This window comes from Zalophus californianus, chromosome X (genome assembly GCF_009762305.2).
Source record: "Zalophus californianus isolate mZalCal1 chromosome X, mZalCal1.pri.v2, whole genome shotgun sequence".
Taxonomy (NCBI): Eukaryota; Metazoa; Chordata; class Mammalia; order Carnivora; family Otariidae; genus Zalophus; species Zalophus californianus.
The window spans coordinates 106,485,761-106,557,849 of NC_045612.1; the positions used below are offsets into that span (position 1 = coordinate 106,485,761).

Consider the following 72,089-nt stretch of genomic DNA (forward strand, 5'->3'; position numbering starts at 1 on the left):
TGAAAATTTTATACTGAGTACATGCCATATATGTATTCAATAAAAGGTATAAATAAAAACAGTCACATGACAACCTATTACTAATTGTTTTTGAAAGATATACACTATCTCTTTTTGTAAGTAGTATAAGTTAGGCTTATAGACAGATTTGGAAGAGTTAAAAAGGAAAAAATACTATGAAAATGTAAAAAAAAGATACATGAAGAAAATAATTTAACTGTGAACCACTTAAAAGAAGGTGAGCTCTGGTTAATGAGGTTATTAAACTGTGGGTCATAAGTAAAATTATCACAAAGAATGCTCTTTTTTATTGTTCCACTTGGATTAAATGTCAGATGTATTGCAAATTTTATCTTATTTACTGGTGTCTCTGTTACCATATCAGAAAAATATGGCAAAAATGCTCAGGATTATAACTAGTTTTATCTGATAAATGTACAGTAAAAGCCTTAAAATATAACATTAGCATGCAGGGTATTTGTGCCATTTGCTATGTGTAAAAAATTTATTAAGAATTGATATTAAGGGGCGCCTGGGTGGCTCAGTTGGTTAAGTGGCTGCCTTTGGCTCAGGTCATGATCCCAGGGCCCTGGGATCGAGCCCTGCATCGGGCTCCCTGCTCCGCGGGGGGCCTGCTTCTCCCTCTCCCACTTCCCCTGCTTGTGTTCCCTCTCTCGCTGTGTCTCTCTCTGTCAAATAAATAAATAAAATCTTAAAAAAAAGAAGAATTGATACTAGGAAAATATATTTATGTTTAACTGAATGGAATCTAACAAATCTAATATATTCTCTAAGCAATCCTAATTGTCTACAGATTGCTTTTAGTCTGTAAGCACAATTACGTTCTTGAATAAAGTTGTTTTCATTTCTCCCTTTTTAGTCCTTTTTTTCCTTTTATATGTTTATACAAAAAACAATTTTTCTGGTTTTGGGGTTTTTTTTGTTTTTGTTTTTGTTTTTTTTTCTGTATTATTGCCCTGGCTAAGACCTCTGTAGAATGTTCGCTAGAACTGGTGATAGAAGGCATCCTTTTCTCAGCCCTCATCTCAAGGGGAAAATTCTCAATATTTCAGTGCTAATCATGATATTCCTTAGCTCTCCAAGTTACCATTCTTAATCATAAGTGAATGGTAAATTTTGTCAAATCTTTTCTCTATCATGGTAAGACATGATTTTGTTCCTTTGTTTTGTTAAAGTTAGTTGATTTCCAAATGTTGAATCTATAATAATTCATTGTTGGCTTAAACCCAAATTGTTGATGTTGTATTAGGTATTTGATGTATTTTAGCATTCTGTTTGTCAGAAAAAAAGATTTTTTGTTGTTTGTTGTAGGGGATATAAACCTATGAACCTCCTTCTTTATAATATCCTTAATAGTTTTATGTAAAGTTTATACAGCTCCCCCAAAAAAATTTTTTTAAAGATTTTATTTATTTGTCAGAGAGAGAGAGTGAGCAGGCAGGGGGAATGGCAGGCAGAGGGAGAAGTAGGCCACCCACAGAGCAAGAAGCCCGATGCGGCACTTGATCTCTGGACCCTGGGATCATGACTTGAGCCAAAGTCATACACTTAACCAACTGAGCCACCCAGGTGTCCCACCCACAAAAAATTTTTGGAGAGTTCATACAAAATTTTAGTTCTTTCTCAATTGTTTGGGAAAGTTCATGCTCGGGGTACCAGGCATGGAAATCAGTTGTAGATAGTTTTGTTAGACAAAATTTACATGATGATATAGGATTATTGATATTTCCTAAGATTTTTAGATATATGTTTATTTCTCTTTGACTTTTGCCATTTGTATAATTTCAAATGTATTAGAAGGAATTTCCTTATAACATTATGTGTATGTTTTCAGGATCTGTAGTATTGTACTTTCTACATTCTTGGTATGATAATATGAACCTACTTTTTTTCTTGATCTGTCTTCCCATGAATTTACCATTTTTTAACCATTTTACAAACAATGAAAACCAACTTTTGAATTTATTGATAGTCTCTGTAATTTTGTTCAGTTTATTTCCCTAATCTTAATATTATCACTTCATTTCTATTATTTTTGCTGCTGAATTACTGTTTCTTTTTCATTTTCTTGAGCTAAATTACCAGCTCTTAAATTTTCCAGATTTCCACTCTTGAATTTAATGCTCTATAGTTTCTTTTAGACACATCTTTTCATACATCCTACACATTTTATAACAGCTTCACTGAGATTGAATTGACTTAAAATAACCTGTACAACATTAAAATTAACAATGTAAGTTTGGAAATATATATACATCTATGAAGTCATCACCACAGTCAGTAAAATGTGAATGTCCATCCAATGTGTCCACGTTTCCTTCTGCTTCTTTGTATTTCCTCCCTCTTAGTCCTGCTCAAGACCTCTCCTCTTTGCCATAAAATAAACTTTCTTATAAATGTCTTTATGTGGACATATAATTTCATTTTTCTTGGATAAGCTTCAAAGAATGGAATGACTGGATCATATGGTTGATGTGTCTTTAAGTTACTTTAGAAAGTATCAAAGTGGTTTGCAACTTGTTTAAACCATTGTCTAACCACCCAGCAGTATGTGAGACTTGCAGTTGCTCTATACCCTTGCCAACACATGCAGTGGTCACTATTTTTTTTAATGACCCCATTCTGCTCTTGATAATATAGTAATTGTATTTACTTATTTAAAGTATAATTAATATATAGTGTTATAGTAGTTTCAGGTGTAATTATGATTCAACAATTCTATACATTATTAAGTGTTCATCAAGATAGATATATTCTTAGTCCCCTTCTCCCTTAAACCACCTTCTCTCTCTGGCAACTACCAGTTTATTCTCTGTATTTCAGAGTCTTTATTGCTGTTGTTGTCTGTCTTTCTTTATTTTGTTTCTTAAATTCCACATATGAGTAAAATCACATGGTATTTGATTTCCTTTAACTGACTTATTTTACTTAGTAGTATACCCTCTAGGTTGATCCATGTTGTTGCAAATGGCAAGGTTTCATTCTTTTTTATGGCTGAGTAATATTCCTCTTTTTGGTGTGTGTGTGTGTGTGTGTGTGTGTGTGTGTGTGTGTGTGTGTGTGTGTGTGTTTATCCATCTATGGATGGACATTTGGGTTGCTTCCATATCTTGGCTATTATAAATAATGCTGCGAGAAATAGAGGGGTGCATATATATTTTTAAATTAGTGTTTTCATATTCTTTAAATACTCAATAGTGGAATTACTGAATCATATAATTCTATTTTTAATTTTTTGAGGAACCTGCACAGTTTCCCACAGTGGCTACACCAGTTTGCATTCCCACCAACAGTGCATGAGGGTACCTTTTTCTCTGCATCCACACCAACACTTTTTACATCCTATATTTTTTATTTTAGCCATTCTGACAGGTATAAAGTGACATCTCATTGTGGTTTTGATTTGCATTTCCCTGATGATGAGTGATGTTTAGCATCGTTTCATGTGTGTGTTGGCCATCTATATATCTTCTTTGGAAAAATGTCAAGTCACGTCTTCTGCCCACTTTTAATTGCATTATTTGTTTGTTTGTTGATGTTGAGTTGTATAAGTTCTTTATATATTTTGGATATTAATGTCTGATCAGATACATCATTTACAAATATCTTCTCCCATTCAATAGATTGTTTTTTTGTTTTGTTGATGGTTTCCTTCGCTGTACAGAAGTTTTTTATTTTGATATACTTTCAGTAGTTTAATTTTGCTTTTCTTTCCCCTACCTGAGGACACATACCTAGAAAACTGTTGTTAACATTTAACATAGAAATGATGTCGTAGAAATTACTGCCTATGTTTTCTTCTAGTTTTATGGTTTCAGGTCTCACATTTAGGTCTTTAATCCATTTTGAGTTTATTTTTGTGTATGGTGTAAGAAAATGGTTCAGTTTCATTCTTTTTCATGAAGCTGTCCAGTTTTCCCAGCATCATTTGTTGAAGAGATTGTCTTTTCCCCATTGTACATTCTTACCTTCTTTTCATAGATTGATTGACCATATAAGCATGGGTTTATTTCTGGGCTCTCTATTCTGTTCCTTAATCTACGTGTCTGCTTTTGTGCCATACCATGTTGTTTTGATTACTATAGCTTTGTAGTATCTGGGATTGTGATACATCCGGTTTTGTTCTTTTTCAAGCTTGCTTTGGCTATTTGGGGTCTTTTGTGGCCATATAATTTTTAGGATTATTCATTCTAGCTCCGTGAAAAATGTTGTTGGTGTTTTGATAGGGATTGCATTGACTCTGTACATTGGTTTGGGTAGTATGGACATTTAACAATATTGATTCTTCCAAATAGTTGTTGTTTTTAATTGTAGCTCTTCTAATAGGTATGCAGTGATGTGTCAGTGTCACTCTAAATTGCATAGGTGTAACCAAGTCACTGTTCTTTTTTTTTCCCAAGCATCCTAGCAAATGGTGATAATTGATCACATTTCCATTCATATTTTGCTTATATGGTTCTTCTGTATTGCGAGCTAGATTTTCTGTATGAAATACTGTGGAGATAATTGGAGGCCAGGGAGCATTTAAAAAATTTTTTTTGTCATTAGCATGGGACTGTTAGTATGGGAGTAGTTCATCTCATAACTATCAAGGATTGAGAAGCTGGGTCACAGGTTTTGTCAGTTTGGTCTGTCCAGTTCATATTGACATTTAGGTATAGTCCTTCAGGAATGTCGAATGAAGTCCTGGTATGTTTTTCATAGATCCCCTCCTCCTTGGTGTACCCTGAGGTCCAGTTTGTTTCTCCTAGGTTGCTGAGACGGCTAGAAGCCCCAATCAGTTGCTTAGCTTCTCAGCTCGAGCTTTCTGCTTAGTATCTCTGCTTCTCAGTCATCTGCTGTGAATCAGTAAAAGCCTGGAGGGAAAAGGGGTACCAAATTTGGGTCTTACCACCTGGGATTCTCTTCTAATTGAGGTCCTGTCTCTTCAAATACTTGTTTCCTTGGGTTTGTGGTGCTTTCAAACACATATTTTTTTTAAGATTTTATTTATTTATTTGACAGAGAGAGACACAGTGAGAGAGGGAACACAAGCAGGGGGAGTGGGAGAGGGAAAAGCAGGCTTCCCACTGAGCAGGGAGCCCAGTGCGGGGCTCGATCCCAGGATCCTGGGATCATGACCAGAGCTGAAGGCAGACGCTTAATGACTGAGCCACTCAGGCGCCCCTCAAACACATATTTTTAATATGCCTCCAGCTTTCCTAATTTTTGGCAGCAGCACGGTTGGGCTGTAAAGTCTGGACTGCTATTTGTAAAAAAATATTTTTCTGCAAACATTACCTTTAAAAAATATTTTTTAGTTTTTAGCCGTTTTTTTTTTGCTATAGCCAATTAATCTAAGCTATATATCAATTTATTTAAGGCAAATGATCTTCCTAAGAAGTACATCTTTTTTCTTTACATTTTACTGAATTTATTTTAATTACATATTCATTGATTGAAATAAATCTTTCTTCAGTTCACAGAACGTGCCAAGTACTGGGCCAGGTAATGTGGATACTTTATTGATGGAAAGTGGGAAAAATTTGAGTAAATAGCAGCATATTATTATAGATAATCTCAGTGGTCATTGATGATCCAGCCATAATACCAGATTATTATCTTATGTCTTTTTTTTTTTTTTTTTTTGACAGAGGGACCAGTGCGACAGGGCTACTGTTTTATTTTATTTTATTTTATTTTTAAAGATTTTACCTATGCACTTGACAGAGAGAGAGAGGGAGAGAGCACAAGCCTGGGGAACCACAGGCGGAGGGAGAGGGAGAAGCAGACTCCTTGCAGAACAGGGAGCCCCATGCAGGGCTTGATCCCAGGACCTGGAGATCATGACCTGAGCCAAAGGCAGATGCTTAACCGACTGAGCCACCCAGGCATCCCTACTTATATCTTCTTACCATTTTTAATTATCACTCTAGGGATTGGCATATGAATCTTTATCTTATCTTAGTCTCCTAGGATTTATGATAGCACCACCCCATGTAAATATAATCTCACAACATTACATTTCCATTTAAGACCCTTTGCTTTGTGTCTCATCATATATTTTACATATTCACTACTGTTTACCACTTTTTGTTTGTGGAGTCAGACATATTTCAAAAATAAAGAAAAGTTGTCTTTTATATTTATTTATGTGCATATTTTCCCTCTCTGGTCTTTATTCCTCCTAGAGTTCTTAATTTCCATGAGGTATCTTTTCCTTTAGTCTAAAGAACTTGTAGTATTACTTGTATTATAGGTGGTCCAGCAACAAATGGCCTCAAGTTTGCGTGGATGTGTCTTACTTCATCGTCAGTTAGGAAGAATAATTTTGAGGGATATATGATTCTAGGTTGACAGCTTTGTTTTTTCTTTCAACTTTGGAAAGATACTGCTCCATATTCTGTGGATTCTTTTGAGAAGGCAGACATCATTTAAGTCATCAATCTCAAGCAGGAAATTCATCTGTATTCTTCTGGAAATGTTAATTTTTTTAAAAAATCTTTGGATCACAGCAGTTTGAGTATGATGTATGCCCATGAATAACTGTTCCTGCTTAACCTGCTTTGGTTCCATTGATCTTGGATCTGTAATTTGACATACTTCTAAAAATTTGGGAAGTTTTGCCCGCTTTTTTATAAAACATTTTTTTCTTCTGATCCATTTTGGTTCCTCTTCACATTAGGTGTCAATGAAACATTTGTTTGATGATTGAATACTATCTCACAGGTTGCTGTAGGTCACTCTACTCTGGCTAGGCCAGAGCCCTTCCCCCAACCCCAACACCAGTCTTTGGGCACTGCCTGGTATCTCTGTTCTTCTCTTAGCCTCACATCCACTGTCTGCTAGACCTTGATGTGTCTTTTGCACATGCACAGTCTAACCCTTGACTAAAGACCTGTTGTGGACTCCCACACAGACTTCCACCCTGGTCCTGTATACAACTCCTTTATCTGCAGTACTATAACCAGCTGCATTAGCAGCCCTGTTTCCAGTCTCTGTCTTGTCAGCTCAGCAACACTTCCACATTGGCCTGGTCTCAAACTTCCTGCCAAAGGAGAGTTTGCCCCATGCAAAGGGCCTGGGCAGACGAGGCTCTCTCCCTGACAATACCTTGTTTTGGTGAGGAACTCTCGTATATTGCTTGTGGGAGAGGAAATTGCATCAACAACTCTGGCAAAGTTTTGGCAGGTTCTTTAAAGCTGAACATACCTATACAGTATGATGTAGTGATTCTACTCTGTCTTATGTATATGTGTGCCTAAAGGCATTTAGAAACTCTAATTCCTAATTGCCCTCAACTGGAAACAATCTCAAAGTCTACCATCTCTAAAAATGGGTAAAAACTGCTGCATCATACAATATAATATACACCAGTGAATATGAACAAACTTCTGCATATGGATAAGTCCAGTAAACATATTGTTGAGCAAAGGAATCCAGACACCCCCCCTCCCCCGAAAATCATATTTTTTAAACTATTTAGGAATTTCTAAAACAGCTCTTTTGTCATGAGTTGAATTGTGAAATCAGATATGTAAATGGTAGACTTTATACCAAATTTTAATTATTCAAAGGTTAGAGGCAAACATTCCGCCAAAACGCACAATATTTGTGGGAGCAAGAAAGCATCAAACAGAGCCCCTAGTAGTGCTCCCTTTCTTGCACATCAGGATATGTTTTAGTTTCACAATTAAAGATGAGTTGTGATGTTGAGTAATGTTTGTAAAAATATTATTTACCAAAGGGAGTCGTTTAGTGTTTTGACTCATTTCATCTTATACTGTTAATTACACAGCCTCTGTTAATAACACTACTTGCCATTCTCCAGATTCCTAACCTCCAAGGTAATTTACAGTAAACAACCTAGACAGATAAGGAATACCCTGGTAAAACAATAGCATCTATTAACATGTTTAGGAGTTACTATCAATGTCATTAGCACATTTACTAGGAGCTTATTTACTCTTATCAGATATTATACGCAGGAAATAGTTACAGGCCTGCTCTTACTCCTTTCCTTCAGGACAGGCAACATGAGCCTAAGATATTAGGAGTCAGGGAACTGGTTACTTGGGGAAAAGGGAAGGCATAATGATGGGAGGTGGAAAAAAGAATTTGCCTTTTTTATTCTTCTGGAAATCTGATGATGTTTTATTCTACACCTAAGTAGTGGTTTACACAGCTGTGTTCTCTTTGGCTAATTTCATGTCGCTGGTCAGTTGGTATTATGGCACTCTTCTCCATTTGTACCATGGTTTGAGAGACCTACAAATACAATAAATATAGCCTCAATAAGCAGGCAAATGATCAACACCAAATTTTTGAGGGGTGAGTGCATATGGAGGTGTGCTCACACCTATGTTTTCCTAGGAGGAGGCAGAATGATAGAATTGGGGAAGTGCCTATATGGGGTTCCAAAGGCATTAGATCTGTTTTCTTTCAGGTGGTTATAATTCGTCTCCTTTATTAATAATTTTTATATTTCAAATATATGTCAAATATATAGTTTTCTAATAAAATATTTCAAAAATTTCTAAAGATTTTTTTCAATTAAAATTATTTCCTATATGGGAAGTAAAGCATACCTACTTTGGCTGACAATAGAAGCAAAATGAAATAAAATAATTAAAAGGTTGACTAAATGTCATGAAAGCCAAAAAAAAATCCAAGTTAGAAAATTTATATTAAAATAACCAAAAAGATCTGAATAAACTATACACAAATTAAAATAATATAAGCATATTCCTAAGGAAAATTCCAAATGAAATGTCCTGATAATTGATGATCTGAATCTAGTATTGACCAAGATGAAAAATTATATGAGAACTGGCAAGTTCTTTTGATAAAGTAAATTAACACCTGTGTTGTATCAAAATATTTAATTTTTGGGGCACCTGGGTGGCTCAGTTGGTTGAGCGACTGCCTTTAGCTCAGGTCATGATCCTGGAGTCCCAGAATTGAATCCCACATCGGGCTCCCTGCTCAGCAGGGAGTCTGCTTCTCCCTCTGACCCTCTTCCCTCTCGTGCTATCTCTCCTCTCTCTCTCAAATAAATAAATAAAATCTTTAAAAAAATATTTAATTTTTACAGTAATACACAGTAACATTCAGTTCTGGGAAAGCATTTTATATCTATAATAATTTATATAGCCTTATTAAAGAACATTAAATTTAAAAATTTAAAATATAGTACTTTTTAAAAATTTCTGGTACTAGATTTTGTGAAGAGTATAAAATGGTACTGGATTTTTGGAAAGCTGATTAGCATTTTGTACCAAAATTTTGAGTTATATATCCTTTACACAATAATTCTACTCCTAGGACTATATATCTCCTGAGGGAAGTGCAGAAAAGTATTTGGTACCAAAAAAAGGGAACAGACCAATTTTTAAATAAATTATGATGTATCCATACAATAACTACAGTTCAACTTTTGCAGTTAATCAGATATGTCTGTATATGTTTCCATAAAACATCTCCAAGACATATTGCTAAGGGAAAAAAGTGCATTGTACTTTAATTTCACTTGTGTGCACCAATATATAAATGTGTATGTTATACACATATATATGTGTATGTTAATGTATGGTTATGTGTGTATCTGTTCATCTACAGACTTTGCTAATCGTGGTTATTTCTGAGAAGGAATAAGTATCTGCAGTTTTTCAGTATTTTACACTGAGCACGCTCTGTGTAAAATAAAAGAAAAAACATAGAGGTGTCTGGCTGACTCAGTAGAGCATGTGATTCTTGAACTTGGGGTCGTGAGTTCAAGCCCTACATTGGGCATAGAGCTTACTTAAAAAAAACAACGTAGAATGTAATATCACTAATGCTTATCTTGGAAGATCTACTCCCTGCTTTTTCTTTTTATAAGTAATACAGAACAAAATAAGATGTTATACCTAAAGAGAGTACAATTAGAAAAGAGATTACAAAGGAAAGAAATGATAAGAAAATATATAAATAAGCTATGTGGAAAAAATAATTTATTTGTGAACCACTTAAAAGCTGATTTTCTCTTTAGTCAGTGAGATCATTAAGTGAGGCATCATAAATAAAACTGTCACTTGGAATAATTTTTTATTCCACTAGGAGAGGATTAAATGCCATGTGTATTATGAGGTTTATCTTATATTAAGGGTTTCTGTTCCCATGACAGCAGGAAAAATGACAATAATGGTCAGGGTTCTAGTGACTCTTAGATGTTATGTGGTAAGTATATAAAAGAAAGTATTAAAAGTATAATGTTGTCCTGTTGAGTTGTTGTGCCATCTCTTGCAATGTGTATAAAAACCTTATGAAGGATTGTTATTCTCAGAAAACTGAATTTATGTTTTAACTGCATGATAGGATCATGGCCAAGTGCGGAGAACCACTTAGGTGCTATCGAAATCACTGGATAATTCAACATGTTTTGAAAGGGAAGACTATAATGTATAAGAACAACCAGTTCCCAGAAATAATTTCTTAAAGCACAATTCTTGGTTTGTATGTGATTAAGTATCATAGGAATTGAAAAAATAATTAGTTCTGACTCAAACCAAAATAGAGTCCAGTTCTAGCATATATTCAAATTTGAGGAAATTATTCTGATGGTTTTGAATTTGCCTACTTCCCATTTAAAGGTAGGCACGCTTGTTAATAAATGGCCATTTTTATGGAAACTCATCTTAAACGAATAGCATAGTGTAACAGTCAAGACAAGGTTACAAGAGGGGGACTCCTAGATTCAGTTGTGCCATTGTCTCTCCGTGAACTTGAGAAAATCACTCTGACCTTAGTGTCTTTTTTCTTAAACAAGGGAAGCAAAATTTGTTAATTGCTTAAAATCTATAGGATCTATATACCCAAGTACATGGCACAAACGTGAACATAACTTATCTACAGTATTTCACAGTGATGATAACATTTAAATGTTCAGCAAATTACACATCTCATCTTCTATATGAGCATGCCATTTTAAGTAATCATTAAAGTGCAGAATCTCCCCATGGTTTGAAAGACTCACACAGAATACTAGGCTACAGAAAATCCAATAGTTAGGTTATCAGATACCCAAACACTCATAAATTATAGAATCATATGAACTCAGATTTTAACCTCTAAAGTGTAGCTGTCACAGGCCATCAACCTATCTTTAATTACCCAGTAGAATATCTTCACCAGGGTACTCTTACAGCTTCTACTTGAACTTTAGGGGCAGGAAGCCACAATTTTCAGAACTGTTCTTACCATTCAACAGTAGGTTTTTCCTTCTTTCTGTTTAACTGGAATCTAACTTTGCATTCATTCTCCCTATTAGCCCATTTTTTAATTTATGCCTTTACAGAACATGCTGAATTATTGGAAATGCTGGGACTTGACTTGGTTCACACTGAATGGGCATTGCATGTGCTTCAAAGTGGAAAAGTTGATCACCTGAAAAAAATGAAACTTCTGTTAATAAACTTTGGATACCATTCCATTTGTTCGTATCTTCATTAATTCCTATCAATAATGTTTGATAGTGTGCTATGTAAAGAGGTTGCACAAATTTCATTGAAATTTTACTTAGGAGTTTGATAATCTTTGGGGTTGTAAATGGTATTTATAATGGATTTAGTCTTCTAGTTATTTGTTCCTGGCATTTGGAATGACAATTATAATTGATTTTTTGGTTAATCATGTGTTTAGCAATCTCGCTAGATTCACTTATTAATTCTAATATATCATATGTAGATTGATGTTAGTCTAGAAATACAGTCATCCATTATGAATAATGGCAGTTCCATTTCTTCCTTTCCCATCCTTATGTCTTTTTGTCTTTTTTTATAAAAAATGTTTTATTGCAGTATAATTGACATACAACTGTTATATTAGTTTCAGGTGTACAACGTAAGTGATTCAACCTTTTTTTTTCATTTTCATATATTATTGCCCTACATAAATATTAAATTGAAATGGTGTTAGGAATCCTTCTCTCATTCCTGATCTCAGGGTAAGATTTAAATATTTCAGCACTTATTATGATATTAACTACAGTTTATGAATTTTTAACAATCCTAAGTGGGTGATAAGTTATGTCTCTTTTTTTTTTGTATCTGTTAAAATAATCACACTATTTTGTTCTTTGTTTTATTGAAGTGATTTGATTTCAAAGTGTTAATTCAACATGAATTTATTCTTGGATAAAACCCAATTTGTTCATGGTGTATCAGACTTGATTCACTTTGTTAAACATACTTTTCTTTTTTTTTTTGCATTTAGTCATCAGAGATAAAAGCCTTTGATTTTCCTTTTTAGGTGATATTCTTCTCAGTTTGTTGTGAAGTTTTTATGGCATTCTTGAAACATTTAGAGGGGTTGCCTACTATTTGTGTTCTCTGTAATGTCTTGTGTAATACTGGTGTCATTTCTTTCTCAATTGTAGAAGAAAATTCACTAATTCAATCACCAGAGCATGGGACTCACTTACAGAAGATTTGTCATTATAGGTTCAATTTATTTAATAAACACAGGACGATGCAGATTTCCCAAGTCTTATTTTTTGTTAAGTTGGGCTTTACATTTCATATGTAGTAACATAAAAATTTATTTAGCATAAAATCACTTATAGTTTGTCTATTTCCAGGTTCTGTAATGATGGCATTTCTCATTTAAGTAATGTGTTTCTTCTGTTCCTGAAGAATGAATCCTTTAATCATAATGAAATGTCCCTCTTTATCTCTCCCTTTTTTCCCGGAAGTCTAGTTTCTTTAGCATTAATTTACCCGTCTCACTTTTCTTATGCTTAATTCTGCATGGTATATCATTTTCTATGTTATGACTCTGAACAATACAGTATCTTTCAATTTAAATTGCTTTTCATATAAACAGCATATATTTGGGAACTGCTTTTTTTCTAGCCTGAAAATTTTTACATTTTAGTTGAAATGTTTAACTTGAAAAAAATTAATGTTTTTGTTAATATAGATTGATTTATAATTGTCCATCTTGTCCTTCATTTTCTGTTTTCCCCATCTCTTTTTATTTCTGTCTTCTTTTTGTGCCTCCTTTTGTTTGTTGAATACTTTTTGTTATTCAATTTAAATGCTTCTTTTGGATTTTTACCTGGGGCAATTTAAAAACATGCCTACATATTTTTTGACATTCTCTTGCTTCAAAAAATGGGGTTTATGGCCCCTCCCAGGATTCTGGGCCAACTTTAGTGATTCTCTTGTAACCAATAAAATGCCGTGGTTTGCTGCTACATAAATTGCTAATTTCAATCAACTGCCATTACCAACTGTCAACAGCGGAGGGCGCCCTATTGGCTCTCCGGTCCTGGCTCTTCATACCGTGGTTCTGTTTTCACTACGTGCTGAGCAGCATAAGTACAGTTTTCAAGCAGTAAATTGTCTCAGGTTTGTTTATGTGGCCGTGTCTTATTTAACTCTTAGTTTGGAAGGATAATTTTGGTAGATATAGAATTCTGGGTTGACAGTTGTAATTTTTCTTTCAGCATTAGAAAGATTCTTATTTTTCTCCTGTTCTCGATGGATTCTGCTGAGAAGGCAGCCATCTTTTAAATCATCTTTGTGGGGTAGGTAATGTATCTTTATTTCTCAGATGTTTTTAATTGTTCACTTCAGTGATATGCTTATATTTCATATAGATAGTATTCTAGCATAGAATTCAATAATAAAATATTTCAGAATTGCAGTACATATATGGTCAATCCAAACTATTCTGCTCTAAGTAAAAATAAAAATTTATTTGATTTCCAATTACAACAAAATGTAGCAAAGCAAAGGAAAATCTCCCATAGGAAAAAAAAAGATACTTAATTTTTATTTCTTATTGAATATGTATCATATATAAAGTAAAATAATATAAGCACATTCTAAGTATCAAAATTGTTTTTATAATTGCTCATCTGTGGCTAATGTTGATAGGCATATACGAGAAGAAATTAAAATCCTTTATAAAGAGTAATAAAGTAACACTTGTATTACCTAAGGCAAAATACTTGTTTTGGCAAATCATATCCTATAGCCGAAACTATCTATCTAAATACAGTACATGTAATACTATAAATATAGGAATACTAATTCAGTAAAGGCAATATATAGAATATAGGGGAAAGCAACAATAGTATATGCATATATATATAGCTTTAATATATAAAATTTTTGTTATTTCAAATAATTATAAAATGATAAACTAACAACAGTTTATACAAACAAGTGTAAATTGTCATTAAATATGCTTAATAATTATTGCAAATTAAATAGATAAGAAGATAGTCTTTATCTTAATGGCAGATTATCAAGGCATTACAAACTGGTAACGGACTTTTGAAAATTAATCTAGCAATTTTAGCAACTTCTTTTTTTTTAATATACTTTTTAAAATACTAATTTGCCTTTTAGGACTGTATCCAACACAGCTACTCACAATTGAGCATAAACATATGTTTACAAAATTGGCAAAGGAGCTATTTGTAAATAAATGTTCATTCCGTGGATATTCTGAAACTTTATAGCAAATCAGGTAACTCTTATTTATTACAGATGGTAACTCCATGACCAATTGCTAATAAAAAAGAAAGCAAATTATAATTGCAGGTGTGCACATGTATACAAATATATTCTTTATATAAATACATATTTATATGAATATCTGTTTTTATACACTGAGAAAATATGCATCTGCATTTTTTGAAAAGTCTGCACCAAGTGTACACTGAATTTACAAGTAGGAAAAGAAAATTTTAAAAATAGTCACATGATGGTATATCACTAGTGATTTTTTTTTAATGTCTGCTCTACATTTTTTTCCTTTATGGTAGTGTAGAATAGATCAGAAGTCATGCTGAAAACACATTAGAAACCAGAGAAATAAAAATGTAAAAAGCTTTGTGGAGAAAATAATTTAATTTAATTATGGTCCAGTTTGAGGAAGCTGACTCTAGTCAATGAGGTCGTTAAACTAGGGACCGTGGACAAAATTGTCACAAATAATGCTTTTATTGTTTCTCTTGGATTAAATGTCAAGCGTATAGTAAAGTTTATCTTGTATTTTGGGTTCTGCAATACCACGATATCAGAAAAGAAAATGACAACCGTATTCTGAGTTATAATGACTGAAAATTTATCTGAAAAAGTAAATAGAAAAAGCCTTAAAACTGTATCCTTGGGGCACTCAGTCGGTTAAGCATCTGCCTTGGGTTCAGGTCATGATCCCAGGATCGGGCTCCCTGCTTAGCGGGGAGCCTGCCTCTCCCTCTGCCAGCTGCTTCCCCTGCTTGTGCGCTCCCTCGCGCTCTCTCTCGCTCTCTCTCTCTGTGTCAAATAAATAAAGTCTTTTCAAAAAAAATGTGTCCTTGTCCTGTGGAGCTTTTGTGCCATTTCTTATGATGTATATGAAAAGTCTATCAGTTGCTGTTCTCAGAAAAATGTGTTCATGTTTAAGTCTTTTGTATCCATCAATTTGGTAAATTAACTTATTAATTCTAGTAAGTTCTAATTAATTCTAATAATTCTCATGCATGAGCTACAGGTTGCTTTTAGATAGTCTGGAAACATAATTATGTGACCTTTGAATAAAAGCGAGTTCATTTTGTTGTTTCTAAACTTGATGCCTTTTTTCTTCTTTTTCTTGTGTTATTGCCCTGACTAAATTTTCCCTAAAATGATCGACAGAAATGGTGATAATAGACATCCTTGTCTTCATTTTGATCTCAAGGAGTTTTTCAGTATTTTACTACTAATTATAGGTGCTGCAGTTTTAAAAATCGTAAGTAGGTGATTAATTATATCAAATAGTTTTTCTGTATCCTCTGACATAATGACATGATTTCGCTCTTTTGTTTGTCAAGGTTGTTTGATTTGAAATGTTAAATCAAGAATCCATTCTTATATTAAGCCCAATTTGTTCCTTGTGTACTATAGTTGAATTCTCTTTAGATTCTGTTTGTCAAACATAAGGTTTTAACTTTTTTAATGTTTCTCGTGAGGCATAAAACTTTGATTTTCTTTTCCTATAATGATCCTATTGGCTTGGTGTCAAGTTTATAGGGGTCTTATAAAGCATTTTGGCTAGAGGTTTTACTGTTTCTCTCTCGTGGAAGAGGTTGTTCATGATTGGTTATTGATTTTTCAATTATATGGCAAACATCAGGAATTGAGACATCAGGACATGGAATTCATTTGTAGGAAGATTTTTCTATACAGATGCAGTTTATTGAATAAGTATAGAATCCTTGAGATTTCCTATTTTGTTATTTTAAAAATTTCATCATTTTATGAATTTCAAATCTGTAGACGTATGTTTCCTTATAACATAATGTATATGTTTTTAGGATCCTAATGATGATCCTTTTTACCATCCTGCTATTGATAACATGTCTTCTTTATTCACTTAATTTTGGATTTCTCATTCATTTTTTTTATAACTGATATTAATTTTTCATGTTCAGAATTTTGGTTTAAATTCCTGCTTTGTTTTCTAATTTTATAAAGTGCATTTTCAAATCTTAAAGTTTCAGGATTTTATTTTTTGCATTAGTGCTCTGAACATTTTTTAGACCTGTATTTTGATGCATCCTCCACGATTTTTAACAATTCAGTTGAGGCTTAATTGATGTAAAATAAACTGCACAATTTAAAAGTAAACAGTGCATATTTTGATATGTGTGTTTGTGAAACCATTACCACAATCAAGATAGTGAGCTTATATTCATTCTTCTCTCTAGATTTCTTTGTGCACATTTGGACAGCCCCCTCCGAATCTTGCCTAAACACTCCGCACTTTCCCTGCAGTGGATATTCTCTTACAGGAATAGAATGACTGGATCATATGAGAGGTGTATTTAAAGGTTGTTTTAGAATACGTCGAAATGTTTTGCAACATGAATGTGCCGTTTACATCTTGACAACAGTGTGAGGGTTATAGTTGATTTACATTCTTGCCAACTCTTGTTATGGTCAGTGTTTTTAATCATAGCTCTTCTAATAGACGTACAGTGGCATCTCACCGTAGCTCCACATTGTATGGGTATGCAAAAAGGTGTCATTCTCCATAAATGGAAAAAATGGATCACAAGACTTATGGTAATCCTTTCCTTCCCATTTATGCTTTTGTATGTATGGCTATTCTTTATTGCATGCTGGATTTTCTATTTGAAATACCGCTAAAGTAACTGGAGGTTCTGAATGAATTTTCCTTCGTCTAGTGAGCATTTGTTTTTGCTTCTGAGAGACAGCGAATATGTGGGCAGTTCATGTTATGGCAGTCAGAGAATTCATTCTTCTGAAGCTGGATCTCAGGTTTTGTGAGAGGTTTTCTATGTTGGGTTCATATAGATATTTAGGGTAGATCTTCCCAGGGGGTGCCAAATGGACCCCTGGGTTGTCATTAAGAGCCTTTCTCCTTGGTGCACCTTCAGTTCCAGCCAGTTCCCTGAGCTGGTGAGACTGCTAGAAGCCCTACTCAGCTGTTTTGTCTCAACTCTAACTTTCTGCTTAGCATCTTGGCTTCTTGATCACCCCTTTTAGAAAAGCATATACTTCGAGGGGAAGAGAGGTACCACATTTGAGTCTCATCACCTGGGTTTCTTTTCTGAGATCTTTTGTCTCTTCAAATGCTTGTATCCTTGGGTGTGTGGTGCCTTCAAATATCTTTAATATCTTCCAGCTTTCCTAGTTTTTTTTTTTTTCCAGCAGAATAGTTGGGCTGATAGAGTTTCTTAGTTGTTACTGAAAGCTGACAGTTATATATATGTGTGTGTGTGTGTGTGTGTGTGTGTGTGTGTGTGTGTGTGTGTGTGTGTGTATATATTCTTTTTCTTTTTTTGGAATAAGTTTTTGTGGTTTTTTTTTCCTCCTAGATTTTATTAATTCAATCTTTATATCAATAAGATTTTAAAAAATTTGTTAAGACAAATGATCTCCCAAAGAGTAGAACTCTAATGTCCTTATTTGGTTAATGTACTCTAGTTAAATTTCATTGTTGATTGACTAAATGTTTCCCTAGTTCCCAACATGTGCCAGATATAAATTATGTAGTAGAGGTACATAATTTTACTAGGTAGACCCCAGTGAAACACAAACAAGTAAATATGGATTATATTATAAAAGGCAAATTTGTGGCAATTTTTTAAGCTACAGTAGTCTAAAATGTTACCTGTACCACTTTGTATTATGTTTACCGGTCCCTCTAGAGGTTGGCATATAAAACCTTTACTTATCTTCATCTACTTAGAATTAACAAAATGCCAAATTATGTACAGGCAGTCTCACAACAAGAAAATGCCTCTGTTCCCCTTTTCTTTGTGGTCTTTTTGTCACATATTTTATTTATAATTTTATTAAAAAGTGGTTATTGGTGATTATTGTAATTTTTTCCTTTAATTAAATGAAGTAAACTTTATGTTCAGTTAAATACATGAATCTTGAGCTTACCGTTCAGTGAATTTTGCAAGTCATATACTTTACATACAGAATGGTATTTAACATTTTTGCTTAAAAAATGAGCTTTTTCATTTTCTGATTTCCTATTTGAATTCTTCTTTGACATACTGCTTATGTGGTCCGCTGTGGTTTAATTTCCCCTCATCTTTAAATTTTCCAAATTTATCTCAGTTGGTTTCTTTTAATAGCTTTCTTGAGGTATAATTGATAATCAAAACCCTGCACATAAATAATGTATACAATTTGATGGATTTGAACACATGCATAAACCTGTAAAACCATTACCGCAATCAAGGTAATAAACATAACCATCTAATTTCAGTCCATTGTGTCAGAAAACATACCTTGTTTGGTTTAAGTCCTTTTGAAACTATTGAGGTTTGTTCTATGGCCTAGTGTTATATTTTTGTGTTATTATCTTAGTGGTTTCTCTATGGCTTAAAATATAAATCTTAACTAGAATATCCTTTAGATTTACATTGAATTAATTCCAGTAAAATATAGAACATTAATTCCTATAAAGCTCCCTCATTTTTCTATTATTATACATATTATGTTAAAATATGTTATATACCCATCATGACATTGTTATATAGTGTAGTAATTGTTTTATATAGTTTTATGTCTGTTGAAGAAGCTAGAGGAAAGGAGAATAAATTGTGTTTATAGATTTTTTTATATTAAACTTTTTATGTACTGTTTCTGAATCTGTTCATCTCTTCCTGTGAATTGGTGGTACCATATGGTTTTACTTCTTTACTCTAAGATAGATTCATTTACAACTTCCTCTTCTGTGTTCCTGTTGTCAAATATATTATATTTGTATGTGTTATATGACCACAATACAATTTTATAATTATAAAATTATAATTTTATAGATACTGTTTTGTGAAGTCTTTTAAATCAGTTGTGCTATGAAAGGAACATTAATATTTATATTTGGTATTATCATTACCTACATAATTATTTTACTAGAGATCTTTCTTTTTTTCCATATGGATTTTAATCGCTGTCTGGTATCATTCCTTTCATGCTGAAGAGCTTCCTTTAGGATTTCTTATATTGCAGAATTTGTAACAACACATTTTCTTTGCACGTCTCAGACTGATTCCCCCACCTGGCTTGTTGTTATTGTTTGTTTTTTTATTTGATGACAAGGCTGGACTAATTATGTATTCTGTTTCCACTGCACTGTGTAGTTTCTGATATGATTGCTTAGATTTTTCCTCATTTAAAAAAAAATCTGTTAGCAAGGCTCCTTAGGTGTTCTCCTCTAGTCAGTATAAGACACTTATTGGTCAAATATTGTGTACTTTGGTCCCTGAACCAAAAAGACTTGTGACTGGGAATACTGCTTTCGTAGTTGTGGGTTTAAATTTGCATTTTTTCCTTGAGCATTGAAAAGAGTCTGCTCCATTTTTCTGGTTCTCTTTGAATCCTGTTGAGAAGGTAGCCATCGTTTAAGTCACTGTTCATAGATGACTAATGTGTATTTATTTCTCAGAAGGTTTTAGTGTGCATACATTTGTTCACCTCATTAATATTTGTATTTGCTATAGATGTCAGATACAGTGTTTACTAGTAAAAGTCTTCAAAAACTTCAGTAGCTTTTATGTTAATCCAAATTATTCCATCTGTGTAAATAAAAGGATAATTCATTTGATTGACCCTAGAAATAAAGCAAAGCAAAAGCAAAAATTATAGCTGGTATGAAAAATAACAAAAGCCAGAAATAAAAAAAAATTATATTCAATTCATAAAGATATCTGCACATAAACACAAATTAAAATAAATCACATTCCTCCCAAAAATATCAAAATGGTTTGTTACTGTTATTGCTAATCTGGTATTACTTGTGACTTAGAGGAGAAGTTGAATGAGAATAGCCAAAGTCTCAAAGTGATTCTTGTATTGCCTATTGCAAAATATTTTATATCTACTATTTTTTTAAAGATTTTATTTATTTGTCAGAGGGAGAGAGAGCACAAGCAGGAGGAGCAGCAGGAGCAGCAGGCAGAGGGAGAAGCAGGCTCCCCGCTGAGCAGAGAGCCCGATGTGGGGCTCGATCCCGGGATCCCGGGATCATGACCTGAGCCGAAGGCAGACGCTTAACCAACTGAGCCACCCAGGCATCCCCATATCTACAACTGTTATATAACATATAATATCATCATGCTTTGGCAAAACATAATCTATATTAGAAGTGATTTATAGAGGTGCTTGAGTGGCTCAGTTGGTTGAGCAGCTGCCTTTGGCTCAGGTCATGATCCCAGAGTCCTGGGATTGAGCCCCACATGGGGTTCCCTGCTCAGTAGGGAGCCTGCTTCTCTCTCTCCTTCTGCTCCTCCCCACCGTTCGTGCTCTTTCTCTCAAATAAATAAATCTTTTTTAAAAAAGTGATTTATATAAATATAGTAAATATCAGAACCAGTCACTGACAAGCAATATATAGAAAATAAAGAAAATAATGAGAAGCTATGTTTAAGATTATCTATAGGTTTAAGAAGTAGTATTTTTGGTATTCAAATAATTATATAATAATTGGTTAACAAATGGACTTAGCAATTGTATCTAGGTATAGGTATATACATAAACATAAATGGGCAATTACTCTATTAAAAATATGCTTAACACTTAGAGCAAGTTAAATTCATATTAAGACACTTCTTTGTCTTGATATTGGCTTATTGAAGGGGTATAAAATTACCCTGGCTTCTTAATAGTAATTTGGCCTTTTCCACCCTCCCAGTTTTAAAATTTACCTACACTTTAAACTCCACAGTAATTTGCCTTCTAGTACTGCATCTGACACACAGACTCATACATGTGTGAAAGGATGGGTACAAAAGAGGCAAAACTGCTGTTTCTGAATAAATCATGCTTTGTTTGTACCATGAATACTGTGCAGCTTTTGCAACCGATCAGGAAGAACTGTATATATTTACAGAAGAAAAGTTTGAGACCAATTGCTAAACAAAGCAAATTATAAGTTACTTCCAGATATGTGAAAATTTTAAATACATTATTTATGTGAATACATATTTGTGTGTATATCTGCTAGTATATACACTTCGTTGCTAATCCTGGTTACCTCTCAGAGGGAATATATGTCTGCATTTTTGAAGATTTTTCACTGAGTACATAATATATGTGTAATTAATAAATGATAAGTCAAAGAAATAGAAACAAGATGGCTTGCATTTTGCCTTTTTGCCTGTTTTTGAGTTAGCACACAACAGAGTAAGAAGTTATGCTTAAAAACAAGAGAGTTAGAAAAGAGTTGTACTGGCATTAAATGTCAAGTGTGTTATAAAGTCTGTCTTATGTTCAGTGGCTTGTGTTACATGCTGTCAGAGAAAATGATAACAATGATTAGGGTTATAGTGACTCTCAAAGTTTATCTGATAAGTTTATAGAATAAACCTCAAAAATAAAACTTTGTCCTGTGGAGTTTTAGTGCCATTTCTAATGATAAACATAAAAAGTTTATTAAGGATTGTGTTTCTCAATAGTATGTGTTTATGTTTCATTGTATGGTATTCATCAATCTTAATAAATCTTTTAGCTTACTAGTTTTAATATATTGCCTACAGGTTACTTTTGGAAAGTCTGGAACCATAAACACATAATCTGTGAAAAATGACAATTTCATTTCTTTCCAATTTAAGATCTTTTGAATATTTTCTTGTTTTTCCCTGGCTAGGAACCATCATAAAATGTTAATAGAACTAACGACAGTAGAAATTCTTGTGTCTTTTCTGATCTCAGGTGTCCAGTTTTTCAGTATTTCATCACTAAGTATGATGTTTGCTGCAGTGTTCTCAGTTTTCCATTTTGGGGTTTTTGTTTGTTTTTTTAAGTTTTAAGTGGGTGGTAAATTATGTCAAATGGTTTCTCTATATCTATTGCAATAGTACATGATTTTCTTCCTTTGTTTTCTTAAAGTGGTTTGATTTCAAAATGTTAAACCCACAAGAATTCATTCTTGAATTAACCTCAATTTGTACATTGTGTTTTATATTTGATATATTCTTGATTCCATTTGTCAAACATAAGTTGTTTTGTGCATTTGGTCATACGAGACATAAACCTTATGTTTTCCTTTCTTACATTATCTTCATCAGTTCGGTGTAAAGTTTATAAGGGTCTCCTAGAACGTTTGGGGGAGTGTTTTTGCATTTTGTGAGAGAGTTTATGCACGATTGTTGTTATTTCTTTCTTATTATGTGGAAAAGATCAGGAATCCAGACGCTAGGACATGGCGTTCATTTGTAAGAAGGATTTTCATTAGAGACACAATTTATTTAGTGATTATAGGACTACTGAAATTTCTCAAGATTTAACAAACTATAGAAATGATTTCAAATTTATAAGTATGCTTTTAAAAAATATTTTGTATTTGTCTCCAGGATCTGTAGTGATGATCCCTTCTACATTTATTTTATTGATAATGTATATCTGTAATTTTCTTGATAAATCTTGCAGGGAGTTTTTAAATTTTTATTCCGTATTTTTGAGATATAATTGACACAAGTACCTGTATTTAAGGTGTACATTGTCATGATTTGATATATGTGAACATTGTGAAATGATTACCACAATCAGGTTAGTTATTTTCTTCTATTCAAAAAAAAAAAAAAAAAAAAAAAACGTTCTGGATTTGTCAGCAGTCTTCTCTTTGCACTCATTCAAAATCCATTAACTGGTCTTAATCTTGTTGTTTCATATTTTTAATTATTAGAAAATTATACTTTTTAAAAACTTTTTGAGGTGAATTACCAGGTGTTAAGTTATTACCATTTCCACTTGTGTAGTTAATGCTATAAATTTTCCTTTAGATACATATTTTGGTGCATCTCATATTTTAATAGCTTTATGGAAGTATAATTAATTTAAAATAAACTGCACAAATTTAAAATAAGCAGTATACATTATGAGATATGTACATATTTGTGAAGCAAACAGTATAATCAAGGTGATGTAAATATCCATGTGACCCACCTTTCCACGTTTTCTGGTGGTACATTCATATTTCTTTCCTGCTGATGCTGCCCAGATGCTCCCCTTTTGCGCATGCTGAGTACATTCTTGTACAGGTCTTTATATGATGATGTATTTTCATTTGTTTGGATAAACCTCACAGAATGGATTGCTGGATCACATGATTAGGGTCTCTTTAAGTTATTTTACAATGCAACAAATATTTTGCAACATTATCATATCAGTTTATACCCTATCAGCAGTGTGAATGTCTCAGTCACTCCACATCATAGTCAGCACTTGTTATGGTCATTTTTTTTAGCTGTATCCCTTCTGGTAAGTATGCAGTGGTATCTCACCATCACTCTGAATTGCATGGGGATAACCAATCCTTTCTTTTCCAGGCATCCCCCGTAAATGGAGAAAACAGATCAAAGGCCTGATGTTAATCCTTTCCATTTGTACTTTTCCGTGTATGGTTACTTTTATTGCTTGATAGATTTTCTGTATGAAATACTGCAGAAATAACTGTAAGCTCTGAGTGATATTTTTCTTTCTCTAGGGACAATTTTGTTTGCTTTTTAGAGGCAGTTACCTGCGGGAAGTTCTTTTCTTCCTTGAGACCTTGTGAAACGGGGTCTCAAGTTTTATGAGGTGTTTTGAATTTCTGGTTCATATGGACATTGAAGGTGTAGCCCCTCGGGGATATTAAAAGAATGCATGAGGTTTGTTTTGTTTCTTTAGCCTTCTACGTCTCCGGATCCTAAGCTCAGTGTGTGTCCCCTGACAAGGTGAGAGTATAGGAGACCTACCTGCTCAGGTGCCTTAGCTGCTTAGCTTCTACTTTCTGCTTAGTGCTTTGGATGTTCAGTCACCTCTTTTGAATTAGCAAATACTTTGTAGGGAAAGTGGTTCTAAATTCGGATCTCACTACCTGGGCTTTTCTTCTTCCTGAGGTCCTAGGCCTTCCATGCTTGTTTCCTTGAGTCTGTGGTATCTTGAAGAGATATCTTTTATATATTTCCAGCTTTCCCACTTTTCCTCAATAGGATATTCAGGCTAGTTGACTGTTATAAGAAACAGGTATCTTCCCTCAAACTGCATTTTGAAATAAGTTTCAGTTAACAGGTATTTTTTCCTCCCATAGCCAGTTGATTCCAACTTTACATCAAGACTACAGATAACAATTTAGCTTTCTCTTTGGAGGTGATTATACCTTCATTTGCAATTATAAGAAATAATACAGAGACATTTTTGTACTCTTTGCCCAGGTTCTTCCAAGTTTAACATCTTTTAAAACTATATACAGTATGTCAACCAAGATATTAACACCTACACAGGCAAAACATGGAATATTTTAATTACTGAAAGAATCCCTGATGTTTCCGTTTTATAGGCAAGCCCCTCCCTCCCTGCCCGTTTGCTAATCTCTGACTCCAGGCAACTAATCTGTTCTTCATTTCTATAATTTTTCATTTAATGTATATTTTATAAATGGAATCATTCTTCATTTGACCTTTGGGATTGGCTTTTTCTCACTCAGCATAATCATCTGGAGATTCATCAAGGTTGTTGAGTGTATAAATAGGTTTTTTTTGTTGTTGCTGTTTTTACTGAGAATTCCATGGTATGGATGTACCACATTTTGTTTAATCATTCACTCTTAAAGACATCTGGGTGTTTCCAATTTTTGGCTTTTACGGAAAAAGCTGTGATAAACATTTCAGTACATGTTTCCTTGTGAACATGAGTCTTCAATTCTCTGGGATAAATACTCAGAAGTACTATTTCTGTGTCATATGGTATTTGCATGTTCAGTTTTTATGGGAACTGCCTAACTTTTTCAGAATGACTGTGTTTTACATTGTAACGAACCGTATATGAGTTTTCTGCATCCTTGCCAGCGTTTTTCAGTGTAACTAGTTTTTATTTTAGCCATTCTAATAGGTGTGTAGTGGTATCTCATTGTGACTTTAATTTGCATTTGCCTAATGGCTATGATGTTAAACATATTTTGTGTGATTATTTACTATATGTATATCCTCTTTGGTGAAATTTCTGTTCATTTCTTTTGATCTTTTTCCAGTTGGAGTTTAAAAAATTTATGTTATATATTATAGATACTCATCCTTGGTCAGATATATGGCTTGTAAATAATTTCTTCCAATATGTAACTTGTTCCCAGTTACTTAACAGAAGATAAAACTTAGCACAGCAAAAGTTTTAAATTTTGATGAAGTCTAATTTATTAATTTTCCCTTGTATGGATTGTACATTGGTGTCAAATCTATCGACTCTTTGCTTAGCCATAGGACCTGAATGTTCCTGTTTCTTTTCTATATGTTTTATAGATTTTGTTTTACATTTTGATCTATGAGACATTTTCCAAGCTGACTTTTGGTATGAGGTGTGAAGTTTAAATTGCAACTCTATTTTGAGCCTATGTGTATCCAATTACTATAGCACAGTTTTTGAAAAGACCATTATTTCTCAATGGAATTGCTTCTGCAGCTTTATAAAAAATAAACCAGCCATACTGCATATGGCTATTACTAGGTTTCCATTCTGTTTCATTGATCTATGTGTCTAGTTCTCTAGTAATACCACAGTATCATGAATATTGTACCTGTATAATACATCTTGAAGTTGGGTGGAGTGATTCCTCCAACTTTATTCTACTATTTCAAAATTTTATTAGGTGTTCTAGTTCCATTTTGTGTTCATTTCAATTTTAGAATGCTCTTGTTAATAACTACAAAATATATTGTTAGAATTTACTTAGGAATTACATTAAACCTGCATATCATTGTGGGGAGTATTTAAATCTTTACTAAATCTAAGATCTTCTACTCCATGAGCGTGGTATATTTCTCCATTTGTTTAAATATTCTTTGGTTTCTTTCATTAGTTTTTGTATACAAGGCCTATACATATTTTGTTAGATTTGCCTGCAAATATTTAATTTTTGAAGCACTTGTAAATTCTATCTTTTTAAAATTTCAGTGTACACAAGATCATTGCTAGTATATAGAAATACTGTTGAACGTGTATGTTCATCTTGTGTCATGTAGCCTTGCTGATGTCATTTTAATAGATTCCTTGGGATTTTCTATGTGGACACATCATGTCATCTACAGATAGCAATAGTTTTATTTCTTCCTTTCAGGTTTATATGCCTTTTATTTCCTTTTTCTTGCCTTATTATCCTGGTTCACCTTCCAGCACTATTTTGAATAAATGTGAGAGTGAGCATACTTGCCTTTTATTCTTGAACTTAGCAGGAAAGCATTCATTTTTTAACCATTATGCATAATGTATATTTTAGATCTTTAGTATATGCTCTTTATCAAGATTAGAAGTTTCTCTGTATTCCTATTTCTCTGAGAAATTTTTATCGTGAATAACTAGGTGTTGAATTTGGTTAATGGATTTTACTTCATGAACTGGTAAGTTTATGTCATACTCATTTTTTAGCATGTTAATATGGTAGATTACATTGATAGGTTTTCAAATACTGTACCAGCCTTGGATGCCTGAATTTAAACTCACTTGTTTGTGGTGCTTAAATCTTTTTATATGCTTCTGAGTTCTATTTGCTAATATTATGTTAAGGATTTTGTGTCTGTATTCAAGAGTTATTAATTAATCTCTCCTGGCTTTATATCTTTGTCTAATTTTTATCTTAGTAATACTAGCCTCATAAAATGAATTGGGAAATGTTTCCTCTTTTATTTGCTATTTTTCTATTTCTGTGTTTGATCTTAAATTTTGATATGTTGTATTTTTTTTTCATTTATTTCAGTGATTTAAATTTTTTTTCCTTGATACTTCTTTGACCTAGGGATTTTTTACAAGTGTGGTGTTTTGTGTGCAAATTTTTGAAGATTTCTTGTTATATTTCTGTTATTGATTTCCCATTTGATTCCAATATGGTCAAAGAACATACTGTTAGGATTTCAATTATTTTCAATTTGTTGAGCTTTCTTTTTTGCCCCAGGATATGTTCTATCTTGGTATATATTCCATGGACACTTGAAAAGAATTTGTATTTTGTTGCTATGTGGTATAGTGTTATATAAATATCAGTTAGGTACTGTCAGTTAATGGTGTTGATTTCTTCAGCATCCTTGCTGTCTCTGTACATTTATTCTATCAACTACAAAGAGAGAAGGGTTGACATTTCCAGGTGTAATTATGGATTCATCTATTTCTTCTTTCAGTTATATCAGTTTTGATTCTCATGTTGTAGCTCTGTTTGTTGGATACAGGATTACTGTATCTTATTGGATTGAGGATACATCTTTGTGCGGTGTCCATTTCTGTCTCTGGTAATTTTCTTTGCTCTGAATTTTGTTTATCTGATACTAATATTGCCTTTCTTGCTTTCATTTGATTATTGTTGGCATGATGTATCTTTACCCATCGTTTGCTTTCAAGTCTACCTAAATCATATTTAAAGTGAGTTTGCAGTAGACAGAAAATGGTTGTCTTGTCTTTTCTTTTTTTTTTTTAAGTTCAATCAGCCAGTATCTGTCTTTTAATTGATATATGTAGGCCATTTTCATTTAATGTTATCATCTATATATTAGGACTTGCGTGTGTCTTTTTTTTTTCTATTCATTCACCGTATTTTTAATTTTTCTATTTTTATTTTGTCAACCTTCCCATGGATACTTGAACAGGTTTTTAGAATTCAGATTTTACTTATGTATACTATATTTGAGTGTATCTTTTTGCATTAGTCTTTTTACTGATTACTCTGGATGTCATATATCTGCTATGAATCAGTTGATCAATTGTTTTTTCTATCATTATCATCATTTTCTCACTTCTAGTGAAGTGTAGAAATCTTACCTCCTAAAACATCCCTTTTATTCTCCTCCTGCTTTTAATATTTTGTCTTAAATATTTCTTCTATGTACTTTCAGAATCCATACCAGACAGTGTTAGAATTTTTGTTTCAGCTGAAAAGATAATACAGAAAACTAAAAAGGAGAAAGAACATTTATTGTATTCATCTGTGTATTTGCTTACCTTGTTCTTTCTTCTTTTTTGATGTTTCAAGATTACTTCTGTCATTCCCTTCTATTTAGAAAGGAAACATTTTAGAACTTCCCTTAGCAATTCTCTTGGCGTATTTTGCTGGCATTCAGTTCTTTTCGTGTTCGCTGATCTGAGAATATCTTCATTTTCACTTCAGTCCGGAGATAATTTTACTGGTTGTAGGGTTCTGGGTTGACAGTTGTTTCCTTTCAGCACTTGAAAAATGTGTCACTATCTCCTGGCTTCCTTGGTTTCTGGTGAAAATATAGACTAAATTTGAATGTTGTTTTTCCCTATAGGTAAGGTGTTGTTTCTGTCTTGCTGCTTTCAAAAACTTATTTCTGTCTTTAGTTTTTCGAAGTTTGACTATGATGTTTCCTGGTGTGGATTTCTTTAAGTTTATCCTGATAGGGCATCATTAAGCTTCTTGAATCTGTAGGTTCATGTCTTTTGAAAAACTGAGAAGGCATTATATATTAGAGTATTCTTTCAGTTCCATACTTTATTTAGTCCTTATGGGATTCCACTAACAGGATTGTTAGAATGTTTGTTATGGACCCACAGGTTCCTGAGTCTTAGTTTTTTGGGTTTTTAAAAAACCCCATCTGTTTCCTCTCCATTGTTTTGATTGGGTAATTTCTGTTTCCTCCTTCAAGATCAATTATTATTTCCTCTGGTATTATACCATGAAGGGAAAGGTGAAGTCACTGCCTCTATTGCTGGGTGATTGTAGCAGTCCATGTTCCATCCTTGTCCTCCATTGACTCATGAATAGGGAATGTTCTTGGTTATTGCTACGTGCCATTGGGAGTTCTGGCTCGCCACTAGACCTTCACTAATTCCTCCCTGATGTGAGTAGTAGGAATGTCAGGTTACAGAACCTCATGTAGACTCCATTGACACCATACAGAATGACTTCTTTAGCATGGGCTGTGGTGAAAGTCATTAATCTTTACTAGATCTCCTCTGACAGTACCTCAGCAAGGAAGGGAGCAGCATGTTATTAAATTTCAGGGACTGGAAGTCCAGACTTGCCACATGCTGTCCATTGGCAGTGAACTGTAGTGAAAGACAGCTCTTTACCACCAAGCAGTTATTAAGGTTTCAGCTCCCTGCTTGAAGCTTGTTGGACATCATGGGTTGGGAGGTTTGGGTTAACTATTTACAATGTGGTAAGAGTGGACTTTTGGTGGTATGACTGAGGATGGAGTCTCAGGTTTTTCTGTGGTATTTGGGTGCCGTAGAGCAGTTATTCTAGTTAATTATCATTTAAAGAAATAATAGAAAATAATCTTATTTTAATCACATAATTATATATATATATATGTTGTGCAAGTGTGGTTTTTCTGCATATGGAATTCTAGGTTGACATTTTTATTTTTCTTTCAGCATTGGAATGGTGGTGCTTCATTTCTCCAGTTCTCTATTATAAACCATTGATTTTCTTATAATATTCTTGTTGTTTTGGTATAAAGTTTATAGTAGTCTCATAACATGATTGAGGAGTGTTTTTAATGTTTCTATTCTCTGGAAAAGATTATGCAAGATTAGTGTTGTTTCTTTTTAACTATATGGAAAACATCAGGCCCTCAGGCACAAGGGTATAGAATCATTGGTAAGAAGGATTTAATTACAGATGCAATTTATTAAGTAGATACAGAATTGTTGAAATTTTCTAAATTTTCTTTTTCCTTTTTTTTTGAGCTGATTATTTCTTGGAATTTACTGAATTCAGGTAACTTCAAAATATCGTCATTAACTTATGCTATTATGCATGTGTCTCAAGGATCTATAGTGATAATCCACTCTACACTCTTGGTAGTGATAATATAATGTTTTACATATATTTTTCTTTTTACAGGTGGGGGGTAAGTGTTGTTAAGAGTGTATAATTTTTTGCCTTCTTCCAAAAAGAACAACAGCAGCAACATCAAAAAACAACTTTTGGATTTTTAACTTTTCTCTTTGTAATTTATTAATTTCATTCATTTATCTTAATTTTATCATTTTATTTCTATTATGTTTTCTTTTTTTATTTTATTATGTTAATCACCATACATTACATCATTAGGTTTTGATGTAGTGTTCCATGATTCATTGTTTGCGTATAACACCCAGTGCTCCATTCAGTATGTGCCCTCTTTAATACCCATCACCAGGCTAACCCATCCCCCCACACCCTCTAGAATCCTCAGTTTGTTTCTCAGAGTCCATAGTCTCTCATGGTTCGTCTCCCCCTCCGATTTCCCCCCCTTCATTTTTCCCTTCCTGCTATCTTCTTCTTTTTTTTTAACATATAATGTATTATTTGTTTCAGAGGTACATATCTGTGATTCAACAGTCTTACACAATTCACAGAGCTTACCATAACTATTATGTTTTGGTTAAAAATTACTTCGTTTTTCAGTTTCTTGAAGTGGATGATCATTTAAAACTTTCAGTACTTCCTCTTTGGGGATTTAATGCTTTATCTAGACTTTCTTTAAGACACATATTTGGTGCATGCTACACACATTTTGAACAGGTTCATTGAGGTATAATTGATTTAAAATAAATTGCACATTAAAATTAACTAAGTTTCTAGATACGTGTGTATTATGAAACCATCACCACAATTAAGATAATGTAAATATCTACTCCTCCGCCTCAGGGTTCCTTTGAACTTCATATTTCTTTCTGACCCTGCTGCAGCCCTTTTCACTTTCCCATGTTTAGACATTTCTGGAGTTGTTTTTTTTTTTCCCCCCCAGATTTTATTTATTTATTTGACAGAGAGAGAGAGAGTGCACAAGCACAAGCAGGGGAATGGGAGAGGGAGAAGCAGACTGCTCGCTGAGCAGGGAGCCCAATGGGGGCTTGATCCCAGGACCCTGGGATCAGGCCCTGAGCCAAAGGCAGATGCTTAACCAACTGAGCCACCCAGGCACCCCATTTTTGGAGTTTTTATATGGAGATATAAATTCATTTTTACTAGGAAAAATGTCAAGAAACAGAACGACTGGATCATATGACAGTTGTATATTTCAGTTATTTTACAGTATGTCAAACTGTTATGTGTTGTGAATATACAGTTGTACACCTTACCAGCAGAGTATGAGAATTGCATTTGTTCTGTTTCCTTGTCATCATTTGTTACGGTCAACATTTTTCATTGTTGCCCATCTAATAGGTACGTAGTGCTATCTCACTGTTGCTCTAAATTGCTTGGTGTAGCCAAGTCTTAGTATTCTTTGTCCCATCATCCTCACTAGAGAAAAGGAATCTCACATGTGATGAAACAGGTGTTCTTTTCCTGCCCATTCACTTTTTGTATGTGTGGTTATTTTTTAATGCAGGCTGGATTTTCTGTATGAAATAATATAGAAGTAATTGAAGTTTCTGGGTGATTTTATCTTTCTTTTGTGAGCTTTTGCTCTTGGGAGGCAGTTATGGTGGGGGTAGTTCATCTCACTGCAGTTAGAAATTGAATCATTTTGAAGCTGGATTTCGGGTTTTGTGTGGAGTTACTTATTTGAGGTTATTCACTTAATTGACATTAGGGCATAGCCCTAAGGGGGTGCCAAATGAACCTTGGTTTTTCAGAGCCTCTCTTTCCTGGTACGCTATCAGGTCCAGTTTGTGTCCCTTGATTAGTTGAGACTGCTGCAAGTCCTTTACACCTTCTTAGCTACAACTTCCTGTTTAATATTATGGATACTCAGTCACATCTTTGGAATCAGTAAAAGCCTTCAAGAGAAAAGGAGTAATAAATTTTGGTGGATCACACAACATAGGCTTCGTGTCTGAGATTCTGTCTCTTCAAAAGTTTGCTTCCTTGAATTAATATCTTCCACCTTTCTTAAATTTTCTCAGCAGGATGGTTGGGCTAAAGAGGCTGGAATACCATTAAAAATGTTTATTTCTATAAAAGCTAGTTATTGAAATACTTTTGGATCTGTAGGGTTTTTTTAATAGAAAATTAATATAATCTATATGTCCATAAGATAGTTTTTCTTCCCAAGGAGTGCATCTTTTTTATCATTTCACATAATCTATTTCATTTTACATAATTTATTTCATTTTAAATATTTCATTGATTCATTAAATTTTTCTTCACTTTCCAACATGTGCCAGATACAAACCACTTGATGGTTGTATTTATTGAGGTACATCCTTGTGGGAAACAAAAACAGTAAATAATGAGTAAATAAGTTTCGGAGGAACTCGTTATATAGCCATACTAACCATATTACTACTTATCATATTAGTGCTTTCGGGACTGACATACTAATTGCTATCTTATCCCGGTGTGCAGAGTTATGAAAGTACCACTTGATGTGAATGTATCCTCCCAACACTATATTTCCTTTAATCCTTTGCCTTTCTTTTGTCATATTTCCTGTATGAAAAATATATCTCTGTCGTGTATTTTACATATGCAATACTATTTACCATTTTTGCTTCAGAGATGTTTTTCAAACATAGAGAAAAGTTGTCATACTTATCCACCTATTTTCCCCCTCTAGTACTTCACTCCTTCCCGTAGTTTTTAATTTCCATGAGGGGTCCTTTCCCTTCAGCCTGAAGACCTTCCTTTAGTATTACTTGCATTATACATTGTACAGCAATAATGGTCTCTGGTTTGATTGTGTGAATATGTCTTGTTTTGTCCTTAGTTTGGAAAGAATTTTGGTGGATATAGAATTCTGGGTGGACAGCTGTGTTTTTTCTTTCAGCATTGAAAACGTCCTGCCCCATTTTGTACAGTTCTCCATGGAAACTCTTGAAAAAACAGGAGTTACTATTTAAATCATCATTCCCAGGTAGGCAATTTATCTTTATTTCTCTGACACTTTTAATTGTTTTTTATTCTTTGGCTCTTAGCAGTTTAAGTATGATGTACCCACATGAATATCTGTTTTGATTTAACCTGCTTTGGTTTATTGATCTTGGATCAATAATTTGACATACTTCTAAAAACTTGGGAATTCTTAATTTTGATTTCCACATGTTCATATTTAGTATATAGAAATATGGTTATATTTTGTGTTTCATCTTGCTTCCTGCAACTCTGCTGAAGTCACTTATTCTATGAGGATTTTTAGTAGATTGATTGGAATTTTTAACAGACAATATGTTCCATAAAATGGCATGATTTTAGTTCTTCTTTCCGATATGTATGTATATTATTTATTTCTTGACATTTTAATGGCAAGACTTTCTAATATTCTCTTCAGTAAGAGTGGTGGTAGCAGACTCCCTTGCTTTTTTTTTTTTTAATTTTATTTATTTATTTGACAGATAGAGCACAAGTAGGCAGAGTGGCAGGCAGATGGAGAGGGAGAAGCAGGCTCTCTGCTGAGCAGGGAGCTGGATGTGGGGCTTGATCCCAAGACCCCAGGATAATGACCTGAGCCGAAGACAGCCACTTAAAGGACTGAGTCACCCAGGTGCCCCCAGACTCCCTTGTCTTGTTTTTCAAATTAGAGTGAAAGTTGGGGCACTTGGATGGCTCAGGTAAGTGTCCGACTCAGTTTCAGTTCAGATCCTGATCTCTCATGGGTCGTGGGATCAAGCTCCATGCTCAGCAGGGAGTCTGCTTAATATTCCCTCCCTCTCCTTCTGCCTCGCCCCCTGCTTGCACGTGCAACGTTCTCTCTCTCTGTCTCTCTCTAAAATAAATAAATCTTTTTTTTTAAAGATTTTATTTATTTATTTGAGAGAGAGAATGAGATAGAGAGAGAGCATGAGAGGGGAGAGGGTCAGAGGGAGAAGCAGACTCCCTGCCGAGCAGGGAGCCTGATGCGGGACCCGATCCCAGGACTCCAGGATCATGACCTGAGCCGAAGGCAGCCGCTTAACCAGCTGAGCCACCCAGGCGCCCTAAAATAAATAAATCTTTAAAAAAAATTAGAGTGAAAGCATTCAGTCTTTAATAATTAAATATAATGTTCGCTGTAGTTGTTTTTTTTAAGATGCTCTTTAGTAAATAGTGGTAGATAGCCCCTATTGATAACTTGCTGAGATGTTTTTTTCTTTAATTATAAAAGGTTGTTCAATTTTTTAAAACACCTTTTCCATGTCAGTTGTTACAGTCATGTATATATATGTTTTTCTTTATCATGGTGATATGGTGGCTTACAGTAATTGATTTTTAAATGATGATGCAGCTTTGCATAGCTGGAATTTATCCCATTTTGTCATGATGCCTAATCAATATCATACATCATTGCATTAAGTTTACTAATTCATTGATGATTTTTGCATTTACATTCATCTAAGAGATTGGTCTGTAGTTTTCTCTTGTACTGTCTTTGTCTATTTTTGATATCAGGACATTACTGGCCTTAGAAAATGAGTTAGGAAACATTCTTTTTTTTTTTTTTTTTTCTATTTTCTGAAAGAGGTTGTATAAATTTGGTGTTAATTCTTTGAATAATTGTTAGATTACCCGTGAAACCATCTGGGCCTGGAAACTTCTTTGGCAGGTTTTTTAAATTTTGAATTCAATTCTTTCAATGGACATAGGCTATTCAGATTGTCTGTTTCATCTTGATTGAGTTTAGGTGTTTGTGGTTTTCAAGGCATTGATCCATTTTTTCCAAACTGTCTAATTTATTTGTGTAAAGTTGATTGTAGTATTCCCTTGTTATCCTTTTAATGGTTGTAATGTGTGCAATGATAGCTTGCTTCTCTTTCATTCCTGATATTGGTGATTTTGTCTTTTTTTTTTTTTTTTGTCTTTGTCAAGTCTTGCTGTATAGGTTTACCAACTTTATTGATTTTTTTAAAGAATTTTTTTCATTGGTTTATGTGTTGTTTTCTATATTTTCAATTTCATTGTTTCCTGCTCTTTTATTATTCCCTTTCTTCTGCTTGCTTTGTGATTATTTTGTTCTTTTTTTCTAGTTTATAGCAGTGTTAACTTACATAATTGACTTAAAGAATTTTTCTTTTTTAAAGTAAGTGCTCCTTATTAATAATTTCTTTCTCAGCACTAGTATAACTGTGTCCCACACATTCTGATCTGTTAATTTTCATTTTCACTCAGTTTTATATATTTTTAAATATTTATCTTCAGGCTTCCTTGTAGACCATGGGGTATCTAGAAGTATGTGTTCAATTTCCAAGTGTTTGGAGATTTTCCTCTTGTTTTGTGTTACTGATTGCTAGTTAGATTCCATTACAGTCAAATGACATTCTCTGTATGATTTCCAGCTCTTTCTTTTGTTGATTTCTAGTTTAATTTGTTTTATAATCTGAGAGCAGACACTGTATGACTTCTATTCTTTTAAATATGTTAATACATGTTTTATGGCTCAGAATGGGGATTAGCTTGGTGGTTCTTTGTGAGCCTGAGAAGTTGTGTATTCTGATGTTGTTGGAAGTAGACTATAGATGTCAGTTATATCTAGTTGATGGTGTTGGGGAGTTCAACTGTGTTCTTACTGATTTTCTGCCTTCTGGATCTGTCTGTTTCTGATAGTGTTCCAGTCTCCAACTCTAATAGTGGATTCATCTATTTCTCTTTGCAGTTATATCAGCATTTTACACACATATTTTGATACTCTGTTATTAGACACATACACATTGAAGAGTCCTATATCTTACTGGATTATTGACTCCTTTATCATTATGTAATACCCCTCTTTATCTCTAATAGTTTTACTTGATCTGAAGTCTGTTGTGTGGGAAATTAATAAAGCTACTCCCACTTTCTTATGATTAGTGTTAGAATAATATAACCATCTCCATCCCTCTACTTTTAATCTGTATGTTTCTGTATATTTAAGTGGTTTTCTCATGGACAACATATGGCAAGGTTTTTTTTTTTTTTATCTTTTCTGACAATCACTGTCTTTTAACTGGTACATTTAGTCTATTGATGTTGAAAGTGATTTTTGGTATAGTTGAATTAATATCTACCATATTTAATATTGTTTTCTATTTGATGTCCTGGTAATTTGTTCTTATTTTTACTTCCTCACTTCTTCTGATATAATTGACATATGTATACAATGTGGATTAATTAACATATGTATCATCTTACATAGTTACCTTTTTTTATTTCTTGGTGAGAACACTTAAGATTTACTCTCCTAGCAAGTTTAAAGTGTACAATATAGTATCAGTAACTGTATCACCATGCTGTACATCCAAGATCTCCAAAACTTCTTCATCCTGAGTACCTGAAACTTTGTACCCTTCAACCAGTATCTCCCCATTTCCTTACCTCCCACCCCCTGGCAACCACCATTCTCCTCTCCACCTTTATGAGTCTGACTTTTTTATATTCTATATATAAGTGTGGTTTTAATTGAACATTGTGTATGTTCCTTTTTCTCTCTTAGGATATTATTATACTTCCTTTTTACTTTTTTTTAGTTTTGCCTGAATATACATTCACATATAATCCAAGCCCACTTTCAAATGCAGCTATACTGCTTCATGGGTGGTGGTACAGGTACCTTATCATAACAAACTATTCCTAATTCCTTCTCCCCATCCATTTTATCATTGCTGCCATTCATTTCACTTATACATAAGCATACATGACACAAATACATATGTATGTGTATACATATATATTATCAAACATGTTCCTGGAATTATTTTGAACAAGCTTTTATCTGTTATATCAATTTAGAAAAGGAAAAATAAAAGTTTGTATTTTACCTTTATTTATTCATTTTTCAACATTCTTCCTTTTTTTTTTTTTTTTTTTGCAGACAGGAGCTTCTGACCTATATCATTTTCCTTTCCTCTAAACTTCTTTTTGCGTTTCTTGCAAGGCAGGTCTACTGAAAACATATACCCTCAATTGTTTGCCTGAGGAGATTTTATTTTTCCTTCACTTTTGAAGGATAATTTCACCAGCAGAATTGTAGGTTAGTGGTGTGATATAGAACCTTTACTGCTCTATAGCTCCATTCCCACTCACCTTCACTGTGCTATCATTTTTATACATACTATCTCTGTATCTGTTATATAGCCAATAATACATTGTCAAAATTATTCCTTTATGTAAGTATATGTCTATTGAAAAATCTAGTGGAAAGGGACATATAAATATATTTACAGAGTTTATTTTATATTAAACTTCTTATGTCCCATTTCTTCCTGTGAATTCATGGTACCGCTTGGTGTTATTTCCTTGCTCTAATATAGCTTCATTCACAACCCTTTCCTTTGTGTTTATTGTGAAATATATATTTGTGTATGTTATATGAGCAAAATATAACTTTATAGATAGTTTTGTGTAATTGTCTTTTACATCAGTTATGATAAGAAAGGAACATCAATATGTAATTATACTTGCCTAATTATTTACATAATTGTTTTTACTGAATATCTATTTTTTCCATATAGGTTTATATTGTATAAGTCTGGTGCCACTCCTTTTATGCTGAAGAACTTCCTTTAGAATTTCTTATTGCAGGATTCATAACAGATTCTTTCAGTTTTAGTTCCTCTGGGAATGTCTTCATTTTGCCTTCATTTTGAAAGATAGCTGTGCTGGATATAGGAACCTTGGTTGTCAGTTCATTTATTTATTTGTTTCAACACTTTGAATATGTTGTCCCCTGGCATTCTGGCAGTGTTTCTCATGAAATGTCAGCTGTTGGTCTCATGGGTGTTAATTTCCATATGATGATTCACTCTTTTCTTGCTTTCAATATTTTGTCTTTATTTTTTGCTTTCAGCATTTTGACTGTGATGTCTCTGGGTATGGATCTTCTTACATTTACCCTCCTCTTTGGAATTAGATGAGTTTCTTAGATGTATAGATTAGTGATTTTCATCAAATCTGGGAACTTTTTAGCTATGATTTCTGGAAATATATTTTCTGTTCTATTCTCTCTCACTTCTCCATCTGGCATTTTCATTATGCGTGTGCTGGTACTCTTGATAGTGTCCCACTTTCTCTGAAAACTTCACAATTTTGCTTGTGTGTGCTTCAGTTTACATAATTCCTATTGACTTATCTTCAAGTTTGCTGATTCATTCTTCTGTTGTAATGAATCTACTTTTAAGTCCCCCTAGTGAATTCTTCATTTTGTTTACCATAGTTTTCTACTCTAGAAGTTCAGTTTGCTTCTTTTTAAGAAATAAATAAAGTAATTTCTAAGTTGTTTTTTTGGCCAAGGTTCGTTTGCTTAAGGCCTTTTTTGTTTATTTGTTTTGATTGTAGTTCACATACAATTTTATATTAGTTTTAGGTGTACAACATAGTGATTCAAAAATTCTGTACATTACTCAATGTTCACCATGATAAGTATAGTCATCATCTGCAGCTATATAATATTATTACAATATTATTGACTATATTCCCTATTCTGTACTTTTCATCTCCATGACTTAATATATTTTATAGTTGGAAGTACCTCTTAATCCCCCTGATCTCTTTTGCTTATAATCCCATCCATCTTCCCTTTGGCAACCATCAGTTTGTTCTCTGTATTTAAGAGTCTCTTTGGTTTCTGTTTGTTCACTGGGTTTGGTTTTTGGATTCTGTATGTAAGTGAAATCATATGGTATTTGTCTTTCTCTGTCTGACTTATTTCACTTAGCATAATACCCTTTAGGGCCATCCAAGTTGTCACAGATGGCAAAATACCATTCTTTTTTATGGCTGAATAATATTCTAGTGTGAGTATGCATGTGCACACCACATCTTTATCCATTATTTTGATGTGTGTGTGTTTTCAAAGGAGGCAGGGTGATACAATTGGACAAGTGTGTGTATATGGGATCCCAAAGGTATTGGTAATATTTTCTTTCAGATGGACATACATTTATTCACTTCATTGACAGTCTTTATGTTATGTGAAATGTCAAATGTATAGTTTACTAATATTTCAAAAAATAGGTAGCTTTAGTTTTTTTAAAAGATTTTATTTATTTATTTGAGAGACAGAGATTGAGAGAACAAGTGGGAGGAGGGGCAGAGGGAGAAGCAGACTCCCTGTGGAACAGGGCGCCTGATGCGGCACTTGATCCTAGGACCTTGGGATCACGACCTGAGCCAAAAGCAGATTAAGCCACCCACGCGCCCCCCAAAATAGGTAGCTTTATTTAACTGGACTTCTGTGCTGTGTACTCTTTTGCGTTCAGCTTGTTTTGCTAAGTGTAATATCCGTGTACTTGTTTGTAGGATACCTTCACATTTTGCTTTCTGTGCCTAATATTCTATTGCATATATATTTCATTGTATTGACATTTATCCATTCTACCTGGATATTTGCCTGCCATTTGAGTTGAATTCTATTTGGGGCTACTTTGGATAAAGCATCTATGCATATTTTAGCATTGTTAAGGGCCCGGATATTTTAGTTACTAAAAATGGTTCTTTATTTTTGGGACTAAAGTGACCAGAAGAAATTTTTTTCTCTAAGTGAATGAAAAGTTGTGGAAGATACTTAGGGTTTTATCCACGGAGTGCAGAGAATAGGTGGTGAACAAATTGAAAAGGGCAGTGAAAGGCCTAGGGAATACATTTTTTTGGTTCCAGATTGAGTGCTAGTTGTTAAATAAAATGGTTACATTTCTACACGTTAGAGAAGCACCAATGGTGTTTTGGGATTAATTCACCTCATATAATGTAATAACAGAGTAAGAATTGGTGCTCTTGATTATTCACTTTTGAAAGCGTGTTAAGCAATGTACTCTTTCAATGACACCATCTTCTGCATTGGCCTTAGATTTATAAAAGGGTAGTGTTACTGCCACCTGCCATTTGTTTATTGGCGCCAGATTCCACCATTTATAGAAGCAATACAGTGAAAACAGTGGCAATCATAGGAAACAGGATTATCAAAAGAATACCATATTTTGTTTCATTAGGAAATAAACATGACCTACTCTCAGCATCAGAGGGCACTTATATTCATCAAGAAACAATTATGTGATCAAAGTTCACATAGTTTAGACTTGAAATGTTCACTGTGTTTTAGCTTTGCTTAAATGGATATGCAAATGAAGAGATGGAATAAGAATGCCTAAGAATTGGCAATATTGAGAGTTACACCTAAGAGAAAACTGGTATTAAAAGGGAAATGGAACCAATAATAACAATAACAGGTACTAATTTTTGAATGCTTACTATGTGTTATATGCTGTGTAAAGAACTTGGAATAAATTATTGTATTTGATTTCACAACACTAACATAGAGATTAATAAATATTCTAATGATGCCACTGGGATTTCAGAAGTACACACTTTGGCCATGGAAACTGATGAAACTGAGAGTTATGTCTAGATACTTAAAACTCTCTGTTTCTTCTTACACCTTCACTGTAGACACAACTCACAGATGGATTTTTTTTTTTTTTTCTTGTGAACAGCAGTTTTGGTAAAGGTACTGTGGCTAAAATATCCTGGTAATTGTGTAAAATTTTGTTCTCCCTTTTCTTCTTCCTTCATCCTTTACTCCTCCTCTGTCTTGTCTCTTCCTCCTCCTCTTCCTTCATCAACGTCATCATAATCCTTATATATAATGGTGGAGCATGATTTTTCTCTACAAAATGAGGTTTGCCTGCATAATCATTTAAAAAATGGCAATAATTAAAAACTCAAATAAAATTCACTGTCTGCTATGTCAGCTGTAGCTTGATTCTCTTTGCTATGTGATGAGAGACAGTCTAAGAGAGGGATTTCTAACTTAAAAGCAATGCAGAATTCTATGTGGAAAAACAGTCAGCATTTCTCTGTAAGTTTGAAGAAAGGAAAGCATGAGAAATGTATTAAGAGAAACAGAAAAGGTTTCCCTTTATAATTATTCTTATTTAAAAATGCAGAGCTATGAAAATTCAAGTGTAATGTGTAAATTGTATATATACACGCAAAATGTGTATATACATACATAACATGTATAATATATACCTAGGTATATTAATTTATTATTCTAGTAAAATGTATTAAATCATGTATATTGAATTGTGTAATAATTATATATAAAATGTTGTGTGTGTGTATGTAGTTATATGGTAGTAATCTTGGAAGTGTCTGTGAGAAAATGATAATGGCAAAGAAATACCCAAATCACAATCTATAAATACTAAAAAAAACCCATAATGGATAACAATTTTCTCATTTTATGTACTACCTAGATTCTATTATTACAGAAGAAAACTCTTACTCTGGGCAAAATATTATAATTCCTTATTATTTAAAATATTTTACCACTGTTGGGCAAAAATGTCTATTAAGCATTATCCAATTTCCTATATCCTTATTTGCATTTTACCTCAAATTTCATTTACAGAATGTCTGCACTTCCAGGTATGGTTTTATAAGGTGAAATAAAGCATAACTTTGTCTTGTAATTTCACAATTTAGTGGGAGAGATGGAAAAGAAAACAAATGGTGTCTGTAGAATAAGAAATGATACCAAGTAGTGAAAAGAGGGTGCAAATGATGTCTTGGGAGCACAGAGAACAAGTGCAATAGGCAAGAATGCTTGAAGGTTTAAGTTACATTCTTAATCCATAACAATGACAACGGGGCAAGTAACTGCCCCTGAGGGAAATGCAGCATGATCCATTAGGTGCCAGGAGAAAACCAATAGAAAATTTTCTTTTAAAATGATGAGATCATTAAACCTGGCAACTGAATAGTTTGAGGTTAAAATTATATAAGATGAAAACTCTCATTGCCACCCAAGTTAACTTTTTGAAAGTTCCACCTCTCCAACATTTAATATAGTAAAATTCTTTGATATTCTATTTCTTTCTAGGATAAAATGTTTCTAAAGTGTCCATATTAAAGTATTAAGTTAAGGGGTGCTCTCCCTTTCCCTCCTACCCCCCGGCCCACGTGTGTACACTCTCTCTCTCTCCAAAAAATTTTTAAAAATTAAAAAACAAACGTGTATTAAGTTCAGTCTGTAGTACTATGTAATACAAATCTAATCTATGTACGTTTTTGGATAAAATCACAATTGAATTCTTTCATTTTTAATTGCTTAAATGTTGATTCTAATATTCACTGTTTTAGGCTAAGCCTAACAGACCTCTGGAATCCAAGGTGACAAACATTTTGCTAAGGAAAGCTTTATCAGTGGTAGAGAGACTCATTGCAGCCATATTATAAATTATTTTTTTACCCCTAAACAAAAGTCTTTCCAAAAATTAGATTTACATCAGAGATTGAGACAAATTCTTCAGAGGCATCCTTCTGGCCCGTTTCCTCTATCTTCACCCATTTATTCTCCACTGACTTTCCCCTTAGCCTCTAAAACCCCAACAAGTGATTACAAGAAGAGGAAAAAAAAAATTAACCATTAACTGGGCTCCTTAACAGTCTCCTGGCCTACACTGCCCCCTTACCTTCCTTTAATCATCAAAAATGCAGTATCGCCTCTCAGTTGGTCACTTGAGGATAAGTAAATTACTCTAGAGCTTATTTTGGGGGTATCTCTCAACTCATAAATCTGAGCCTGGGAATTCTTCACTGTATTATTACCTCTTTGGTATTTATAGTTTTTTAAAGTTACTTCATTGACAATGATGATGTCTATAATCCACTTCACCATTACCAGTAGGCATTTTTATCTTGTCTGTTAGACTTCCTTATCCAAACTCTGAATGTGTGCATGTGTGCACACACACATGCTCACACATACATATTTAAAGTTTAGATTTTCCTCATGCTTTCTCTGCCAAGACCCAGTAATTACAAAGCATCATATTAAACAGTCCATGAATTTTGTACTTTTTTTCTCCCTAATTAGGTATGAAATCCTCAAGATTCCACCCTCTAGATGTCTTACACTGCTACTCATTTTTCTCCACCCTTACTATTCCAACCTCAGGTTTTTACCTCATGAACTCTGCTTGTTCAGGCACTTGTTGCCCCTGTCATGCCCTCATAAATGATCTCAGTACTAGAAATTCTTCGAGTGAAACAAGCTTCCTTTCCCTTCCCCTGTTCTGCATATATTATATTTTTCTTATTTCTGGAATATCCTTACTCATTTGTCTCTCTTGTAAGTATACACTCATTCTTCAGTTATCAAATCATATGTGCCTCAGGGGAAAGATAAACAACATATTGGATAGCTTGTCTGTGAGCATTATGAATGTGCCAGCCTTTGAATACAAGATAATGGTTAGCCACAGACTCATGCACCTCTGCTCACCACCTTCAGTTTCTACTGGGCTTTGCAATGCAAGTCACTTACTACAATTACTTTCCAAGTCAGGAATAATAGATTGTTCTTGAGTCATGAATTAGTATCTTAGAGGTTTCTAGTGTTCCTGAAAGAATATCATAGTTTCCTCCTCACAGTACTTGATGACTTGTCCTCCAAGTCCCCATTGTATGCCATTTGCACGTATGGCAGTTTCTTGGACTTAAAATCCATTAGAATTGATTCTACTTAAGGAGTACCCTTGGTTTAGCAACACACACACACACACACACACACACACACACACACACACACACAGCCTTTTATAGTTGTTAATCATCTCATGGTGGATGTAAATATAAACCCTGCAAGATACTCCTGTGTAAGAAAAATGAAGTTGCAGGGCACGTGGGTCGATTAAGTGTCTCACTCTTGATTTCAGCTGAGGTCATGAACCTTGCTTTCAATTTGAAATACCCAGTGGTGTATAGTCAGTGTACTGCTTCTTCAGGGGTTTTCTAGGTGCTTGAAAGAATCTTATGCTCATGAGACTCATAGTCTTCTCCCCAAGGGGCTTACTGACCTCTCCTCTGTGCCATTGCCTTCCGCTTTGCTAGATCGCACTTATTTTTCCAGGATAGAATAAATAGGTTACGTTTCTATCTAGATGACTCATCCTGTGTTCACCCCACTCAGGGCTGTTTACACTTATTATGCAACATGCGATGCATAGTGTAATCATACACCCAACAGGATATTCCTTGTGCAAGGAAAGTGAAGGTGCTATTCTGTGTAGGCCTAGCAGTGATTTCCCCAGAACTGCCTCTCCTGAGTTGAATACGTTCATTTTCTGCTGAGCTTGACCATAATTGGGAAGATTGGGCAGCAAAATCAAGTCATTGTCGTGTTATTTCTGTTGTTCTTCACAGGCCAAAAAGAATGTTATGGCCATGGAGCTAAACGTCTTCTGTTCAGATGTTTGACATCCGTCTACTTAAAACCCTGGTAGATGTAGCTTAGCTTGATATTTTTTAATCTATTGCATTGAGCTTCTCAAGTATCTCTCTCTAAGTTTACACTGTATGGCGCCTGGTGAATAATGCTGAACTTGGTCACCCTAAATTCATGTTCAGACCTGGGAAGAACAGGCATCTCTCAATTCATTGTGGTACAGATTCAGATGTTCCCCTGAGGTCCAGAGGAATATCAAGACCATTGGACTAAAATCCTTCGGCTCAAAATGTGTCACATCCTCTCCTTTAACTCTTTTCTTTTTTCCCCAACTTGGTGGCAGTAAGTTGCTTTCATTAAAATACATTGGCTTTGTTATCCCCTTCGTCACTTGCCCTTTGGTAAAAGGGTTCAGCATTAGCAGGACAGTGATCACAACCCCCTTGAGATAATGGATTTCACCAGTCCTGAGAAGAGTAACTAGGGTATCATCTCAATATAGGGTTGCTTCACATTTTCCTTACATTCTGAAGAGATGCTAATTTTCCTGAGCCCTCGGGAATGCATTGCTTCACAAGCACTCGATACCTTTTCTATGATGCCTTGCTGTGTGGTCCCCCAGGTTGCTGGCCATGAAGGTGCCTGACTGAGAACCTGTTGACTGAGTACCATAAACCGTACTTCCACTGTTATCACCTCCTGAAGCACATGCTGGACTGTCACCACAATCATCCAGGCCTGAAAAAAATGACTGGTCTGTCAGGTCACTGAAATACTGCTTCATATGTATTTCACAGGCCTGAAATTACATTATGGCTATGAGGCTGAATCCTTTTTTCTCAAAGTGTGTAAGGACCTTTCCAATAAGTTCCCACCTTAAGCAGCCAAGCTTGAAAGCAATTAAGGTGACAGACTTAGAACCCATTGGATTCTTTTCCTCAAGCATCCCATTGTTGTATTCACATTCTTCAACGCCCACAGCTCAGTCACTTCAACTGGCCCTGAATTCATGTCATGCACCGACACTGAAAAGAATGGGTAATCATTTCGATGTAGAGTTTATAAGGAGTTCCGCAAATCCCAAAGGATAATTGTGTTCATGAATCTGAATCCCTTCTGCTGAGAGTGACTGCTGTCTGTTCTGTGACACCAGGCTTAATACCACATGGCTTGGTGGGAAAGGAAAGGTCTTTTTTTTTTTTTAAAGATTTTATTTATTTAATTGACAGAGACAGAGAGAGAGGGAACACAAGCAGGGGGAGTGGGAGAGCGAGAAGCAGGCTTCCCGCCGAGCAGGGAGCCCGATGCAGGGCGCGATCCCAGGACCCTGGGACCATGACCGGAGCTGAAGGCAGTTGCTTAACCAACTGAGCCACCCAGGCGCCCCGAGAAAAGGAAAGGTCTTGTCATAGAATGCACTGGATTGATCTCCCAGTGCATGCCTCCTCTTGTGTTTACACCCTTCAGTGCCTACTGAACAATAGCTACAACCTTCCCTCAGGTCATGTACTTCACCAGCCCTGGGAAGACTGACTGGTCTCATGAGTTAAAATATTGCTGCTTCATGGTTTCCTTGGAGTCCTTAGGGAATGTCACATCCCTGAGATTGATTATAGTCTTCTCATAGTGTTTGATGACCTCTTGTGTAAGTAAGTCCCCATTGCATGCCACTGGGCTGGATGGCAGTGGAGGTAACTGGCTTAGAATTGCCTGGATTACAACTCTCAGAATGAATTATCCTATATTCACTCCTGTCAAGGCCAATTGTAGCTATTTTTAAGTAGATGCTGCCAGCTTTGAACATCCACTCCATGGGGCGAAAAAAGGGCTTAATGACTATAAAGGTGCTAGTCTTAGAACACAGTGGATTGGTTTTCCTCGGGATCGGTTGCCCTTTGTTCACCACCTTCAGCTTCTAGTGCACTTGGCCCCAAATGACCCTAAATGCACATACTTGCCCAGGCTTTGCAGAAAGGGTGATATACCAGATCAATGTTTTGTTTCATGTATGCTTCAGAAATTCTAATGAATTTCGGTGTAATGATGCTTAATCCCTTCTGCTAAAACACTTGACTGCTATAAGGCTTTGCTGTTTGTCATTCTGCTGGATGGCAATGAGAGTAGGCTGAATGTTTGCCATGGTTGGTTAAGTTGATGGAGGGCTGGAGTGGCGGAATGAGGTTCTGGAACCTGGTTTACCATTTTTAAAGTACCTTTAAAATTATTGTTTCTTTATATTTTGTACAAAGTCTTTGGAGTGTGAACAAGGCAGTAGTGGAAGAATGAGAAAACTGAGGGATAAGTATTTAAGCAGAATAGGTCTGCGATTACTGATGGGTGGTTTTTGTTGAGTCAGCCCTTTTTTAAAAGAAAAATTTTAATTTATGTCTTTAGTGTTAATTCAATTACTTCATTTTTGGTGTTTACTTTATTATAATCCATGGAAGAGAATTGGTTCAGTATATGAAATGTTTCCTCTTGCTTTTCATCATTTTTCTCTCCACCTAAGCAGCCCCTCTTCGGAATACATCTCTGACCATCTGTCTAAGGTATCGCCCTAAGTCATTCTCTGAATCTCTGTTAGTCTTCCTGTTTTATCTTTACATTATTTATCAACATCTAATTTTTATAAATATTTGTTGATGTAAATTTTGGTCAACATGCAGATTCAATGAGAGCAAGGACCCTGTTTTCATATTCCCTTCTTTTATCACATTATCTGTAAAAGTGCATGATATACATACATACATACATACATACATATACATTTAACTACACATTTCTGCTGAATGAATGCATGCATGAACTAATAAATTGTTATGTCCACATAGATTTCTGAGGAATATAGAGTTGAGCCACAAAAAATACACAGTAGAGTATAAAGGAATCATGAATAAAATAACTAATTAACTCACACACCTACCTACTATAATCTTACAGAGAGATACTATTAGCAGTTATTTAGCATATTAAATAAATTAGCTAAAGATGATTCTGTATTTTGGCCCCTAGGTTTTTTTACTATTTACTGAAACTTATTAGCTCAAGAACCCACCAACACTGAACTCAAAATTTTGCACCATCCAGTCGTTTTAAACATGAACCAAATAAACAGATTTTTAGCCAATTAAGAGCTTGCTTTCTTTGCATACCCTGTGAAACTGTGCCATAGATAAGGTAAACTCCAGGGCTGTGAGGACCATGATATTGCCTTTTGAGATTTCTGACCCAGTGTCTCTCTGCCTTGTTGACTGAGTGGCATTACCTAGACACATAAGCTCCCTCTCCAAACCCCCTCTCCCCCAGGAGTTTTCTTGCCTTCTTCACCTGCTGGAGGATGTCCCCTGCACAGAGCCTCTGCACAGTCTCATGCTTTGAGGGATTTCCCCCACATGCAAACCTGTCAAAGCATATTCCAAGTAAAGCTTGTGTTGGCTGCCGTATTGTAGTCTTATCTTTTTCCTTGATCAGCCCTGCAATCCCTAGAGCCCTGTACGTAGAGACAAGAAGAAAGGCAGGTAGCAACAATGGAATCTTTGATTTATAAGAGTCCTTCTGGAACATATCACATTTCGTATATGCCAAGGAGTTTTGGGCTTGGGGTGAGGATATTTTTGCAAAAAGCACTATGCTACAACAGTAATTACTTTTGCAGAAGTTTGTGCACAGTGAACTACTGGCCCAGCGCTTAAAAAAATCAATTTAGTTTATCAGGGATAGTTTAGTGAGGTACTAGTTTAGAAAATTCAAAATCTAAGATATCTTCAGTTTCTCCTTTTCACATTCAGTGAGTGAACAGTTCCTTTTATTTGTATCCCTAAGTATTTCCTTTACATAATTGCTTCTCACCAGTTCCACCACTGTTAGCTGACTCTTGCTGTTCATCTACTTTCATCTAGCATGTTTTAATGGTTTTCTGTCTTGTCACTATGCCTCCAAACTCAAATCCTTAGGGTTCATCATCCATAATCACACTATCCTGATCTTTCAAAAAAGGAGATTTGTTCATGGTACTTCTATCTTAAAACTCATTTTTGTCTACCATTACCTTGAGAAGTCCCAGTCAACCCCAGAATGGCATTTATGTGAAGACTTTCTTAACCTTTAGAGTTAAGTGCCTAACTGCCCTTTTTGTATTTGTTACCATTTATGGAGCCCATAACCATATTAATTAGACCTGTTAGACTCAGCATATAAACAGATAATAGAATGTCTCATCTGAGTTTTCCTTGCACCTTGTACTGCTTTTGGCAAATGGCAGATACTGATACATGGTGATGAGTTGGTTGAATCAGTGAATGAGTAGAGAATTGAATGAATGTCTGAAGAGTGTAAGTTTTCATTTAATTAAAATGTATTTTAAATACCTGCATCTGAATAGATATTCACTTGTGATTCTGGGCTCATGATTTTAATTGTATTCAGTTGACAATATACATATATGTTTATATATATAATAAAGGGAGATTGGATTGGGAAAATATTTTTTCCCAATCATATATCTTAGAAAGCTTTTGTTTTATTTTATTACATCTGTTTTATTGGTTTGTTCCTCAGTTTGATATATTGGAGTGAATAAAAGCATACAGAATATGGAAATAGATAAAATATCACTTATCTTTCTATCTTTATGAACTGCTTGGTTTCTAAATAAAGAAGAGTTTATTCAACTAATGAAAAATGACAACAATTTCCTATCACATAAGAGTGGCAAGAAATAAATGATCTTTTTTTTTCTATATGCATATAAATTTAAATAGAAGAGATCTCCAAAGAGAAATTCTTTGTCCAGAAATGGTTTAAATGAAAAGAATATGCCCCTGCCACCTTCTCTTTCTCTCTGAGTTGTTGTAGTACACCGCATTTATAAAACTGGCATTTCTCTCCTGAATTTATTTCAGAACAAACCAAATAGTATTTTATCTTTAGAAACTAATTGGTTTTTGTGTTTAAAACCAAATGGATTCTCGTCTTCATTCTTTGAAGAAAAACTATTTTACATGTTGATCTTTACACAAGCAATGTATAAATACTTACTAATTTTCTATTTGGTAAGTTGGTAGAAAGAATCATTCAGTAGTACATTATAACTCTGTAAAGGAATTTGCTGAAATTAAGTCAGTGGCAGATATAGGGTTAAAATATAAAACATCAATTCTTCATGAAGTTACATAAGTAATACCTTTTGAAGATTTAGAAAGTTAATTTCATTTGAACTTACCAGAAATTAATGTTCAGCAAGAGTTTTAGCATGGGTGACTTTGTTTCAGGGATTTTACTTACCCTTTATGTAAATTATGTATTTCTCCATTTTGGTAGTCACTTTATTCAGACTAATTTTTTTCCTTTTTATAAAAAATAGTTTTGAAAGTTTTCTGGGAAGTGGTATCTACAATTATATCCTACCATTAAAGCATGTTATTTATCATTTATTAAATGTGTGAACTTGCCTCGTTCCAAATATGAAAAGTTCAAGTAGCATGTTCCTTAAAATGTCTTTGAAGCCAGTTCAATATGATAGACAATAAATTTTGAAAAGACAAAACGCTATCACTCTAAACTCTAAAATCAAGTAGTTTTTAAAATAGTACGTACAGGGGTGCCTGGTGGCTCAGTCCATTAAGCGTCTGCCTTCGGCTCAGGTCATGATCCCAGGGTCCTGGGATTGGGCCCCACATCGGGCTCCTTGCTCAGCGGGAAGCCTGTTGCTCCCCCTGCTTGTGCTTGCTCTCTCCCCTTCTCTCTTTCTCTTCTCCCTCTCTCTGTGTGTGAAATGGATAAATAAAATCTTAAAAAATAAAATAAAATAGTATGTACAAATAGAGCAATAAACTGTATTCCCTTGAATAAATGTCAATTTAAATAATTATTCTGTCAGGAGATGTGGTGGATGAGGGCTTGTAAAACTGGATTGACCCCTTCAGAAGAGTAGAAAACTCAGATTATTTTAAGGAATGTAAGCTTCATGTGAAATATCATTTTATAAATTATGTTGAAATTTTTAATCTCTCATTTAGTCATGTAAAAACTCTTACCATGAATCAGAAAAGTTTTTAAAGATAGCACAGTAATCCCATTTCCTTTTCCCTGTTGTTTGAATTCAACATATATAACCCTAACTCTATTATTAATTAAAATCATACATTTACATCAGGCAATAGGCAATATATGATACTGGAAAGCAATTTTCATTTGCTATTCATGTCTAAGGACAATATAACCCCTTAAGTTACATTATTTGCAATAATAACATGTTATATTTCATTAGAAAAAAATTCAATAATTTATATATATGACCGGTCACTTGCATTTGACTGTTAAAGTAGGATGAAAATCTAGGTCTACATTAGATTTTTAAAATCTGTTTTATATTTTTTACAAAGTCACCTTTTTTCTCAAGCATCTTTCCCTTGGAAGAATATATAGTGGAAAGAATTTCGGAGAAAAACCTTATAAAGATAGCTGATAATAGATGCTGAAAGTTCTGTTATCTTAAAATTGAGGGAGTCATAGAGAAACAAAGATTTTTGGAACCAAACTGTCCTTCACTTAAATGAAGAAAAGCTTCAGAAATGGTTTGTAATGAAGATACATGTCTGTGAGAAATAATATACTTGGACTAAAAGAACTGGTATGTTGTTAGTTCACTTTTGTTATATTTATATAAGTTCACTGAAAGATAGAGGTTAGTAGGACATAAATTTTAACCAGTTTTCCTTTTCTCAAACATTTCACGTTATCATAAAAATTAGCATTTCACAGTCTTCCCACATTACACTTCATAGTTTAGAGTTTATCATTAAGTCTTAGAGATGTCAAACTGAATGACAAATTCCATTTTACTGCTCAGAGGAGTCATGAGTCTCTCTCTTTTTTAAAACTTTATTGAGATATAATTGACATATGGCATTGTGCAAGTTTATTGTGTACCATGTGCTAAGTCTTATTAAAAAGAGGACTATTTTTTCGTTTTTCAACACCTTGAGACCAGTGTCAAGGGGAGACTGACAATGAAATATGATGGCAGAGCAGACAAGAGCTCACTATTACCACTTCCATGTCCCTTCCTAACACAACCCTTGGCAAGTGTGGTAAAGAGGGAGAATGGAGGTCCCTACTGCCTTGAGATCAATAAAACCATAAACTCTATGCTCCATGAAGTTAGCCAACACATGTGTCTTGCTAAATGATCTCTTCATCACTGTCCCCATTGCCAGGCACACAGAAGATTCTATCAGTCAGCCAGTTGGGTATGTTTATAAACAATTGCTCTGAGATCTGAAATAAACTACATATCATACATAGTGATGGATAATAGTTATTAAAAGACCATGCCTACAAAGAGCATGGTGAAGTACCTGGTACATTAAATCACTCAAGTGAAATAAAAGGAATATAATAAAAATTAACTGTATTAAAATGCAAATATACAATGAACATATATTGGCAGTTTCTTAATATAGATTGTAATTTTAGATTCATAGCAGTGACCTGATTACTTCATTAGGCTCATTATCACAAGGATATTTGAAAGCCTGTTAACATAAGATTTAATTTGCTGTCAATCAGATATGTTTTCATTTTAATACTACTGAAGATAGAAATTTGATTTTTTTTAAAAAAAAAACATCAGAAAGAAGAGAAAGAAAACGTTTGTTGGAAGTTTTTTAAATGCTCTACAGAATTGTGGTTTATTTTAAAACTCACTTAAATTAAAATATATTTTGTTTTCTTGGGGCTTTTTTCAGTAGTTCAGTATTTTTTGCAGAGCAACATAGGTAAAAATGAAAAAAAATTGGTAATACAGTACACACATTATAAGCAACTAGTGATTTTGATATTTCTGACAATTCTTTAGAGTACTTAAATCTAGTTTTTATTTAGAGTAGTGTACTGTTTTTTTTATTTTTTTAAAAATTTGCTTATTTGTCAGAGAGGGAGAGCACAAGCAGTGGGAACAAGGGGCAGAGGGAGAAGCAGCCTCCCTGCTGAGCAAGAAGCCCAATGTGGGGCTGGATCCGAAGCAGACACTTAACTGACCTAGCCACCCAGGTGTCCCAAGAGAGTAGAGTACTTTTCTTTACAGTAGAGTACTTAATTTCTTTAGAGTAGAGTACTTAAATCTAGTTCTTGTTCAGCACTTTGTGGGATTGACAAATTGCAGAAGCTCTTTTACCTCTAAGTCAAACCCTGCTTGCAGCCAGTAGATACAGTTGGACTGTATATCACGAGTTTAGCTTTGATAATTGCCTTTTTTATTAGTGTATTTCATCTTTGTCATATTTGTATTTAATTTTGAGGTATTTTACAAGGATCATTTATAAATATAATATAATATGTGTATATGTATTCTCTTAAATGTATACAAATAAGCCTTATTAACTTGATAAATACTAGCTGTGTCCATAGACGGGGAAGTAGTTTACAGGAAAAAGTTGAATGACTGCTTCAAACACCCAATGAGGGTTTTCATTGTTACTTTCAGTCTTCTTTCACACTTCTATTCCCCTTTCACAGTGCTTCCATGAAACTAAGGGAGACAAGGGAAGCTGGACCAAGAATATCCCTTCCATACTTACTGTGATGTTGTGTTTTAAATACTAAATGAAAGTATGATATTTGTAGGATCGTAGCTCACAATCTATTGAACAGGACCAGTACTCAAATATGAGTTCAGAGCAGAGGTTGGCAAATTTTCTCTGTAAAAATGAATATTTTATACTTTGAGGACCATCTGGTTCTGTCTCAGCTACTCACTCTACTGTAGTATCATGAAAATGGCTATAGATCATACATAAATGGACAAGCATAGCTCTGCTCCAAAAAAACCCCTTTTTCTTTGCAAAATCAGGCAGTGGGCCACATTTGGCCTTTGGACTGTCAATCCACTTGTTTAGAGGATAGGTTCTCTTGCCCGTATTTCCCAAGGCACATTCCAGTTGACATAAAATCAAAACAAAATTTTATATAATAATTTCCAAGCTATTCAGTGATGCATGAAAATTCAATGTTTATAACTAAAAATTGATATTCAGATAGAAACTGGTTTACCTGTTTATTAAGTAATACATTAATTGAATAGAGGACATAATGGACTAAAGAACAGTGGAGATTCAAGTAGAAAAAACAAAATATATATATATATATATACAGATATATATATATATATCTGTATATATCTATATATCTCTGAAAGTATAGATAATTTGAATGTTATGGATACATTTTATATGATGGTTATGTAATCTGTGATGCTGAATTCATGCCAATGTATCCTGTTAAGTTGATAAATATCAACTAGAACATAGGACTCAACTTTGAATGCACATCTGAATTCCCTTGGGAGTTTCAAGAATCACAGATGAAGCATTTCCTTTATGATCATGGCAGAATGACTGATAATAACAACGTGCCACACTACTCCCCTCCCACTGCTGGAACAGCCTGAGAAATGGACAGAATATGTGAAACACATCTTCTCACATGTGACCATCTGGCAGTGCTGGATCCCTGAGACAAGGAAAAGAACCAGGTGATCCTTACAGTATCCCCAGATTTGAGCCTGGAGGCATTTACTAGACTCTGGCAGAGGGAAGGTGATCCGAAACTGAACACAGTGGACTTTAAAAGAGACTACAGTTTGGAAGGCTGAAGTGGCTGCAATTTGTGGGACAGTACCATAACAGAGAGTTTTGCACTGAATGAGTCTCATGTATCTGAATTAGCGTCCTCTTGAATGTTTGGCTAAATAAGTGTCACATGCATAAAGTGAGACTTGACAAGGTCAGCCAGAGAATAACTATCAGAGAGCTATAAACTGAACAGTTCTCGAAGTTCACATGGGGCTGGAACATAACCAAAGTAGAGCCTTATTGATAACCATGAGAATTCAGTAGAGGCCTCAGAAAAGCCACATTATAGGAAGAAGGTTATACTACCCCTAGAATAAAGACTAATAACCTAGACCCATCCTAACAAAGCTTAGGAAAAAGTCTCAAGAAGAAAATGCTGATATGCAAGTACATAAATATCCAAAGTGAAAGTCAGTGTTCTTTCAAGGAAACCAATGATGTCTGGACAACAACATTCATAATGCCTGGCATCCAATCAACAATTAGTAAACTTCATGCAGCAGGGAACAGTGACTCATAACCAGAAAAGATCAGTTAAAATGACCTAGAATTGACAGGATAAAATTGACAAAGAATTAAATAGTTATTATAAACATGATTAAGGAAATAAAGGTAACATGAATGTCATGAAGAGAGAAATTGAAACTGTAAAAAACAAACCAACCAACAAAAAAAGAAACGGCAAGTTGGAAGTTGTACAAGTTGGACTTGGAAATTATGCCGTGGCTGCATTCATTCTCTTAGCTCACTTGTCCTTCACTTGTCAGTAGTAAGGAAATAGTTAATAGCTAATGCTCTGCTGCTATTTTTGCCTCGTTTGGCATATATAAATGAAATATTATTTATAGTGTATATTTATATTCACTTTTTCTGGAGATTGTTCTACTCTATAAAACTCGTATCTAGTAAAATTAACTGCTGAGATTATTTAAAAGAATTGAACTAATTTGACTATTAAGTATATTTCTTAAATCAACTGCGATATGTATTTGTTAAAATTCCAATGGAACTAAATCACCAAGTATCATTTAAAGTTAATTTTTTAAAGTGTGTAGCTGCACTACATACTTGAAAGTTAAATCTGAGTCTGATTAGAGGATGTTTTTCCTTAATTCACTTCCATTTTCCCTTTCAAAAAGATTTGCGTACCTGTTCTAAATTTGACAAGGATAATTTACTATATTTTCGCAAGCAATTTCTGGATGTTCTAAAGATATATCAGTAACCATCATATGCACCCGTAATTAATGCCAGAGTTGAGTCAGCATACAGAAAGTGTGGCCTTTGGATGGCAACTCTTGGCTGAATTCCTAATGTTCTGTTTCAATTTCTGATGAGGTGATGAAGTGGAAAGCTTATACGATGTAATTTTGCCATATGTTTGTTTTGGGATTTTTGAAATGGGATCAACGGCTTAAAATCAGCAGATGAAACATTTCAGCTCTTCAGAGACTACAATGAGGAAGGTCAAAGCCAATGTTTTTTGAAATTCTACCTGAGGTTCTCAGTCCATTCCAAATAAACCCAACTAGAGTGATATAGTAATACTTATTAGGACTATAGTAATATGGCATAAAATATGTGAAGTCTAGTATAATTCATACATAATCCGTATGTTTAGTATTAGAAATGGATACACTATTAGTTCTCCACCCATTAACATAATACCAGTACTTCAAAACATAAATGTTTCAGTCTAAATCAGCCCAAAGCATGATGAGACTCAATTTATGAATAATATTTTTCAGTAATTACCTTTTAATAATCTCTGCTGTAATCCTAATACTTGCCAAGTAAATTAATTTTGGATGATAGTCTGCGGTTAGGACTTGCTTACAGTTTAGTCTTTATAATGTTTGCAAAATGAGCATTCATCCTAAAGAACACCAGTTTCTAAATGTTTGAAACTGGTTTGGTTTCAGACATTCTTTTAATAAAGGCACTAACATCTGTACACGTTTTTTAGAAAAAAAATTATAGGAATATTCCTCTGACCAGCCTGATTTTATAAGGCTTAAAAAGCTTTTTAAAGACATTCTACTTACCCAGCCAGGATAAAGAAAATGCTAGACTATTCCAAAGGAATTGCTTAAAACAAAGAAATTAGGACCACTCTGAAGTCACCTGAAAATTTCTTGCCTTTTATGTTTCTGATAAGAGTGATCTTATTTCCCCTATGTTACCTGTCTATACCTTTCAGTTTTTCCATTGGAATAATTTTGTTCTTCTAGAATAATAAGAAGCTGCTATGTTCTGTCCCCCATCCCCACTCTATCAAGAATGTAAATGAATTAATATTTAGGCTAGCTCAACTAGAAAATAGTTCTACTTTGTGTATGAAGTATATATCTTACACAGAAAAAATGGATATATTATTCATTGTGTTATATTAGCTGTCTTTCTGAGAAAATATATATTTACCGTACAGAAATTTCTAAGATTGTAATGGAACCTGTCTATTCAGACTTCTGTCCCCTTTAATTTTTTTAATGATTTTCAGGGCAGAGTATGGATCTTGTTAACATTTGCAAAGTATTTTGCACAGTTTGATCTGGCTTATCTGTTCTCAACATCTGAGTATGAAAATTTCCAAGCATACAGAAAATTTGAAATACTTGCCTAGTGACTATCCAGAAGACACCTACCATTTAAATTCTACAATTGCTAGCATCTTGGTATATTTGCTTTATCTCATACCACATATCTATGCATCCCCATATCCATCCATCTGTTAATCCATCTTACTCTTTGATACATTTTACTCCTAAACACATCAGCATGCATATCTTTAGAGTTCAATATTTGTTTTTAGACCTTATATTCCTAGAGGCAAAATTCATACACAATGAAATCAGATCTTAAGTGTATTATGCCATGAGTTTTGACCAAAGCGTACACTCTGTAACCTTCTCAAGATATGAAACATGCAAATCCCTATCAAGATGAGAAATATTTCTATCACCCCAGAGAATTCCTGCATCTCTCCCAAGTCAACTCCTTAGAAATAACCCCTGTTCTGATTTTCCCCACAGTTTAGTTTAGTTTTGGGCTAAGTCTGTTTTCTTTGCTTCTAGTTTCTCCACACTCAAGTAGTTCATTTTTCTTTTTTAAAATTATTTTTTATTGAATTATAGCTAATATACAATGTTACATTAGTTTCAGGTGTTCACCATAGTGATTTGACAAGTCTATGCATCATGTTGTGCTCACCACAAGTGTAGCTACCATCTGTCACCATACAGTGCTATTGTAATATCATTGACTACATTCCATTGCTGTACCTTTCATCCCCGTGACTTGCTCATTCCATTACTGGAAACCTGTATCTTCCACTTCTCTTCACTTATTTTGCCCACCCCCATACTCCACTCCCCTCTGGCAACCACCAGTTTGTTCTCTGTATTCGTGGGTCTGTTTCTGCTTCAGCTTGTTTGATTTTTAGATTCTGCATGTAAGTGAAATCATATGGCATTTATCTTTCTCTCTCTGATTTATTTCAGTTAGCATAATACCCTTTAGGTCCATCCATGTTGTCACAAAAGGCAAGATCTCACTCTTTTTTATTAGTGAGTAATACTCGATCATATATATACACCACATCTTTTTTATCCATTCATCTATCAATGGGCACCTAAGTTGCTTCCATATCTTGGCTATTGTAAATAATGCTGCAGTAAACAGGGGTGCATATATCTTTTTGAATTAGTGTTTTCACTTTCTTTGGGTAAATAGTAGTGGAATTACTACTGTATTGTATAGTATTTTTATTTTTAATTTTTGAGGAACTTCCATACTGTTTTCCATAGTGGTTGCACCAATTTGCATTCCCACCAACAGTGCACTAGATTTCCTTTTTTTTCTCAATCCTCACTAACACTTGTTATTTCTTGTCTTTTTGATACTAGCCATTCTGACAGGTGTAAGGTGATATCTCATTGTGGTCTTGATTTGCATTTCCCTCATGATGAGTGATACTGAGCATCTTTTATCTGTCTGTTGGCCATCCCAGAAGTCCATTTTTTACACTGTGCTAGAAAATGATACCACTTCTATGGTGAAAATCAAATACATAAACAAAATAATATAAATTAAAAATAATTGACCCCGCTTCCCTTAAACAGCATTAAACATCATGAGATTCCACATCTATTAAAGTTTGGTCCCAAATTTATTTTCTAGTATTACCTATGGCATTCCCCAAAATTGCCACCAATTCTGTAATCATGGTGGACAACCTTTTATTCCCTGAATAAGCCATTAATATATTAATATTATACTATTATTGTGGGTCACACAGTATCATTTAATAGATTTGATAGTCATGGTTTTAGCTATCTGAGCATCCATGACATGTAGTAAATTTAAATACAGCTGAATGACAGATTTGAATCACAAGTTTTACAAAACTAATGTGTGGAAGCAAGTCCTACAGTAAGTGAATGAGTGCAGGCATCCCCATGCATCTGCCTTTCAATGTAATGACATTTGTTTTACTTCCAATATACAGTTACTCTTGCCAAAATTTTGAAGGGATCACTTAATTTAACTCCGTTTTAAAGAAGAAATTGTAAGCTATAGGGAAACACAACTTACAGGATTCACAGCCTTAGGATTTATTCCTAAGATATATAAATGCTTACCCTAGTTACTTCTCTGTGCAAGAAATAGGAAAATAAACTTTTATTCTTATTCTAAATATATTAGTTTCTATCATAGCCTTTTATGCCTTTTCTTAATTACCTATTTACATGCAAATTCTTCCTTACAAATTAAAGAAAATTAGAAAGCATCCCACATACTTGAAATGCTGTAGATTGCTTTTTAGAATATATAATTGAGCTATTTTTTCTAAGATATAAAAGAATTTTTAGAGACCATGATGAATTGGTTATATATAGAAACTAATATCAATCTAATATCTTAAAAAATATCATATATGCATAATTATTTATTTTCCTTTCACCTATTTTGAAAAATTTTTTCTATTACACTACCTTATGTGCTATATTCACACAAAGTCAAGAATAAAATGGGGAAGGACACATTTTTTTCCTCATATTATCAATTTCAGTTAATTTTGTTTAAGAAATCAGGAAAAGATTAGAAATAGGTCTTTAAATATCATTCTTATGTCTCAGAAATTTTCTTCTATTGTACTGACAATAAAACTGCCCAATTTTGAGAGATACACATAGGAGTAGATAAATATGTACAACACATAAGTAAGACTCGCAACAAAAATAAACTGACTTGTAAAAGCATGTAAGTATTCATAGATAAACTCCCCAAAGCTAGCTAAACTGTTGAGGAAATATTTTTTTAAAAAAACTATCAAGAGTTCATGAGATGAACATACCATATTATCCAAAGACAGTATTCACATTAAATCAGGAAGGTTAAGTTAGAATCTCAGAAGCTCAACACAAGAGTTTATTTCTAACTTATACTTGAGTCAAATGCAGGTTAGCAGAGGATCTGCACATCATAGTCATTCAGGGACACAGGCTAATGGAAGCTCCAAACAGAAATATTTCTGTGCTCTCTCAAAGTGAGGGATTGTGGGAAATCATGCACAGGCTTGTAAAGATTGCATTTAGAGTAAGGATGCTTTTCTTACCCTGAATTTTAATTGGCTAAAACAAGTCACATTCCACATATACCTTTCAAAGGTATAAGGACGTCCCAACTTACCATGTGTCTGAAAAGAGAAGAGGAGCAGCATGCACATAGCCTAATGAAACATGAAGAGTAGTCAGTAATATTGTGATAGGGATATAGTGGAACAGACGGTAGCTACACTTATGGCGAATATAGCATAACATATAAATTCATCCGATCACTAGATTGCACACCTGAAACTAACGTGACATTGTGGGTCAACTGTACTCAAAAAAATAAATTGAAAACTTTACTTAAAAAATAATCAAATTAATCTAACAACGAGGTGCTGTTTTTTGTATGTACAGGTTACCCTTGAACAGCATGGGTTTGAACTGTGTGGGTCCACTTCTATGCAGATTTTTTCAATAAATACAATACAGTACTATGAATATATTTTCTCATGATTTTCTTAACTTTTTTTCTCCTTAGCTTACTTTGTTATGAGAATACAGTATTTAAGACATATAACATACAAAATATGTGTTAATTAGTTCTTTATGTTATTGGTAAGGTTTCTAGTCAAGAGTAGGCTATTAGTAGTTAAGTTTTTAGGAAGTCAAAAGTTATATGAGCACTGGGTGTTGCATGCAACTAATGAATCACTAAACACTACCTCAAAAACTAATGATGTACTGTATGGTGGCTAACTTAACATAATAAAAAAATAAATAAAAAGAATTAAATGGGAATTCTAGAAATTAAAAATACAGCAACAACAACAAAAAGTTATATATGTGGATTTTCAACTATGTGGGGGATTGCCATCCCTAATCCAGGCATTGTTCAGGGATCAGCGGTAGTTATCAAGCAGCAAATGTCTAATGCTTGAGCATACTTAACAGAGAGTATAAATTGTAATTACATGTCTGTATTTAGATTATATTTATTTAAAGTGCATAGTCTAAATATAATATAGGCATGTAAATACAATTTATACTCTCTAAATAAGCTCAAGCTATTAATATCAATAGCTATTAATACTGTTGGACTTGGCTCTTCTAATTCTCACAATCTTTCCTAAAGAAATGATCCAAAGTGCAGATTTTCATAAAATAATTTTAGCATCATTTATAATTGAACACTTATATATATCCAATTCAACAATTCAAATATAAAAAAAAGGCTTGGGCGCCTGGGTGGCTCAGATGGTTAAGCGTCTGCCTTCAGCTCAGGTCATGATCCCAGGGTCCTGGGATCGAGTCCCGTATCGGGCTCCCTGCTCCTTGGGAGCCTGCTTCTCCCTCTGCTTCTCTCTCTCTCTCTCTCTCCCCGTCTCTCATGAATAAATAAATAAATAAAATATTTTTTTTAAAAAAAGGCTTAATGATTACTTTATTATTCTTGGTAATTGATGATCTATTGGTTTTTTTGAAAGCCTGGGATTTTTTTTTTTTTTTCTTTTTCTTGCTTTTGCATTTGTAGTTATGACTTTTCATCACCACTGAAAACAGCAATGCACTTAAGTTTTGGAGTGAGGTTTTTTTTGTTTGTTTTTTTAACTCCCTTCATTATATCAAGTAACCCATCATTCACAGTTATCTTAGCTTTCCATATACTTACTAGCTGAGGGACGATTGCGAATCTAATGGCCCATCCCATTAACTGAGCAATAATGCTGAATTTGCGGTATCATTGTACCTCAAATACCATGGGCTTTTCTTTCCTTTTTGTGCCTTCTTCCATCGCCATAAAATACAAGATGAGTCCATCAAATTCACCATGGTGCCTTGTTATATTTAGCCTTTTCAGATACATATATTTTTTTTATACATATGTATAAGTTCTGGGAAAATGGAAATGCATACTAGTGATGTCCAGTGAGGGTTTGAAGGTTTCAGGAAAATAAAATGGCCCAGTTGGGTCTGAAACTAGAACTTGGGCTTGAAGGGTATTCTAGGAAAATAAGAGCAGGAACCAGCATGTCTTATGCCAAAGCAACACAAACAATTCAGTATAAGGGAGGACCGGAACAGACAAGGACTAGATCATGACATGTCTTATGTTATGCTAAGAATTTTGGATATTATCCTATAAATAAGATTACAATAAGAAGAACATGTTTTGGATATATTCTGTGTATCTGGTTGAATATAGCCATTAGACAGTTGGAAATTTCAGTTGAAGCTATGAAGATAGCTTTTTGCTGGTGAAATAGACTTGAATATGATCAGCATATAGATGGTGGTGAATAGTGGAAACTGGAAAATTTATCCTGGGAAAATTACTTGCAGAGTATAAAGCAGGGGGCAAGTAATGAAACCAAAGATTCTTGAATATATTATTATTTCCAATTTTTACTAGTTATAAGGAAGAGCTTACTTTTCACTGTGGCATCTGTTGACAGCAATTCTGAAAATGACCAGCAAGGAGAAGTACAGTATGCTGTAAAAGCCATAATGGTGGGGATAAGGAGAGCAGAGGTTGAGCTATTCAAGCTTGTCAAATAAAAAGGAAATGATAGCCAGCAGGTTGTTTGTAGTGATCACTATGTAACGGGTACTGTTCTAAATTATATCCTCACTTAAACTTCGGGATAAATTGCAACAGAGAAAGGTTAAGTAACTTGCCAAGCTATTAAGCATTAAAACAGGGATTTTTTTTCTTTTTTTCTTTTTTTATTAATTTTTTTAAAGATTTTATTTATTTATTTGAGAGAGCAAGAATGAGAGAGCAAGAGGGAGCACATGAGAGAGGGGAGGGTCAGAGGGAGAAGCAGACCCCCCGCTGAGCAGCAGGGAGCCTGATGCGGGATTCGATCCTGGGACTCCAGGATCATGACCTGAGCGGAAGGCAGTCGCTTAACCAACTGAACCACCCAGGCGGCCTTTTTTTTTCTTTTAAGAGCAGAATTTTTTCCCAGGTAGTCTGGCTCCAGCATCTCTGTTCACCATCACTGCTTTTCTCTGCTTAAACTAATCCACAGTTTTTAGAATTTAGCTAGTGAGATTATCGTGATATTTAAAAATCTTTTTAACTTCAGTATGGTCTTCCCTGCCTTGTATTAGAAGTATCTAATATAGTACCTTTTCTTGCTCCAGTATGTACTGTAGTAGGTTCTGATTTCTAATAATCATTATAGTGATGTTAACCATAACATATGAAATGTTAAGTATTACTATTTTTTAAATTAACTACTATTCATTGAAAAAGCAGAAGCTATTTAAACTGTTTTCAAAATGAAAAATCCATAAAGGAAATAGAACTATTAAGAGAATTTAGAATAAAGATGTCCTGTGATAAAGATATCCAGCTCTTTAATCTTTCTGACCTCAGTTTCCTCATCAATAAAACGGTGTCTCCATTACCGAATAGTTATGAGAGTCAAAGTTGCTATGCACAGAATGTCTAGTATAATATTTGCAAGCTAATTTCTCAATATTTTGTATACTTCATTTAAAAATATATATGAAATTACAACTCAAATCAAAGTCATATTCCAAACGTAATGATTGCTACAAGCAAGCGAAACATTATTGTTTGGCCATTAGTGGAATGTGAAATAGTCTTACCTCCATTCACTTCACTAAATCTAATTTCATGTAAAATTTAAAACTTAGAATAATGATCTTAGTGTCAGGTTTTGAGTACTTAGACATTTTTAGTTTGAGTATTCTAAAATTATACACATAATTTGCACTGCCTCAAAGTACACTCATAAACCTCTTTCATACATCCAAGTTTGTGAGGTAGAGCTAATATGACTTTAAAATAACATTTTAGTCATAGGTAAAGGGAAAATAAATTTCTCAAAAATATCCCATTAAGATAAGGAAAGAATAAAATCACTGAAATGAAAATCCCTTCACATAATAGTCTGCTATCATGTATAATTAAAAACTCATTTGGGCTTTAAAAGTCTAGGAAAATATTCCCATTCACATATAAGCTGCTTTTAAAGAAGCGGGGAAGATGAAGTAGAGGGCTGTATTTTTTTCTAGTCATATATAATGTCTGTATGTGCATGTTAGCATTTTTGAATTTGCATTAATATTGAAATATTAATTTGAGTCGATTGCAAAAACATTTACTGAATACCGACTCTTTGTGTAGCATTATGTTAGTTTCTGAAGGTATAGAGGAGCAATGGTCCTTACCAGCAAGCAAATGACAACCTAGTGGAAGACAACATATCAGAAAATCAGTAACTTCAAGAGCAATAGGAAGAAATTACTATGCAAACACAGAATGAGTGCCACATTCTTACAGACATGATTAGGAAAAGCTTAATAAATGAAATTGTATTTTACCTGGACTTACACATTCTCAGTTGGAGGGGATAGGTACATAGTAGTGTGATCATGAGTAATAGCAGAGGGGAAGAAAAAAGGATCAGAGAATCTCGGTAGTAACAGTAAATTATATTTTAGACAATTAAAATGTTCATAATACCTACTTATTCATAATATATACTTATAACTATTTTATGAGAATATGCAAAAATATTCCAATTGAGAAAACTTTTTAGTTTCACACAATGTTGTCTTTGATTTAGCAAAATTATTTTAGTGGTTTTACAAAATATTGAATTGGTAATACGTGAAAACCTTGTAAATACATGTAAAATCTGTGTGATCATATCAGACTTTTGTAAATAATACAATATATATATATATATTTTTTTAAAGATTTTATTTATTTATTTATTTGAGAGAGAGAGAATGAGAGACAGAGAGCACGAGAAGGAAGAGGGTCAGAGGGAGAAGCAGACTCTCTGCTGAGCAGGAAGCCTGATGTGGGACTCGATCCGGGGACTCCAGGATCATGACCTGAGCCGAAGGCAGTCGTTTAACCAACTGAGCCACCCAGGCGCCCAATACAATATATTTTTTTAAAGAACACAATATATTTTTAAAGTTACTTTTCTCAAAGAAAAAAAATACTGTATATTGAGTGCAAGTGGGAAACTATTTTAACAAAACCACCTTTTCTAAGTCTTGATATAAAACTGAGAATTGTTCACCTATCTTGTTAGAATTAGGTCATGACATGCAGTAGCTGCTTGTGGCTAAGAAGATGGTAAGAAAGTAATTAAAACTTTCTAGAATGTAGGATTTTTGGAGTTAATGTCCTAGGGCTTTAGGTGTTGTAGCTGCATAGGGCCAACTGTTGGAAGTAATGTGATTATAGACTGTGTCTTACCATGTCATTCTCCCCCTACTTGTCCTCCCTCTTTTTTTTTTTCTCCTGAGAGTTAGATATCACATAGTTAGCTAGCACTCTAACTTGTGTACTTGTCCTGCACCCCTAAACCCACCCCTTGGAGATGGCTTGTATTGAGAGGCATTTTGGTGACCAGTGATTGTGGAATCAAAGGATATCACTCTGGAAACATATTAACTTAGTAGTTACTTATCCAAAACCTAAAATAGCTCTTATGAAGAAGTAGGTTGAACTAAATAGAGCAATTACTATTCTTAGAAGATTAAGAAGATATCATCATCAAAATAGTCTAGAAGAAAAAGCGCTCTTCTATGCAATTTAAATATATCGTTTAACATACAAAAACTACAGGCATGTAAAACCTACACAGACACACACACATACACACACATGTGCCTAAACTAAAACAGAGGTGCTGCTTTGGAAATAGACACTTTATTATATCGTCTTTACAAATAAATAACTGGAAAATAGCAAAACTGTTTAGCTTGAGAAACTGAGTTCTTCCAAATGTGGATGTTGAGTGTAAGCCAACGCCATTAATTTCATTGGACTGTCCAAATGCAAGCCTCTGGATGGGAGCGTATTAACAAGAATCAGCTTTCTAACTAAAATAGCTCAAATATTAGTTTACAGCATTATATATGTTTTAAGCCAAAATTACGATTGCCAGTCTATTTTATCTAAGCCACTGAACAAATGTTAGCATTAGCAAATTGTCTTCACCCTTCCAGCTGTGGCAGGTAATGTCTGTTGTCTTTAAGTTGTCTTACTGACATTCTGTACTGTAGTGTATCCCGCAGGGCATATCTGGTGGAAACTAACATTTTCCAAACCCATTTGGTCATTGTTGGGTGATAATTCTCTCTCTGGGTCTCTTACATTTCTACATGTTTTGCAAGTGCCCTCTTTTACCAGTTCTCTTTTCAAGGATACTTGTATAGCAAAAAGCCATGAAAGATAAAGGCTAAAGCTGCTCCAAGAGGAATATGCATCCTTGTAAAAATAACTTTAATATGAAGCTGATTGTACGGTACAGTTAGAGAAATTTTAATTAGTAAAATTATAAAGTAAAATGTAATAATATACATCTTCAACAGTATTTTAATAGAGATCTCAGCAAGCTATTGTATTCCAGCTAAATTAAACTTCCTTTGTTCTTTTTATATTAAAATTTTATATATCTGCTTTTATGCATGGTATTCAAAGTTTAATTTGGCAAAGCTCTATTTTATTTAGCAGTATATTGAAGCAAAGAGAATATGGAATAAGAAGCATAAGACCTGGGTTACATTCTGCCTTTTTACATTCTAATCAAATGCCTAACCAGAATTACCCAAACATATTTGATGTCTACTTTCCCAGAAAATTGTCAGTAAAAAATCTACCCTTCTCTACTTTTACTTCCCATCCTTGTGGTATGGGTCAAATGAAATAAAGTAAGTGATGTACTTCCATATTATACATTGCTCTATAAAAAGTAATTGTTTATTATTTATATTTTGCTTTATTACAGATTTTGCTTTATTAGCATATTGAACTAATGCAAATCCCCTTTGCTCCCCATCTATGTCCACATATAACGAATACAAGCACATAGAAGTGTTGGGTGAAATAAATTTTAAAATTGCAAGTATTTTTACAACATAAGGCAATCTCAAAATAAAGAGGGGGTCTACTCACAAAGAGTCAGCAAAGAGTAAGGAACAGAAATACAACAAGGGGTGATCTGGTGCCATGGGAGTTTAAATACTTAATTTTTGTACCTGAAGATAGAACTGTAAAATAAATCTCTTCATAACAGCACGGTCTTAGATACACATTACAATATGAATGAAACCTAAGAATTACGCTTGGTGAAAAAACATGACCCAAAAGATTACGTCCTGGGCTCCTGGTCAAAGATAGAATGAAATAAATTTATTTTCCCCTGCTTCTCCCTGATAAAGTACAACTAAAAACTCAGAAATTATAACAATAACCGTAAGAGGACTCAGAGGAGGCAAGAAGAGGGCAGACTGGCTGGGGAATCTCTTGTCTTGAGCAATGGCATGATGATAAGTTCTCTGTTTTTTCTTTCTTCTTCTTCTTCTTTTTTTAAAAATACTCTATATATCCTGACTGGGCACTGGATTACTTGGAACACTAAACAGGCGCATACCCAAAAAGGCCAAAGAAAAGCCTGATTTCTCAGCCAAAAGATGAGGAAAAGGGGAGCCCAGGATGATAGAAACTTTTTTGACAAATAATTGCCAGACCCCAACCAAATACCATAGATGCCCTCCGGCTCCCCCCACCACCCCCTGTGGGGTCAGTGGAAACTGAGTGAGGTGTCCGGACTTCACATTCTGCTCCTGGTGGGTACAGGTGAAGCCCCTCATCTTCTCAACTAGTGAGTTGGAAAATCTCAGAGAGGAAGAAATAGGAGAAAGGGATTCTTTAAATTTGCATATAAAGTCCTGAGCAGACCCTTGAGCACCCCACATACGGGAGATTATTACACCAAAGGGTTTAAGAACTGAAATACAGTGTGGATTAACACCCAGGTTTTCAGAGCAGTTTCTGCGTAGTATACTTCATAAATGAAGTAGACTAGAATAGCACTGCCAAGGCTCTGAAAATTCTCATTGGATCCACAACTCTCAAAAGTAGGCCAGGACCTACCTGCTAACGTAAACAGGGTGACTGACTGACTGCTAAAATCAAAGATTTAAATAAGATCTAGAATTTCTTTTTTTTTTAAAGATTTTATTTTGTTTATTTGTGAGAGCGAGAATGAGAGAGAGAGAGAGCACATGAGAGGGGGAAGGGTCAGAGGGAGAAGCAGACTCCCCGCCGAGCAGGGAGCCCGATGCGGGACTCGATCCCGGGACTCCAGGATCATGACCTGAGCTGAAGGCAGTTGCTTAACCAACTGAGCCACCCAGGCGCCCCAGATCTAGAATTTCTTAAAGTCAAAATATTCAGTATACAATTGGAAATCTCTAGTCACACCAAGAACCGGTAAAATTACAACCAGAATTAAGAAAGATAATCAAGAGATGCCACTTCCAAGATGACTCAGATGCTGAAATTGTCCAACAAGGATTTTAAAGTAGCTATCATAAAAATGCTTCAATGAGCAGTGCTTGAAACAAATGAAACAAAATATCAGCCAAGAAATAGAAGAGCTACAAAAGAGCCAAACGAATGGCTTGAGCCAGGGAAGAGTTCATAACCTGACATATAATGGCCATTTAAAATATTAAGAATACCATGAAAACTAGGCAAATACATTTGACAAAAATGTTAAAAATGAAAAATTGTATATAAAAGCGTAGCTTAGAAGTTTAACTTAGAAAAGAGAGAGAAACTCAGGATAAAAAATAGAAAAAAAACTTAAAAGTGAATCAGTCAAAATAAAACATTCGCATAAAGCACTGGAGAGCACGGGTGGGTGGGGGAGCAACTGGGTGGCTCAGTCTGTTAAGTATCCCGACTCTTGGTTTTGGCTTAGGTCATGATCTCAGGGTCTTGAGATTGAGCCCCTCATCTGGCTTGGCACTCAGCCCAGAGTCTGCTTGTCTCTCTCCCTCTGCTCCTCCCCCCTCCCATCCATAAATAAATAAATAAAATCTTTAGAAAAATAAAGCACTGGGATTACATGATTTTTCTATTAGTTATTATTCAAGGAAATATAGCTGCTGTCTTATACAAAGTGATTCAGAAAATAGAAATAGAGGAAAAGCATCATTACCATTAGGTTAAAATTTGATCTTAAGATTTTAGCTGAAATTTCATTTATAGCAGGAGTACAGGTAATTCATTTCCCAATAACAAAATGCCAAACTCAACCATTAAAAATGTCTAACACCCAAATATAGTTTAACCATTAGCAATATATTACTAGGTAATTAAATTGCTCAGTTTTTTTATAGACTGGTTTTCTATGAGCTAGTTAAATGATGGAGGGCATCTAACAGGTATAATGATTTTGGTTTAGAAATAATCAGAATCCATTATTTCAGACAGTAATTAGAAAGTGGATCCTGTTTTCTGTGATAGCCACTTCCATATATACATATATATAACAACAGAATATACAAATATATGACAACAGAATCATCTTTTCAATTTATGAGAGAGTGCTCACCCTTCTATTTCCTATAGCAAAAGCAGGACAAAGGAAAATAGTGAAGTAAACAGTTTATTCAAAACTGTTATAAAATCACAAAAGCTTAGTGAAAAAGATAGAAGGTGAGTAAGAAGGGAACGTATCCCTGTTCACTTTAAGGACACTGTTTTCTGTTTCTCCAGAAACAACACCCACTAAGCCTTCTGTCACAATAGCATTAAGGCACAGGTTCTAATATCAGTAACAGAAGATCTAGATTGAGTTTTTCATTACTGTTTGACTTAAAGCACTTAGGCATATTCCTACCCTTAGAAGGATGTGCCAGGGAAATATCAAGAAAAGGGTCAGTCTTAGTGTAGATATAAATTGCTATTGCCTTTCTGGAGGCAAATGGACAGCATATATTGAAATTTAAATGTGACTACAGTTTTCAGTAGTAATTTTGTTTAAAATTGGGGAGTAGAGAACAGTTGTTATGAACGTTGATTCTGATGCATGATGGGATGTGTGGAAAACCCAGATCTAGCACTTACTAGCTGTGTGAACTTAGACAAGTCGCTTTTTACCTTCAGAGCAGTGAGGAAATAATAACAACCTTTTTTGCATAACATGGTGCCTGGCACATATTACCTTAAAGAAATCATTGTACAAGTACACCAAGATTCTTCCTAACCAAGATTCCTAACCTAACCTAACCAAGATTCTTCTAAAAGCTTAAAATAATAAGCTACTGACAACTAGCACAGAAGTTGCTAAACATTTGCATTTATGTATCTTGGATCACCGTACATAAATGAGATCTATTTCATACTACAGAATGACAAAAGCTTCAATACAAATTGTTAAATGGGAAAAATTACAGTTTGACATACACCAAATTATTTAATTTGCCTATAAAATAAAAAAAAAAACTATTTGTCTTATAGGTATTTTAATAGATGTATTTAAACCCCTAGAGGGAGATCTAAAGGTATAAACATCAAATTGATAGCAGTAGTTACTTTGGGGAGAGGACTGGAATTTTGGTGAAATCAAGAGGAATTTTTTTTTGTATGTAATATTCTAATTGTTACGAGATTTATACATGTGTGACTTCATTTTAAAAATTAAAAATTAAATTGAGATCATACAATTTTTATAAGTTGTTGTCACAGTGTAGTAGAGGAATATTGTCCAAAAACAATGTTGCATTTCTAGAATAAATTCTAATTATGTATTTAAATGGCATGATCACCTGTTAATCCAATAGGCCTGAGCTTCATGATTTTTTAAGCTGCAGAGTACATTTGTTTTTTTGTTTTTTTAATTTAATTTAATTTTATTATGTTATGTTACTCACCTTACAATACATCATTAGTTTTTTTTTTTTTAAAGATTTTATTTATTTATTTGACAGAGAGAGACACAGTGAGAGAAGGAACACAAGCAGGGAGAGTGGGAGAGGGAGAAGCAGGCTTCCCGCTGAGCAAGGAGCCCAATGTGGGGCTCGATCCCAGGACCCTGGGATTATGACCTGAGCCGAAGGCAGACGCTTAAGGACCGAGCCACCCAGGCGCCCCACATCATTAGTTTTTGATGTAGTGATCCACGATTCATTGTTTTCGTATAACACCCAGTGCTCCATGCAGTACGTGCCCTCCTTAATACCCATCACCGGGCTAACCCATCCCCCACCCCCCTCCCCTCTAAAACCTTCAGTTTGTTTCTCAGAGTCCATAGTCTGTCATGGTTCCTCTCCCCCTCCGATTCCCCCCCTTCATTTTAACCTTCCTTCTCCTAATGTCCTCCATGCTGTTCCTTATGTTCCACAAATAAGTGAAACCATATGATAATTGACTTTCTCTGCTTGACTTATTTCACTTAGCATAATGCTTTGTGATTAATAAATGAACAGATTTTTAGAAAATAAGACAAATTACCCTTTTGGTGCAAACAACCTGGACCTTATCCAGTGAATTAATAAACACCCTCAAAATTTGAGGAGTAGAAAATCCTGTCTGGATGCTTTATATATTTAAGCTTTTGAATCACATATTAAAACAGGAGCATTTCCATAGCGAGGCCAAAGAAGCCTTTTGTATATAGAGTTCAAAGTATTGGCTTTCCTTTACAAAATTTATTTTGCCAATGTAAGAAAAGTTGACAATTTAGATCTGGGTTCCCAGGCCCTCATTCACCAAAGTCACATGACTGATGACTAGTCCCCAAACTTCTAATTCCTGGACCTAGCAGTCAGTATTTAGGTGTTCAGAAACAGTTAAATGGGACACAAATAGTAAAGCTTAAAGGGCTATTCTTAAAAGATCAAATATCCTAGGATGTATCAATTGCTACAGATAGAATAGTGGAAAGATTGAAATAAATCTCTTCTAATTTCCCATCTCTTCGCTTCAGGGTAAAACCTGAAGAAATAAGATTTTTGGAGGAGAAACCATGTGATCGGGAATTATCTTTTTTATCCTCAGAATTAGATGATAAAATATTACCATTTTTATCACCTTTCTTTTTGCAAAAGTTCTGTAGATGAATCCAAAAATAACAAAATTGTGATATTCATAAATACCCATCATACTCATAAGTGATATTCATAAATGACCATGTTGCTGAGGTTAAAATAAAGAAAAAACCTGCATACTAAAATGTTGGTGGTACACCTTTAATATGTAATAACATTTTAAAAAACATTAAGCCATAGAACAAGTGGTAAGCAAGTATAACAAGAGTTCTGTTTTTTCCTTTGATGACAGACTTGGCGTTTTATTGAAAATTCTTAACAAAAACCCTAACCAAAATCAGTGTCTATATTTTTCTGCTGCTCTAAATATTTAGTTTGCTTTTTGGATAAGCTGGCATTAAGTCCTGACCCCCCCCCTCAAAAAAAAGAGGACCTCTATAAGCACGTCCACTTCCATTAAGAAGGAATGAAATGAACTTGTGTTGGTCTCATTAGAAACTACTGTAATTTTCCCAATTATGCATATATTCTGATACAAAATGAGAC

General features: G+C 34.2%; 1 long non-coding RNA gene across 1 annotated transcript; it reads left to right on the forward strand.

Annotated features, from left to right (window-relative positions):
* Positions 1 to 13,333: 13,333 nt before the first annotated feature.
* LOC113931299 lies at positions 13,334 to 33,257 on the forward strand. Its single transcript, XR_003522715.1, has 3 exons — positions 13,334 to 13,388; positions 13,487 to 13,567; positions 33,176 to 33,257. It is a non-coding gene; the product is annotated as an uncharacterized LOC113931299 (long non-coding RNA).
* The last annotated feature ends 38,832 nt before the right edge of the window (positions 33,258 to 72,089 follow it).